Source organism: Lampris incognitus, chromosome 18 (genome assembly GCF_029633865.1).
Source record: "Lampris incognitus isolate fLamInc1 chromosome 18, fLamInc1.hap2, whole genome shotgun sequence".
NCBI classification, from domain to species: Eukaryota; Metazoa; Chordata; class Actinopteri; order Lampriformes; family Lampridae; genus Lampris; species Lampris incognitus.
In genome coordinates this window covers 21,824,761-21,896,849 of record NC_079228.1, presented here as the reverse complement: position 1 = coordinate 21,896,849, position 72,089 = coordinate 21,824,761, and the positions used below count along the sequence as shown (strand labels likewise).

Sequence of the window (72,089 nt, the reverse complement as noted above, 5' to 3'; positions counted from 1 at the left end):
ATGGGGGGGGTAACGAATTCACACACACACACACACACACACACACACACACACACACACACACACACACACACACACACACCTCTGTTATTCATCATTATGACTATATTCTCTCTTTCCCTCTCGCTCTACCTTTCTCACTCTCACCTCCTCTGTTTAAGAACTCACTTTAGTTGTGAGCCCCCCCGCTCAACCATCCAGAGCTGCGACCAGTCGTCTGTATTTCACACACTTATAAACACAGGGGACAGGCGCGAGGGGATGGAAGTGAGCATGGACCCCGCCTTCACACTCGCACCAACAGAGCAGATGATGAGGACAGGGGTGCTGTTTACGTGAAGACATGCCACTCATGACAGACAAGGAGGGTGGGGGGTTGGACGTAAAAGAAAAAAGAAAGAGTAGAAACGGAGACAACCAGGAGCCCATTCAGCTGGTTTTCACTGTAACAGCCACAGAAATGACTGCGTGTATCTCACAAAGACATACACACACACATAGGCATCACTTACACTGGAGACAGGTCCCCACCAATTTTTGTTGTGGCCCATTTCATCCCCACTTTTTGAAAGCCTTTAGTTGGTTGGACTCAACAATGAATAAAATTACATTGGTACATATCATGTCATTAAGAGAGATACCCAGTCATGTAGCTTTAGTTTAGTATCAATAAAGAATGGCAACAGCTCTGGGATCCGGAGATATGAGGGACGCATTTACAGTCGATTGAAAATAGAGTAGGCAGTGTAAGAAACAGGGGAAAACAGAAAAGAGGTCATGATAACATGATTAAGAATAGGACACAGCAATCTATGCAGCACATTTCATGTTATAGGTAAGCACCCAACCAGCCTTTGTGAATATTGTCAAGTAACTAGAAACTGCAGAACATGTTATCATTAACTGCAATAAATAAATCAAAGAAGGTTGAATCAGTTCACCCGGATACAACGTTTATTGAGAGAAACGTTTCATCCCTCATCTAAGGGACCTCTTCAGTCTAAACTGACTGCAGGTATCACCGCCCTTATAAACAATACAGTGGCATGACGACCGAAACCAACGATCGGTTTCATATGCAAATTGTGCAAATATGGGCGTGACCATTAACTAGAGTTTCAGTGGCCATGTGTACTAATCACAGAGGATTTGGGAACGTTTGCAATGAATATTCATCAGAAAGGAAGGCCATGGTGGAGGAAATGGACAGATTAGGGATAACAGGAATTAAAGCACGTACTGGAGTGTGGTGCTAGCGGACAGGGCAGAAGACGCTCGATCAGCTACCTTCGGAGAACAGGGCCAATAGTTAAGTATATCCGAATACTGTAGGAATTAATTGAATCCGGAAGATGGTAGTAATGCTACAAAATAGATATCAACTGCCGTAAAACAGCAAAGAAGACGACGAAGAAGAAGCTTTGCGCCCCCCCCCCCAGGAAGGTAACGGTTAGAGCGATTTCCTGCAGTCAAAATGAAAAGGAAGTGTTTATGAGTGGCGGTATACAGTGCGCGAGACCTGTTAATAGGATAAAATTCAAATCGACGTTTAACGGAACCTTAACGGGGAAAAAACGCCTCTGTCTTCATTAGCGGTGAGTTTTTGTTTTTTGTTTGTTGCCTACGTGGATCAGGGGAAAGCAGACACAGGTACATTGCTTTTGGAAAGTAACTTGCTGTGAAAATAAGTATGGACACAGAAGAACACTGTGCTACATTTATAATTTTTAGTGGACCATATGAAGGTAAGACTGGTTTATTAATAAGCTTTACTGTTATGTGTATTTGTGTGTATTTGCCAACAACTGGTTGGGCTATTTTAATGCTAGCTAGCTATCCTATCTAAACGTGGGTATTTCAGGCGGCAGGAAGTAGCTGGTGCTAGATAGCTGACGTTAGCTACACCGGCTGTGTATTACAGGCAACAGTTAGTTAAATATTGGGCTACTTTGTGTACAGTCACAGACTGATGATGCGCATAGTAAGCATTTTCATGTAGGCATAGAACAGGGATAGGATGAGTAGCTACACGGGTAATTTTGGTAGCCCGAACCTTTACTCTGCCTTTTGCTTGCATTCGCCTCTGGGATATCCTTCATCTATTCTAGGGACTGTATTGTACTTGGCTATCAGTGTCTAATGTCAGCGAGTTGGGGGCTGATAATGGATGTCAGTGCTACCAGTGACAACCTTGTTGTTACTAACGTTATAGCATCATAACAGACATTAAAAGTGCAAGCAGCTTTTAAAGGCGATCCTTAAAGGGGTGCCGTTTACATCTATCGGCAGTATACGGCCCACCGACAAAAGGTCTGAACACGTCGAACCCGTTGTTGTCCCCAGCACTTTCCAAAACAAACCGACGCTCATGCACACACACACTCCCACACAAGTGCACCAGCACACACAGGTATATGAGCAAATGTTTGTTGATATAAACATGCACACACACATAGACAGACACATACTATACCCTTAAACACACATACATTAACACACTTCCACACAGGTATGTGTGCACAGAGACATGCATGTGAATGAATGCAGGAACACACTTGCACATGTCAGGTGCTTGCACATAAAACCAGATTAAAGAGGAAGACAGAACAGAACAAATGGAATTTATGTGGGTGGATCTGTCAGACACATTTCTGGTAAAACATTCCTGTTCTGCTTGGAGAAAATACATAGACGGGCCCAGATAAGGCGGGGTGCGCGCACACACACACACACACACACACACACACACACACACACACACACACACACACACACACACACAGATGATGGGGGAATTCCACTGAAGTAGCGGGGATTAAGCAAACATCACATCATTGAAACACGAGAACACTGGATATCATATTCAGCAAACAGTGTGTATTCCCATGCATGTGTCCTTCAGAACGAGTAGGCGATGTCATGCCATGTTCACCTGCATGAAATGGGATTTAATAATTAATAATAATCCTCTGCACATCCATCACTGTCTGGTTTGGATCAGCTACCAAACAGGACAGGGACAGACCACAATGGACAGTAAGGTCTGCAGAGAAAATCATTGGTGCCAACCTGCCCTCTATTCAGGACTTCTACACCTCCAGAGTCAGGAATCGGGCAAGCAACATCACTGCAGACTCATCACACCCTGGTCACAACCTGTTCCAACTCCTCCCCTCTGGTAGGCACTACAGAGCACTTTACCCCAAAACAACCAGATATAACTGTTTCTTTCCTGTTGGCTGTCATTCAAATGAACGCTTAACACTGTCAAATAAATCCAGCCTTTTTGTACTGTACATTGTACGTATACTGGTACGCTCTGTCATGTCTACCTCAGGCATGTATGAAAGTAATCTGCTGACATCTATTTCAGCATCTCTGATATATTCTCTGCACCACTGCACCGTATCACCTCATATTTCGCCTGTATAAGTCAATCCTTGTGTATATATCTGAAGATTGTTGTGTTGTAGTGTTGTTATTCTGTTAGGTACACTTAGAGAGCCACGAAACCGGAGTCAAATTCCATATATGTGCAAACCTACATGGCCAATGAACATGATACATGATTCTGATTCTGATTTAAAATGTGCCTCAATGCCTTACGAGCTCCAGCCCCCCCCCCACCTCCACTCGTCCCTCGTTGCTTCAATTTTCTTTCAGCTTCGCACCAACATCTTCAACCACCACCCCTTACCCTTCTGTCACCCCTCATCTTCCTCCTCGCCTACTTTCTGTACTCCTCCCATCCCTCCTCTTTCACTGCTGATGAACATATCTAACAGTGTTGGACAAGCCCAGGATAATGTGATGACTCGGCACCGTTGTTGTGGCTAATCGGGGTCTGTTCCCCGCGGATGATGTCATGACCGTTCCTGTTAATCAACGACACTGCTCCCAGAGCCGGTAAATCAATGGCCCTCGTTCAGAACCAGGTCACATCGGAGGAATGAGTCTAAGAGATGGATGGGCGACACAGGATATGTGCGAGGATGAAAAATGAAAAACAAAAACAAACACCAGAACACTGCTCAAATGAAAATTTAGGGGAAACCCACTACAGGGAACCACAGCAGAAACCGGCACGGGGAAAAGGAGGAGGAAGGAGAGATGAGTATGCAAAGCACGAGCTGACGGCATAAAGGAAAAAGCAAAACATGTCAAGGGCCAGAGATGAAAAGATTGCACCGTCACCATGTCACATCCTGCATCACGGTCACCCTGACCACATGCCTCCTCCTCACCAGTCCACCGTACTGCGCACTTTGATGTGCAGAGTGTAAACGGGGCAGGCTGGAAAGATAAAAGAGGGCCTCCAATAAAAGACAGATTTACTGAGCAGGGGAGTGCTCGAGGAAGAGGAGGGGGTTGGGAGTTCGGAAAGATAATTTACAGTCCATCTTTTTTTTTGTTCTCGAGGATAAAGAATTGATTCGGTCTTTAAAGAGCGAGTAGCGTCGTGGAATCTGAAGACCTGAGTCAGACAGCGTGCGTGCATGTGTGTGTGTGTGTACACATGTAGCTGTGCATACACATGAGTGAGAAAGGGAAAGGTTATGATGCACTCGTGCCACATGAAGCTTTCTGATGCAGCTGTAAAAGGATCTCCGGTAAAAACTTCACAGATGTGTGTCCAGTGATGCAGCGCAGTCTGAACCACACCCAGTGAATTTGCAATGGTACTCAGATTATTCTCGTCTATTACAGAGCTCTCTCTCTCTCTCTCTCTCTCTCTCTCTCTCTCTCTCTCTCTCTCTCTCTCTCTCTCTCTCTCTCTCTCTCTCTCTATGTGTGTGTGATTATGTCATTGTTCAGGGAATGAACATTAAATGATTTGACAGCTTCCAGGGAATGAAAAGGAGCAGGTAGTGAGTGATCTGTGTGAACGTGTGCAGTGAATATATATATAATATATGTATATATATAATATATATATGTGTGTGTGTGTGTGTGTGTGTATGTGTGTTCAGGGGCACGCATGAAAGAAACGCACGGAGAGGAATTCCATCTTTAGGATATAGTGGACATGGGAAGATGGTTGTCAGGATGACCATCAGCACAATCTCAAGACAGAATTAGTAGCTTTACTGGGTGTGTGCGTGTATGTGTGTGTGTGTGCGTGTGCGCACATGCACGCACGCCAAAAGCCTTTACAGCTAAAGCTCCATTCAATTCACATTACAATACATATAGATTCCTGCCAACATCTACTCAGCACTTCCCTCATGTGGCCAATTATTGCTATCACTCAAAATAAATACAGATTGACAGGTTAAAAAAATTTATTTTTTTAAAAACGACACTAACACAGTCTCCGAAATGTTCAGCCCAGTTAAAGTAACTTTCCACTTCCACTGAACTAATTTGATCCTTTGGTTCATCTGGAATTTCTTTTGTCTTTTCTTTTTTTGGAAAAATAAAATAAAGAGGCCAAGCAAAAGAACAAGCGAGAGAACAAGCAGCTGCATTGGATAAACACTGTCAACAGGTGTATCCATTACTACTCATTACATAACAGGAGTCTGTCTCTCTGTCTCTGTCTCTCTGTCTCTCTCTCTCTCTCTCTCTGGGATAATCAGTTGTATATCCATATATATACAGACAGCCATTCCCTCCCTCCCACTGTGATATCTACCAGCTTTGTCCCCTCCACATCAAATAGACTCCCATCCTATAAAACAGCCCATTAGCTCTCACTCCATAAACAATACTGCTGGAAACCAAACAAGAATGGTTTAAACGTCGATGGCAAGTCATTTTAATTGCCCCCTCTGATTTACTGTGGCTACAGAGTACATGTGTATATTTCAATATGTATGTGTCTGCAAACCTGTTTGACTCTGTGTTTTTGGGTAGCCTGTGTACCGGCACAGCGTTGCATGAATGCAACATGTGTGTAATTTACTGTGTGTGTGTGTGTGTGTGTGTGTGTGTGTGTGTGTGTGTGTGTGTGTGTGTGTGTGTGTGTGTGTGTGTGAGTGAGTGAATGAGTGTGTGAGTGAGTGAGTGAGTGAGTGTGTGTGTGTGTGAGTGTGTATGTCTGTGAGTGTGTATGTGTGTGTGTTTGTGTCTATGCCCTTATAAGCGTGCAACTGTGTGTATTCATTTGTATGCATGCACGTCACCTGCATTATTCAAGTGGACTTAAAAATGAACCAGCTTTTAGAAATCAAGATTGGTGACGAGAAAATTAGTAGTTGGGGTCACGAACCTATACAAATCACCTTTGTGTGTTCTTTAATTTCTGATAGGTCCCATCATACCCTTCTTTCCTCCCTGCACTGACTGTCACGTCATGTAATATTATCGCATTAAACGTGACCTCAACAAAACGCCGTCGTCGTCACACCATTGTTACGTCTCGGTAACGTTGCCGGAGTGACCAGAAGCTGACAATGGCGCCGCCTGGGAAGCATTTACCTCACGGTGCTTCGGCTCCACGGAGAAAGATGAGGCCACTAGGTGTCTGTTTACCCAGGTGAAATTACCTCGTTCATCAAAGTGTGTGTCTGTGGTGAATGATGGTCAGGGGAGTCATTGTGTTGTGTGCCAGGCATTAAACATTCATCCCTCCTCCTCCGCTGCACGCTTTTCTCGTGCCCTCTGCTTGCTCCCTTCATTATCGCAGTTTATCAGGCCACAGCCATCGGTTGCAGCCTGTCATACAGCAATAATGTTACAGTGTATATAGTTGTTTTTCAAAGTGGGGTACTTGGGGCCCCTGAGAGTACTTTCAGGGGCTCCCAAATGAAACGAGAATTTCTTTTTTTCTTCTTTTTTTTGCCCTTTTCCTCCCCAATTGTATCTAGCCAATTACCCCACTCTTCCGAGTCGTCCCAGTCACTGCTCCACCCCCTCTGCCGATCCAGGAAGGGCTGCAGACTACCACATGTCTCCTCAGATACATGTGGAGTCGCCAGCCGCTTCTTTTCACCTGACAGTGAGGAGTTTCACCAAGGGGATGTAGTGTGTGGGAGGATCCCGCTATCACCCCCCCCCCCCGACCAACTAGAGGAGGTGCTATTGCAGTGACCAGGACACATACCCACATCCGGCTTCCCACCCACAGACACAGCCAACTGTGTCTGTTGGGACACTTGACCAAGCCGGTGGTAACACGGGGTATTCGAATCGGCATCCCCATGTTGGTAGGCAACAGAATAGACTACTACATTACCCAGATGCCCCGAAATGAGAATTTCTTAATCTAGCTGCAAATCACCCCAATACGATAATGTCAGACAGTGTCTCTGTTAATCACAGTTTTCATTCTTATCACTGTAATTCTTCCTTGTGCAGTTGGAATAATTCAATACGAACTCGGCAACAGCAAAAGTCACTCCTCATGGAAATCCCTGGAATGTTTCAGAAACCCTGACTGACTGACTGACTGACTGACTGGCTGACTGACTGAGTGAAGCAATGCTGACTGAATGAGCTGTACACATACTCTTTATTCTACCAGGTCTTTCATCTGCAAGACAAGTGAACCCACAAGGCCTTATTGTGTTTTGCTTAGTGTCCCTGACAAACACACACACACACACACACACACATACAAACACAAACAATTATACAAAGAATGATTGATGACAGTTTTCCATCCAAGACTGAAATGTGCATACACAATGCAGTGCACGTGCACACGCTCGCAGACAGACACACACAATCACAGATGGAATCCCAGGGATTGCGTAAAATGACCTCACTGCTGAAAAAGCCAGCAGCCTAAGATGGGCTAGGCAGGACAAAGCAGGTAGTTCGGGGGCTCCACAGTGCTGTGTGATGGGGCCAATCCAACAGTGATTTTCCTGTTTCTGTGTGTGTGTGTGTGTGTGTGTGTGTGTGTGTGTGTGTGTGTGTGTGTGTGTATGGAGGTGATGTAATGATTGCGGGCGCTGGGTCGGCGCCGTCCTAAGCCTTGCAGTGTTGTGCTAACACACATACACATATACTGCCTAGCACAGGGGTACACTGAATCACACACACACATACACACACATGCATACATCAACTTGTGACTTCAAACATACACGTGATGATATACTGAAGACTGCAGCACCCACAGTGGTGCTGAATGCAAAGCTGTGAACCAAATCAGTAACAGCACTACTATGCAGTAATGAATGGGCACAGCAAAGGCATGATAACTGGAGAGGTTTGTGTACATGAGCATGTTTATATTGCGTGTGTGTGTGTGTGTGTGTGTGTGCACGCGCGTGTGCTGAGGGGTTGCTCTAATTAAAAAAGCATTGAGAGAGTGTTCTTTAGAGTCCTCTCAAGGCTGAATGAAGCTTTGTGATTCGCTGTAATCTCCCATCTCTATCGCATAACTCTAGCTCCAATCCAGCCACCAGGCAGACACACACACACACGGCTCTATTTTGCTCCCAGGAATTCAGCACATCAAAGAGTGTGTGTGTGTGTGTGTGTGTGTGTGTGTGTGTGTGTGTGTGTGTGTGTGTGTGTGTGTGTGTGTGTGTTATAGGAGAGGAATCTCTATAAATTATGGAGGGCAGTCAGTGCTGGCCAGCAGAGCGCTAGATCTCTGAGCCACAGAGATTAGCCGGTCCAAGTCCAGTATAAGAATGACAGAGCCAGTCTAAACCCACCCGGCGAAATTATTACAATGGGTGAAGGCTGCATGTACATAAAACGGGGGGAGTACTGAAAAGACCCGTCTGTCCGCTGCATCATTTGTGGAAAACTAAAATGAAACCGATCTCATGTCCTATTGACCGTTAAAGTTTGTTCAGTAATACCAAAATGCCTAGAAAGGTTTCTAGAAAGCACTGACACACACTGGCAGCTTTCTTCGTACGGGCCAAAGTCTTCATTTGGCTTGAGTTGTGTGTTGTGTGGCAAAGTCACCCAGCAAGTTCAAGGAGAATGAACCACAGCAAAAAGGAAGAAAATTAAGGAGCAAACCTTTACTCCCATTTACTGCTGGGAGGACAGGCTTCTTTTGAACCCCCCCCCCCCCAGACAAAGAAGAGGAAAACAGAAGAAAGACCAAACAAGGAGATATGTTCACACACAGTTAAGGAAGAAAAAAACCCCCAATAAAACACCATTTCCAATTAACATAGCTGACTTAAAGGGCATATCTCTCTGTTAAACCAACTCACTGCTCCATTTGTCTGGATAAAGTGGGACTCCCATGGAGTAATGTGCACCTGTCCTGTCCAAGTAAAACGGAGGTTAAAGGTCACTTTAGAAACTTAAACCTCTACCCAGTCTGAGTATCTAGGACAGATGTATATATATGTGTGCTTGAAAGACTTGACAATGGTGTTCACTTTTAAATATCAGAAAATCAGCGGAAACGAAGGACAAAAAATCAAATGGTTCCCACACATTCTCTGCATTGGCCTCAACCACATCCACTCTTTGGGAATTATTAGTCCTATTCAGGAGTGTACTGGGAAAGAAATTCAGCCCTCATCCGCTAAGGGGGTGGAGCATCGATTACATATGTACTGTATATACGACAGTCAGATGGGGGGGGTGTAATTACAGGACATAGCCCACTATATTTAGTACCCTAGTCATTGCTTGTAATGATTTAGTCTTATTGTTTGACAGGTGAGTCTGAACGTATTCAAAGGCTTTTGCAATGGAAAGTAGCATATGTCTATTCCAGGACATATTTCAGTAGGCACAGACTTATACAGTAACACGCCATCAGCATGGCTTACACAGTAACAAGTAGCCTATCAGCTGGGTCGTTTTGCAAGCGCAAGTTACAGCAGTTTTAACTGAACATGTAGCCTAGCCTATAATTTAACGTCCATCCTACCACTTTAGTCTGCTTCTCTTATTAAATAGCGTTGCTGACTACTAGAGGGTGCTAAACAATACCTAGACAATGTCGGTTGCGTTGCAAAGACCTGAGCGAGACATTGCTCGCAACTGATGTATGGACACACGGAGGACAGCAAATAATGGTACAGAGGTGAGGACATTCAAAAGCTAGCTAGCTATATAGTTAGCCTAGTTTTACTCATGACAATTTTAGGATAGGATTAATCCCTGGAACAGCTACTTGCTGGTCCCCCGTCTTTCTCATTGAACACTGCCTTGCTCCACCTACACCCACAGCACAGGTGCGCCGTTTGTCTGGACGGTTTCATGCTTGTTTACATTTGGATGTCTGTGCCTCTGATGCCTGCTTCCCTTTTTCTCTAATTTTTCGGCCTCTCCTTTACTCTTTGAAATTTTCTTGTCCATGGCTTTCGTTGGCCATCTCACTGCTGCGTGCTACTTTTGCATTAGTCTAGAACGTTAACGCGAATTAACTAACTTGGTTGTGATTGGCCAGTGACTCCAGTCCCGGAACCCACACGCAACTCTGGTGCACACCCCGAATGAGGCACACATGGCCTGTCATGGATTCTTTTGAAGGTTTATCGGGAATCCTGGAATGCCCGATGGCCAGTACACCATTGGTCCTATTACAAGTTAATCTTTAGCTTCAAATGGAGTCACTGCCCGTTATCCATTATATCTAACCCTTCATGGACCTCAGAAAACCACAATCGAGGACATAATACCAGATCCAGAAAGTCCCTTTTAGGAAGCACAACTATAAAAACCACAACTACTATGTGCATATTTCTAAATGAGAAACAACGCACTGAAGAGGCATGCAAAGATTGTGAACTTGGGCTTCTAAGAACTGTTGGACAGTAACAATAGTGGTATAGACTTGCACAAGTGCTCACAAATGTGTGTGTGCATGCACATGCAAATGCATGCATTGATAGAAGAGAAAGGGGTGGCTTTAGAGGTGGAACAAAACAGGAAATGGGGATTGTGGGTAATCTCTGTGCAGCAAACCAAGCAAAGGCATCAGTAATCAGAAGGGGGGATTAGACCCCTGTGTGTGTGTGTGTGTGTGTGTGTGTGTGTGTGTGTGTGTGTGTGTGTGTGTGTGTGTGTGTGTGTGTGTGTGTGTGTGTGTGTGTTTGTGTGTGTGTGTTTGTGTGTGTTTGCAGGTGAGACTATAGTCATGGTATAAATGTTCAGACAGAGAGATGTCCTGATAACAAAATCTGTCTCATACCTTTTCATCTAAATCTGGCCATGACCACGATATAAACTCATGATGGAAAACAAAACAGAATTATAGAGTTGCCAAACAAGCAAAACAAGGCTACACATACCAACCAGGTGAGTCATTTGTGGTCCTAAAATGACCTTTAAGAGAACAATATACCAACATACAACTTACCACAAAACTAAAGTTTGCATGTAACCGGTATGACCTTCACATGAAAGACATTAAAACGATTTCCAGAACAATTTTGCTTGAGTTGAAAGGCTGCAAAGAAAGACCTTTCGTGCAATTTATCAGCATATAATCCCCTTCCTTGGTTCATAAATTAATAGATAATGCAGTTTATGTGCCTTTCAAATATGAAACAAAAATGATATGGCTACATAAGGATCCCAAACTCAAGACTTAAACACATCTTCCCTGGTTATCTCTTATCGATATCACAAATTCCAGTTCTGCTTCATCTTGTATAAATGCTGAGATACTGCAAACACATGACATGTGCTCTACTTTGAAGTGCCTGGGAGACTATGAAGGAATGCTCCACTCACCTTTGACAGGGTCGTCGTTTTGAAATCCTAGTTTCACATCCGTCCCTCCAGTCCCTGTCCGATTGGGTCCGTTGCTTATACTCTTCTTCCTCCGGCTTCCTTTAAACCAGCTGAAAGCTTGCCCCAGGGAGCCTCCGGGCTTCCTCTGGCCACGCTGAGCCCTCCCCTCCCGGGCTAAGATCTCCGAGATGTCCCTAGGCACTAGGTCACCCATGGAGCTCCTCTAGGATGTCCTGGAGGTCCTGGGAGCTGAGGGTTGGGGGGGGGGGGGGCCTCGAGGCCGCTCAACGTGTCTTCTCTCTTCTTCTGTCTTCGTCTGTCCCTCTTTCACCTCACTCAGTGTCTCACTTTCTCTGTCTGTCTGTCACCACCTGGGAAAACATTGAGATCAACAGGGTCAGAGAGAGGGAGAGGATATGAGAGAAAGACAGATGGAGGTGCAGGCTGGGAACGAAACCACAAGCGAGATGCAGGAAGACAAGAAGCTAAAAAGCACAGGAAAGAAAGAGGGCAAAGAAGAAAGAGAGCAAGGGAAGGATTAATAGCAATAAAGAAAATGGGGTAGGATGAATTTGGGATGAGATGATTGAAAAGATAAATCTAAGAAAAAGAGAGGGAGATTGAGCAGAGAGAACAATGAAGTGGAATGCGCGAGGCGGCCACATTGTCAGACGATGCTGGAGCCTCGCTGTTACAACAGTATGTCATGAACAGTCAAACATTCCCACAGTACGCCGTCCAACGCTTTCTCTTCATCCATCCACTCTCCCCCGACTTCCCTCTCTCCATTCTTCCACTTCTGCTCGTATTTAGAGAAGCGCCAAGGAAGAGAGCTGAGCTAATGCAGTATCTGTTTGTTTGTACGTATGTGTGTGGGTCTGCATATGTGTTTATCTGTGTATGCCTGTGTTCGTGCATGCATTTTTATGCATTTGCATGAGTGCCGTCACGTGTTTTAGATCAGGAAACGTGTGTGTGTGTGTGTGTGTGTGTGTGTGTGTATGCGCACATGCACACGTGTGTGTGTGTGTGTGTGTGTGTGTGTGTGTGTGTGTGTGTGAGCAAGTGAGTAAGAGTGAGGGTGAGCAAATCTGGCAGCAGAGAAGAAGTTCAAATAGACGGGGATGGCCGTGGAAACACACTGGCTATGCACACTGTTCACCTCACAAGACATGTAGAAGACACACACTCAAGACACAGATAGACATGCAAGCATACAAACACGTACACGCACCAACACAAAAAACATTACCTCTACATTCTTTCAGTTTTAAAATGAAGAAGAATCATTGTCACAGTTTCAAAACGAAGAAGAGTCATTGTCACAAAACCCCCGAGTCTTTCTTGTGAAAGTCGAGCCACAGATAGTACAACTTACTCAGCAAGCTTGCTTTGTCTTCCCCGCTCAGCTCCTCTCTTTTCTCCCTCTCTCCCTCTCTGTCTGTCTGAACAGCAGTCTGCTCTGTGTGTGTGTGTGTGTGTGTGTGTGTGTTTTTTTGTGTGCGTGTGTGTGCGTGTGTGTGTGTGCGCGTGTGTGTGTTTGTGTGTGTGTTCAGTACCGTGAATGAAGCTCCGCGCTCTCCTCTCGGGTCCCTCCCTCTGTCGGACAGCCAGCCTCTCCTCCCACTTCTCACAATGCTGTGAGCCTCATTCCTCTCTCTTCACATGGCCGACGCCTCGGCCTCAGCGCGGCTCACGGCTCAGTTTCTTGCAACTACGGTCAACAGACAGGCGTCCTCTTACAGTCATATTTACCTCCATCCCGATTCCCTTTTGGGTTTTTTATTTTTTATTTTTTTTGCTTCCTCTCAGCCTCCTTTCTGGGGATCAGGTGCTGTCCCTTCCTTCTCCTCAAGGAGGGGGACGTAGACACACCTTAGATAAGAATATCCAAGGCGAACAGAATAAAGACAACACCATTAGCCAGAAAAGAAACGACCACATCTGACTTCTGGTGCAGCAGTCATCTACAGACATCTACAGATGGGTATAACAGGAGAGTAAGTAGTTATGCAGGACATTTTTGCTGCTTGTTTGAATTCAAACATGCTACTGATAAACAGGGGCACCATGAAAAGATGCCACATTGACAGATAAAAAGGTGTTAACCTGCTAAGGTGACAAAAACTGGTACAGTCCACTAAATGATCAGGCAAAGGTAAGGAGTTTTTAGCTCCGTCTCCGCTGCGCTGAAAAAGGGAGTGTCCCCTTTGCTATCACTATATAGCATGACAGAAACCTGATACCCCCTCTTGTTAAACATGACAGACAGAAATACACACATGCATAAAAACGCACATAGACACAAACAGACAAGTTAGGTGAGTCATAAGGGGCCAATTACCTTTAGGGCTTGTCCAGTAACACTCCCCCCTCCACAGACACACTGCTGTGTTTTACATTTCACTCTGAGGAGGGGAGCACACATGTTTGTGTGTGTGTGTCTCCTGGGACTGGCTCATCTGGCTTGAATGCAGAGTGGACTCCCTGGAGTAAGCGGCGGAGAGGAAAAAAGATGGAGGGAGGTGGTGCGAAGCTAAAGGAGGAGGGGTTGAGGCCTCGGGGACCAGACAGACACACCTGCGACTATGGCCCCACGATGCATTTGAAGGCTAACAAGACCAACGGCCGACTTTTATCCTTCACTCGAGACTATGATGGTATGTTTCCAAGGAAGGCTAACTGTGAACATGTGCTCTTTCTAGTAATACCCCGTTTTATATTCACAGTCACATAGCGACACACGTTTAATCCTGTTGGCCACTGAGCAGCCCGTCGAGAGCCGTCAGCAGCACGCTTTCAAAGAGGGAAGAATGTCTCTCATTTGCTTAACCCCTCCATTCTCAACAGCCCGGTGAAGTATTTTTAGCTTTCGATGTCCAACAATCAAATCATTAACCACTTCCATGCGATGCATTTTCATTACTAAGCAGTTAAAGTGTCATGCAAAAAAAAAAGAAAAGATTTGCATCATCTTCTGCCAGGGGCCAGCGGGTCACCCCGCTCCAATTAGCTCCTTTGCGAGGCCACCTAAATTACCTGTCTGCTGGGATTCCTGGGCTAACTCGAGCTCGGGACTTTGGGCTACTGTCGTCAGTCAAGCATCGGCTTTCCTCGTGTTTGATGGTTATAAAAGTATGCAAGTGAAAAACAGGACAGAAAAAAAAATTTTTTTGTTGCTTGTACTGTATTTGAAAGAGCCCCAGTGAATATGGATGGGCTGCGATACAACCAAAATTACCTTTAAATCAAATTCCTGTTTGATATATGCTGTAAATATTGTGTCAGATTTGCGCTGGAAAAGCTTCCCTAGTTGATTTGGTTCTCCCCCCCTCATTTGACTTGGTGTGTGGTTGGAGTTGTGTATAGCTTCGTATGTGATGGATTCCTGAGTGGGTGAGTGTGAGTGTGTGTCTGCATCCTGGCGTATAGGGAGGGGTTCAAATGAGTCATGGTTTAGTTCACTCATGCCAAACAGATTGAATTGTTTTTTTAATGTTTCCATGACAATCCAGTAGAAAACAGCCACTTTAAACTAATAATGCCTGTGAGGGAGCTGCTGTGTGTGTGTGTGTGTGTGTGTGTGTGTCTGAGTGATATAAGGTACAAAATCATTAACCAACAGAACGCTATGAGCCTGCTGGGGAATGCATCCACCCTTCCTCCCATCCTATCTCACTGTTGTGTTTATAAAAGTGTTTATGTGGGGCTTTCGCCAGCTCCAGCTCCTTTAAGTAGAGGTGTGTGTGGGCCCTGTGATGGACTGGCGGCTTGTCCAGGGTGTCTCCCCCGCCTGCCACCCAATGACTGCTGGGATAGGCTCTGGCATCCCCATGACCCTGAGAGCAGGAGAAGCGGTTTGGGAATGGATATTTTTGATTTTTTTTTTCACTGACAGCTCATAACATCGGACCCGTTGAAAAAACAGCAAGCAGTATTTCTTTGTACTATAAATGCATGAAGCAATGTCAGTAAAGCCTACAGATACAGCCAAAGGAGCCCAGGTATTCACGCACCCGCCGAGCTCTTGGGTTTCGTGTCGAGGTTTTCATGGATACCAGGACCTTGATATTTGCCTCAGACTGTCTCTAAACTAAAGAGCTGGAGCTCTAGTATCGTGGGTCCAACACTTATCCAACTGTTGTTTAAATATAGATGTAAACATGTCATGTCAACATGTCAATACACTCCCTTTCTTCTTCTACTCATCTTCAATGTGAGCCGGGAAAATATTCACCTGAGCTTAATTGTCTGTTATCGTCATTGGCATCGTACTGGAAGATGTCTTTGAATGTTCTCATTCATCCAGGTCATGGTTATCCAAAGGAGTTGAATCAAGTGCAACTGGACTTGGTATATATCCGTGAAGATGTTTCACCTCTCATCCAAGAGGCTTCCAGCTCTCAGAATTTATCCTCTATCCGCTATTGATATGTGTAGCCACGCATATCAATAGCTCTGACAACGAGTCCTTGAGGATAAATTCTGAGTCTCATCACCAGCCAGTCAGACTAGATGGTCTAGTCAGAAAGGCACGAACTGAGGAAGCCTCTTGGATGAGAGGCGAAACGTCTTCACGGATATATACCAAGTCCAGTTGCACTTGATTCAACTCCTTTGGATATCGTACTGGAAGAAATAAAAACGTGTTCTTTAAAAAAACAGATAATGTAAATAAGAAGCCTGCCTTTGGGCAAGAACTTGATCGATGTTCTTCCTACAGTTTTCAGAAAACAAGGCGTAGAAGAAGAACGAGAGCATCCATATTAAACGTATAGACTTATGCTGCGTTCCAGACAACTTGGAAGTGGAGATTTTCCAACCTCCAACTAGAAAAAGTACAATGGAATGCCGCTCAAAGTCAGAGTCACTTGTAAACTCGGGGCAAATCTACCCCGTCTACCCCAACTTCATGGAGAAGCATTTTTCTGACATCACACAACAATGGCAGCACCCATGGAGGCGCACAGTGTAAATGGTAATCCATCAACTAAAAGACAATGTAAAGTATATTAACCTGTATTTAATTAAAATAATACATACTATCATATAGTAAAACCGGTTTTGCATGTAAATTGATGTCAAATTATGTCACCAATAGGTAGCTGGCTAATAAAATACAAAACATTATCGCATTCATTACTTCAGTGTGACTCATCGCTTGTCAACTAGGCCGTGTTATCTGGAAAACAAAAGGTCATTGCCCCGAAAGCCCGATGTTCCAAAAATACACTCTCCCTGCAGTTTTTACCCTTAATCTCTTAGCGTATTTTGAAATGCAAATGTGAAGATACCATTTGCTACTAATTTGCGTGAATAGGTGGTGTAACATTAAAAGCGCTAGTGAAAATGTCAACTTTACTTCACCAGAAATATCAACTCTCTTGTATTTATCTCTGGCCAGTGCAGCTCAATGATTTGCATCAGATGCAACTTGCCGGTGTTGTATCAAACTCTGTTTCCCCGTCGAGATCTGGTCCCCCCTATGGAAACAGGTTCGCTATCGGTTACAATTAGGTTAAGGTAAGCATTAGGTTAAGGTTAGGTTGAGGTTAGGTTAAGGTTAAGATACGGTAAGTGTTAGGTTAGGGTTAGGGTTAGGTTGAGGTTAGATTAAGGTAAGCGTTAGGTTGTTAAGGTTAAGTCAGGGTAAGTATTAGGTTAACGTTAGGGTTAGGTTGAGGTTAGATTAAGGTTAAGATACGGTAAGTGTTAGGTTAAGGTTAAGGTTAGGTTAACATTAGGGTTAGGTTGAGGGTAGGTTAAGGTAAGCGTTAGGTTAAGTCAGGGTAAGTGTTAGGTTAATGTTAAGGTTAGGTTGAGGTTAGGTTAGTGTTAGGTTAAGGTAAGTGTTAGGTTGTTAAGGTTAAGTCAGGGTAAGTGTTAGGTTAATGTTGGGGTTAGGTTGAGGTTAGGGTTAGGGCAGTAGTGGATCTAGAGATTTTTTCCTGGGGTGGCAAAGGGGTGGCAAGACTGTGTCCCAGAGGTGGCAGCTGCCACCCCTTGCCACCCTGTAGATCCACGCCTGTGAGGGGGAGGGGGAGGGGGATTCTAAATCGGCGACTTCTGTTTGAGATGAGTTTGGTGTGGGTCTCATTGACCTTCACCATGAATGTATATAAAATATACTTTAAAAACATATTATCTGATGTATAAATGGGGTGGCAACAGGGGTGGCAAGACTGTGTCCCAGAGGTGGCAGCTGCCATCCCTTGCCACCCTGTAGATCCGCCCCTGGGTTAGGGTAAGGGATGCGTTGGGTTAGGTTAAAAGTTAACATTAGGGTTAGGTTGAGGTTAGGTTAAGGTAGGCGTTAGGTTAAGGTTAGTGAACCCTGGCTAGGGGGAAACAGATCTTGACAGGGAAACAGAGTTTGATAAACACCGCTGTCACTGAACTAATACAGTGCAATATACACAGTTGTATGTATGTATATATATATATATATATATATATATATATATATATATATATATATCAGGATAAAATATGTGAGTGACGCCACACGTTGAACATTGAAGCACATGTACGATGAGTGCCTGGACACTGGACAGACTTTGTAGAGAAGCATTGTTTTGAATGCTTCTCTACAAGGTCAAAATGTTTGCTTCACATATGACCCAGTCACATCAACAGCATGATGATCTACGGAAGAGATGGTGTGTGTATGTGTGTGTGTGTGTGTGTGTGTGTGTGCGTTACATGTGACTGAAATGTGCGAGGCAACAGTCAGGAAATCCAGACTGCCGGTTGGGATAAGCCCCTCTCTCCCAAAGCAGCATTATCATTCCCAACCTGCTTTTGTCCTGCTACAGACACATTCTTTCTACACCAATGGCTGCTTCTCTCATTCTGTCTGTCCCTCTCCCCCCCCCCCCTTCTCTCTCTTAGATACAAGTATAGAGCGACTGAAACGAATTAAAACGAGACTAGAACAGAACCTCGCAGGTCTCGGCTGCACTTTCCGTGCGTTGCCTATCGCGTGTCAGTTGTTTCACCGCTGTGCGTGTATGCACCCGGCGTCGGTTTATCCTCCAGAAATGCATCTTTAAACTGGACGAGCAGTTCCAAGAACTGAACACGAACAAAGGAACTCGTTCTAACAGAAGCCAAAATAACATTCCACGGTCCACTTATTTATAACGTCTACCCACTGAGAGACAGCATGGGAGGGACAGCAGAGAGGTGTGTGAGAGAGAGAGAGAGATTAAATGTTTGTAATAATAGTTTTAGAGGATTGGGGGGAGGTTCAGGGGAGATGGGGGGAGATATTCAATCGTGAAGCACACAGAGGGGATCCCTCCATATGACAGAGACAGCTTTGTCTGACCGGCCGGTGTCTAGAGCAGACGGTGGAATCTCTGTGGCAGCAAGTTAGCAAGGTGGAAAACAGTGAAAGGGGGAGAAACGCCCCCCCCCCCCAATGTGGCAACACACACACACACGCGCGCACACACACACAAACTCCACCCTCCACTCACTAACATCTGCCCTGCCCAGACATGTTTGTTGCCTTTCCCTCCGGACGGATGCATTCAGCCACTCTCTGTCCCCACATTCCTCTGACCTGCCCCTGACCTGCCCCACAAAACACCACAGGGGACAGAAGCTGGCAAAGACAGGGTTATAAGAGGAGGAGAGAGGCAGAGGAGGACAAAATGGGAGTATCTGACCCCGTCTTAGCCTTTGGACCATTGCAGCACTGCTGAGCCAGTAGTGGAGAGGACAGTGCGGGTGTGAGCCCCTGAAGATGGAGCTGTAAGAGTTGGCAGTTGTGTATTTTATAGTCCTCTGAGGGAACAACATGCCTCAGAGCAAAGGAAAAGGGAGGATGGAGGCAAAAGTTGTAGTTCTTTCATTGGTCATTAGTCCTTCCCTAAAATAGGGCAGTAACTCATGATCGCTATCTTTCAGCTCAGGTTTATTCGGCTGTCAGGCCTCCGTCAGTCTCCTGGACAGGTGTGTAATTACCTCCCCCTTGCTGGGAATGGACCACCACTTACTGCAGGCAAGACACCCCGCCTGTCCCCACACACACACACACACACACACACTACATACAGATGTGTGCACACACACCAGTGTGACTCCGGTGTTTCCAGACTCTTAACCCGTCTTTCCATTTGTCACCAGGGATCTCTAAATGACTTCCCCGGGGAAGACAGACGACAACTGGTGTTTAGAAGTTGCCCTCAAGCCCACAACCCAGATTTGGGGCTCTGATTAGAGATTTCTTGGTGGCGGAGAGAAATCAGGATGTATGTAAAAGTGACTGTAGGTCAGTTTGGGAGATGTTTCTCTGTGTGTCGCACTGGGTCACAGGCCAGATGTCTGACCCCACAAGATGTCCATCAGCCTTAGCAGCCGACTAGGATCTGTCTTTCAGTGGACAAGGTGAAGCCAGGGAAAGAAGTGGTCCTTGTTTGGGAGTAGCTGACCCTTTCTGGAGAGATGTCAACACACACATGCAAACACAGTGATTGAGACATACAGACAGACACATATATAGACACACAGACAGACAGACAGGGCAGCCAGACAGACACACAGACAGACAGACAGACAGACAGACAGACAGACAGACAGACACATATATAGACATATAGACAGACAGACAAGACACACAGATGGACACACAGACGGGACAGAGAGACAGACAGCTATGGACAACGTGCCAAAGCCCATTATTCTGAGTGAAGCATGACCGGCTTACATTACTCCTCTAGTGTGTCAAATAAAAAGCAGGAAGAGTGATCACACAGTCAGAACCGATATGGAGGGGCATCTGTATGTGCTGCTCAGAGTGAAACTCTTCACTGTGGGCAGCGGTGAACTTCTCAGAACCCAAGAAGGGTCAGGGCCAAAACACACCGTCTATGTAAAGAACTATCTGGCCAGCAACACACACGCGCGCACGCGCGCGCACGCACACACACACACATGCACACACAGCGTTCCGTCTTGAGGCATGGGAGCAGCCATACAGAGCAGCCCGGGCACAGGACAGTTTCTGCAGAAGTTCAGTTTAAAAGTTCAGTTCAGCTGCCTGTACACAGTTGTATACACCGATCAATGTGCTGTACTACAGATCGAAGCTGTACACAGTTTTGTTATTGCAGTGTAAAAAAACACATGCTTAAAAGTCAAGACACTTCCCACAGCCTTTATATAAAGTGTACTCGGCGAGGTAAAGTGTAGGTTGCCAGTAAGATCCAGATTGTTTGCACGGCACCGCTGCATGTTTATCTCAGTCTCTCTCTGAACTGAATTTAACCGAGCTATCCATACAGCCTGCGACATGCCATTTGCTGTGCATCCTATTATGAAACGGGGCAGCTTGGGGTAAAAGAAAACAGACTGTGCTTCGATAAGCACGAACTGCTGTTTTGAAGAAAAAAAAAACACGGCATAAAATATTTTTGCAGCAGGAATTCCTGCGAGGGTGTGGCTGCAGCTGGATTGTTTGAGACTGGACAAAAACAGGCCTGGTTTTTCCATTCATCCATCCATCTGTCCATCCATCCACCACAGCATTGCCCCCTCCGTCTTCGCTCTTCCACTCTCTCTCTCCGCGCCTCACTCCATTTGCCGAGCCGGCCCGTTCCCACTCTCTCCGGGGCGTCGTTTTGAGTCACGCACTTGCGTCACAGCGAGGAAGCCTGATGTGACCTCTGTCAACGCAACTTTAGTAAAACAACAGGATTGGCACAACCTATAATTAAGGGGAAGCCGGGAGAAAAAAAAGCAGATCCATGCCACCGGCGCTGCTCTCTGTTGTCGACACTGACCATAAGCGCGACTCAAACGGCAGGGAAGACGGGGTTTGCATAACTGAAGCAGTGTGTGAAGAGAACTCGTCTCCAACACAACAGCCAAAAACTCAAAAACATGTTTCAATTCAATTTTAGAGCCCTCCCCCACATATATTTTTTACTTCTTTAGGGAGGGCTTGAAGGTCATTCAAGGGTGCTTACCATGGCTAAGACATCCATAATTTGCACCACCCTGAATCTACTTGCACAGTTGATGAAGAGGTCAGTGTGTGCAAGAGAAAACTGATTACCTGTTGCATTTGTTACCCAAGTCATTTTATCTAGGATTTTATTTCTCTTAGTCTTCAAAACAAAAAAACAAAAAAAGGCAGCACAGTGGCCCAGTGGTTAGCACTGTTGCCTCACAGCAAGAAGGTCCTGGGTTCGAACCCCAGGCCACCCCAGGTCCTTTCTGTGTGGCGTTTGCATGTTCTCCCCGTGTCTGTGTGGGTTTCCTCCCACCACTAAAAAGACATGCATGTTAGGGTTAATACTCCTGTCTGTGCCCCTGAGCAAGGCAATGGAAAGAAGTGGAGTTGGTCCCAGGGCGCTGTAGCTGCCCACTGCTCCCTATACAATAGGATGGGTTAAATGCAGAGAACATGTTTCATTGTAAGAACACAATTCGTTGTAAGACACAATGACAAAACAAGTGGCCTTTCTTTCTTTAGTTTGAGCAGCCATTATAACATTTACTACAGCATCTCACACAAACATTTGGACTGCACCATTAAAACCTCCTACCATCATTTAACAACTCAGCCAAACACAGAATCTTAATTGGCTGCAAACAGTCTCACACACACACACACACACACACACACATTATATATTATATTTTGTTGCATTAGATCCCATCCAGGCTGTGTTAGACTTTGTTTCCATCAAGTTTCTTGGGATGCCTGATAATACATGATAATATGATAATAATGATAATATAATAATAATGATAATACATGATAATATGGTAAAAATAATAATGATAATACATAATATAATAATGATAATGATAATACATGATAATAATTATGATAAAACATGATAATATGGTAAAAATAATAATAATGATAATACATGATAATACACGGCAGTGCTAGAAGTAACACCAAGAGGGAGAATGAGAGACTGTCAGTGCTGTTGATTTATTACCGTGTCGGTTCCGATCAACCAACCAAAGTCAGATCCAGGTGCACATCCTGCCGCACCGGCCTTCGACAAATGTATAGCTTATGCAAACGCACATCCACACACACAAATATTCACTCACAAACTTCAGCGGATGAAAAGTCATTACAACATTAGTCCCAAATCACCACTTTACAGAAGAACCCTTTCCTTTCTTATTGCTCTATGGAGATTTGCGTTCAAATTCATGTGTGCAGGCATGGGACACGGTTTTTATATGTCTGCCACTGTTTCGTTGTTGATATTGACTAGCTAGAGGCACTTTTTGCAAAATGTTAAGATATTGATGTGTAGTATGGTAAAATGTATTTATTTTCATATTTCTCCACCTTAAACTTTATAGGAACTGTCTGGGATTTGTTACATTATCCAAAAAAAAAAAAATACTATTTCACCCCTTCTGCTAGCGCTTTGACCCCTTACTTGAATATGTGAAATGAGGATCAAGTAGCTCTGAAATGATAAAATTCAACCATGTTTTCTATAAAAAAAAAAACTATAAAATTTTCTTTTTACTCAAAGTAATCTGACTACAAGCGTAATGTAATACAAAAAACATAATCTATTCCAAAATGATGAAGTACGCTACAGCTGCCATCTACTTTCTGACAGGTTGCCATGAGAAAGCCTGATTTAAATCAAGACAGCGGGAAAGCAGCAAAGAAAAACACACCTCGCCACTTCATTATGTTACTAAAGTGATCCCTCGAGCCCGTAAAAAGTCGACGTGCTCAAATAACGGGAGGCCAATGACAGTCAAAAGATGGTGCCTGTCAATCTTCAGCTGAGTAGTGTTGACCTCACCAGAATGGGACAACACACACACAAACGTGCACACGCACACGTATGCTTGCTTGCACATCTGCATCTATATATATATATATATATATACAGTGCATCCGGAAAGTATTCACACCCCTTCACTTTCCCCACATTTTGTTATGTTACAGCCTTATTCCAAAATGGATTAAATTCCTTTTTTTCCTCATCAATCTACACACAATACCCCATAATGACAAAGCGAAAAAGGTTTTGTAGAAATTTTTGCAAATTTATTAAAAATACAAAACTGAAATATTGCATGTACATAAGTATTCACACCCTTTACTCGGTACTTGGTTGAGGCACCCTTGTCAGCGATTACAGCCTCAAGTCTTCTTGGGTATGAAGCAACAAGCTTGGCACACCTACACTCACCGGCCACTTTATTAGGCACACCTGTCCACTTGCTCGTTAACGCAAATTTCTAATCAGCCAATCACATGGCAGCAACTCAATGCATTTAGGCATGTAGACATGGTCAAGACGATCTGCTGCAGTTCAAACCGAGCATCAGAATGGGGAAGAAAGGTGATTTAAGTGACTTTGAACGTGGCATGGTTGTTGGTGCCAGACGGGCTGGTCAGAGTATTTCAGAAACTGCTGATCTACTGGGAATTTCACGCGCAACCATCTCTAGGGTTTACAGAGAATGGTCCGAAAAAGAGAAAATATCCAGTGATTGGCAGTTCTGTGGGCGAAAATGCCTTGTTGATGCCAGAGGTCAGAGGAGAATGGCCAGACTGGTACGAACTGATAGAAAGGCAACAGTAACTCAAATAACCACTCATTACAACCGAGGTATGCAGAAGAGCATATCTGAACGCACAATACGTCGAACCTTGAGGCAGATGGGCTACAGCAGCAGAAAACCACACCGGGTGCCACTCCTGTCAGCTAAGAACAGGAAACTGAGGCTACAATTCGCACAGGCTCACCAAAATTGGACAATAGAAGATTGGAAAAACGTTGCCTGGTCTGACGAGTCTCGATTTCCGATTTCTGCTGCGACATTTGGATGGTAGGGTCAGAATTTGGCGTCAACAACATGAAAGCATGGATCCATCCTGCCTTGTATCAACGGTTCAGGCTGGTGGTGGTGGTGTAATGGTGTGGGGGATATTTTCTGGGCACACTTTGGGCCCCTTAGTACCAATTGAGCATCGTGTCAATGCCACAGCCTACCTGAGTATTGTTGCTGACCATGTCCATCCCTTTATGACCACAGTGTTCCCATCTTCTGATGGCTACTTCCAGCAGGATAACGCGCCATGTCATAAAGCTCGAATCATCTCAGACTGGTTTCTTGAACATGACAATGAGTTCACTGTACTCAAATGGCCTCCACAGTCACCAGATCTCAATCCAATAGAGCACCTTTGGGATGTGGTGGACCGGGAGATTCGCATAATGGATGTGCAGCCGACAAATCTGCAGCAACTGCGTGATGCTATCATGTCAATATGGACCAAACTCTCTGAGGAATGTTTCCAGTACCTTGTTGAATCTATGCCACGAAGGATTAAGGCAGTTCTGAAGGCAAAAGGGGGTCCAACCCGGTACTAGCAAGGTGTACCTAATAAAGTGGCCAGTGAGTGTATATTTGGGGTATTTCTCCCATTCTTCTCTGCAGATCCTCTCGAGCTCTGTAAGGTTAGATGGGGAGCGTCGCTGCACAGCTATTTTCAGGTCTTTCCAGAGATGTTCAATGGGGTTCAAGTCTGGGCTCTGGCTGGGCCACTCAAGGACATTCACAGACTTGTCCCGAAGCCACTCCTTCATTGTCTTGGCTGTGTGCTTAGGGTCGTTGTCGTGTTGAAAGGTAACCCTTCGCCCCAGTCTGAGGTCCTGAGCACTCTGGAGTAGGTTTTCATCAAGGATCTCTCTGTACTTTGCTCCATTCATCTTTCCCTCGATCCTGACTAGTCTCCCAGTTCCTGCCGCTGAAGAACATCCCCACAGCATGATGCTGCCACCACCATGCTTCACTGTAGGGATGGTATTAGCAAGGTGATGAGAGGTGCCTGGTTTCCTCCAGACGTGGTTTGGCATTCAGGCCAAAGAGTTCAATCTTGGTTTCATCAGACCAGAGAATCTTGTTTCTCATGGTCTGAGAGTCCTTTAGGTGCTTTCTGGCAAACTCCAAGTGGGCTGTCATGTGCCTTTTACTGAGCAGAGGCTTCCGTCTGGCCACTCTACCATAAAGGCCTGATTGGTGGAGTGCTGCAGAGATGGTTGTCCTTCTGGAAGGTTCTCCCATCTCCACAGAGGAACGCTGGAGCTCTGTCAGAGTGACCATCGGGTTCTTGGTCACCTCCCTGACCAAGGCCCTTCTCCCCCGATTGCTCAGTTTGGCTGGGTGGCCAGCTCTAGGAAGAGTCCTGGTAGAGCCAAACTTCTTCCATTTACGAATGATGGAGACCACTGTGCTCTTCGGGACCTTCAAAGCTGTAGACATTTTTTTGTACCCTTCCCCAGATCTGTGCCTCGATACAATCCTGTCTCGGAGGTCCACAGACAATTCCTTTGACTTCATGGCTTGGTTTCTGCTCTGACATGGACTGTCAGCAGTGGGACCTTATATAGACAGGTGTGTGCCTTTCCAAATCATGTCCAATCCATTGAATTTACTACAGGTGGACTCCAATCAAGATGTAGAAACATCTCAAGGATGATCAGTGGAAACAGGATGAACCTGAGCTCAATTTTGAGTGTCATAGCGAAGGGTGTGAATACTTATGTACATGCAATATTTCAGTTTTTTATTTCTAATAAATTTGCAAAAATTTCTACAAAACCTTTTTCACTTTGTCATTATGGGGTATTGTGTGTAGATTGATGAGAAAAAAAGGAATTTAATCCATTTTGGAATAAGGCTGTAACTTAACAAAATGAGGGGAAAGTGAAGGGGTGTGAATACTTTCCGGATGCACTGTATATATAGATGTTAATGCATTCCCACCCACTCACTCATACACCAACGTATGCACACGTTCACATGCAAACACACAGCATGGCGGCCTAAAGGTTAAAAGGGGTTCATGATGAGAAGGTTGCCGGTTCGGGTACCTGGACTGTCTGTTCCCCTGTCACGTAACAGGCTTTTCTGTCAATGTGCTCTTGAGCAAAAAACACTTAACCCACAACGTGGTGGTGCTCGGCAGTAAGGGACTGTGGCCGTACTCTGCAGCTTCAAATTGTAAATCTGTAGGGATATGAAGCGGCGGGTTACCTGAAAAGTGCACATTTGCTCACATGACTTTTACCGCGATAAACAAAGGCCAAACAGATAGCTGTGACCCACCGAAATCAAATGGTGCGCCCACGTCTTTCCGACACTCCAGGAACATACATTTTTTATCAGAAGCACAAAGTTCAAAATGTAAAGCACGAGAGCCAAGCACATTATTTTATAACTTATGGATGTTATAACCGAGGAGACAGAAAGCACGGCGCCATTGTGCGGGGCTGATATTGTGAGGGTAAATGAATAATGAAAAGCAGGAGATGGAAGAGGGAGGGGGAGGAGGAGGAAGACAGACAGGGAGGATGCTCCAATAGGCTTGGAGAGTACAGTAAGTTGGAGCGTACTGACGGAGTCGAGTCCAAATGGGCGTCCAGCATATGGTTCTTCTCAGTGGGACATTCAGTCCTCAGCCACAACGCCTCCATGAATATTTGGTTTCCTCTTGTACTACATGCTCCCACGCTCACAGACAGACGGACTCTCCTTCCTCTGCAAAGGAAATAAAACGGAGCTAGAGAGATCACAATGTTCATGACAAATAGGACTCATAAAGTCTCTCGGTGGATCCGGACGTTGGTGTGGTTGGGACGGAGAGAGTTAGGACAAACGTGTGGTGGGGCGGTCAGCGTCGAAACAGATAATCCCCGGGACGCAGTGTCACATAAATTATCACCTCTCTCACAGGGGCCCGGCTTGCCAAACTAGAGTCAGAGGAGTCAACATGGGTGGATTCAATTAGCATTACATCTTTTCTTGGACGCGTCCAATCCCTGAAATCTTGTCATGGAAACACTGAATCAGAATCCCCAAAGACGTTACCTCAATATATTACAGGGAGTGCGAACTGTAAATAGAAGGATATAAATTAAAGTGGGGTTGTGTAAATATTATGAGGCGGGGTCTGCAGTGATGGAGTCCAGTCTGGTACACTGTTATTCATGTTTGAGAGTAAGCTGACTCCACAGTGGGGTATTATTCTTTCTCTCCTTTTATCACTCCATCCCTCATCACTAGCTTATTCTACACAGACAGCGGGCCTTTGCCCTCCGAATTTGTGACGGAGGAAGGAAGAGAAGGAGACTTGCAGAGGGGAAGAAAAGGTTGTCCCTCTGCAGTGTTGAACTCCAGTCGAGGTTAACCTGTGACATTTCTTCAAGCCCCCTCTTGTTTTGAGATAGTGGATGATGTCTGCTCTCTCCAGGATAATATGTATTTATACATGCAGAGTGAGAAGCTCTTCATAATCTGAATCACTGTTTAGACATGGAGGCCGACAGACAGTCTGGGTAGCGGTTGAAACTGTTAGGGCAGACTGAATGGGTTGTCATAATAGTGGTTTCATACAGCTCACTCCAAAATTATGGACGCTTTATGTCGCGCTTCAGCTGGAAGGACTAGGTGGACTGCGCTGCCATCTAGTGGGAGCCACATTTCTACACATTGTAGACAAACAGGTGGCCTCAGAGTGAATCTGATCCCCCCCCCCCACCACCCCTTAGAAATCTGCTCTCCCATCACCATTTTTCAATATCTGTCCTTTCTCAACATCTTCTCAACAGTCACCGTCGCCCCTATTTTCAACAACTTCCTTTCCCCGGGTGCATCTGACTTGTTCTTCCAGATCCGGCCCCACTTTGCACAGCAGAAGGCCAACTGCGCTTCATCGTGTCCGGGTCAGAAGTTTAGGGGAAAACCAATCCTCTTGTGTGATGGCGGCGGTGGTGGAGAGGGTAGGGGGTAGGGGGTGGTGGTAGGGGTGGGGGGTGGGTTGCAGCAATCTATTTAAAGGTAACTTGATACCATGTTGTGTCTCAACATAAACACATGTACCCCCCCATGGATGACCCCCAGCTTTAACCTCCTTGGTCCACCAGTGTATAGAGGGGAAAGAGGAAGAGGGTGGTGGTGTGTACGTGCATGTGTTTTGAAGATGTTATGAGACCCTTGGGGCTGATTTGTTTTCTTCCCCAGGAAATAATAATAAAGCGGTCTCTGCTCATTTGCCCCCTTAAAGATCATCTGCGACAACAGCAACGACATCTCGGTCCACATGCAGGCAGACAACAGCCAGGCCGCCGTGGCCCTGCCTAGTGTTTATTAATAAACCTAAACAGATCTATCGTAGCCATGGCCACACATAGCTGCACACTGACTGTTAAAAAAGGAGGCAGGGCCAGCACACTCTATTTTCCCACTCAATACCCTCCCCATCCTCCCCTCCCCTATCCCCCCCGCTACCCTCCCGCTCATTCTTCTCAAGTGTCTTTTTCGTTCTGTCCACAGCTCCCATCTCATGCACATCTCCATCTCCATCCTATGAACGTGATGGGAGGACAGAGGCGGAAGGAGTAAACGCTGAGAGGTAAGTTACTTTGGGTGATGATTGTACAAGAAGATTCTCAATTGGTCGGGTAAAAGTTTAACACAGGTCAAACTGGAGGAAAGATCCGGTTTCACTCGGCTCTCAACCGTCGCAGTTTGAGACCACCAGTCTGTTTCAGCACAACACAGCCGATCCAATGTTAACCAAAAGTACCGAAAACGTGTAAGATGAAGAGGACTTGTGACAAAGAGTAGATGCTCGGGTTGTGTTCGGTGCCGAAGAAAAGGGTGGTTGAGTTTATATTCAGGGAACTCATCGAATGTAGGCCACCATTCTCTGTGGTTGGCGGAGGGTCTGGAGGAATGCTCCCTGTACCCCGCGCCTGCCCCTCCGCCAAGACAGCTGCTGTCTCTCATGTCCTTACCATGCCTGGCACGAAAAGCCTGCTCGTTGGTAATACCTGCAAGAAAGAAGAGAGGAACATCACAAAAAAAAAATAGAATAAAGTTATGGAAATATTTCCGAATAATCAAATCTTTTTTCGTGTGGTCTAAACAAGACAGACAAAGTTCAGGGTGCGTGTTAAATTTCGCTGAAGCATGCTTTGGTCTGGAAGCAGCGGCATCAAACTGTAATGCCAGTTGCCCCCCCCTCCCTCCCACTTTCTACATTACTAATTGGTGAGTGATGACACAATTGGGTCAATTTGATCAATTTACTGTCAGATGCTATGGTCAGGCTTGGCAAGCACCTCGCGGGGTGAAATTACAGCTACGTTATTCACCAAGGAGGGATTATGTGTGTCCATCTGCTGGTACAATGACATGTTATGGTAACGGGCCCTGTAAAGTCATCTAGGTAATGCCTCTTGACGGACTTTTAGAGGCAAGGCGTTCATACATGTTTATGTTAGCGTTGTCAAAGTGTTTGTGTGAATGCCACAGAGTACGTCGATGATCTGTGTGCTTATGTGAAGTGTGTGTGTGTGTTACCATGGCCCAGCTGTCAGTTGGTACCTTTGAGGACTCTAAGCTAAGGCAGCTGTCAAAGAGCAACATTCCTGTTGAACCCCCCCCCCCACCACCACCCCCTTCTTCCAATGACAGTGATGTAGCTTACAGAGATTGTGCAAAAATAAATCCAACTGCCCCATTGACATGTCATCAAAGGCAAGAACTAGTATTTGTCAAGTGCAAAAGGTATGTCACCAACCACAAATATAATGTGTATGTATCTGTTTCATATCTATCAGGTGGGCTGTGTAACATGTTTATCTGCTTTCATCGAGGGACGGGTCTGAGTCATAAAGGAGCGTTCTATCTGGATGTGGCTGCGTGAGTGAAGGATAGACCAATGGAGGACCAGTGGAACAGTACAACATCAACAGGGTTTGAGCCTCTCTTCATTCAGGAAGAGAATGAAGAGCCAGAGAGGATCCAGATGGAGGACAGAGGAGAGCGTGGTGCGGCGCAACCTGGAGTCAATGGAGTCAACACCAGAACACATCTGAATCCATCAGCACAAATTCAACCTTACTTAAGGGAGATGGATGACTTACTCAAGAGCTGCGAGGAGCTAACCGGTGTTTCTTTTGGCATGGACTTCTCACCTGGTTACACCGACACTTGCCTGGATGGATCGACTCGAGGTCAATTTGAAGAGGAAGTCACGAACGACAGAGGTAGAGAATCACAAACATCTCCCCAACCGTACTTATCTACAACCTACATTGACACAAGCGTGGACAAGACTGTAACAGCAGACCACCCGGACCAGGCTGGCAGTCTCATGGACACGTGTGGCGGTACCACAGAAACTTCCCCCTGGACAGAGATGCCCCTCACCTCAGCAGGCACCAAACTGAGCAGCTCCATGGCCGAGTACCAGAACCAGCTTTTGGGCATGCTCGCCATGCTAGAGAGCTCTATGGAAGATGGTGGCATGGACTGTGACTTCCAAGAGTGGGATACGGATGCAAACCAAGAATATGTACAAGTCTGTCAAAATCATACCCTGCAGAGGAAAACAACACTAAGATCCATGGAGAGAAGTGGAACAATGGGATTGGATGTCCCGCCACTTCTCAGGTCCTGGGTTGGCCCAACTGTGGATGGGGCAACCGGTCAGGAATGGATGGAAAGCAGAGATGGGGAGATTGCTTTGACGACACAGGCAGGACCACTGAAGCCCTGTGTTGGCTATGAGGGTATGAGAAATGTCTCAGCAGAAAGGCTTGACACTGCAGAGACCAAAACAAGGGCCTGTGAGGAATTTCAAGTAGACGAAGGAGTGCTTGAACCACAGTTAAGACTTTCAGGGCTGCATAAAAGACGCATGTCTGGTGATGATGAGATACACACCAAAGGGGAAATGTATGGGATAGATATTGGAAATGCCAAATTGCCTGCTGAAGATGGACTGACAGTCTGCACAGATCAACTGGAAACACTGGGGTGTCAGTTTGAAGACCGTATAAAGGAGGTACAAAGCTTGGAGTTGAAGAGAGAGGAGCTGCTGGAAGAGCTGCTTACACTGAGGGGGGAGAAGGAGGAGAGAAGAGAGACAAAGAGGAGCAAGGAGGAGGAGGAAAAGGAGGAGGAGAAAGGGCGAACAGAAGAGAGAAGCGAGAGAAAAGTGGCCGAGCTGATGGAGGCGCTGAAGGAGGAAGAAAAGGCGAGGAGGGAGGAGAGACAGCAGGAGGTGCAGAGCCTCAGGGAGCAGAGGGCGGAGGAGGAGAAGAAGCTGTGGAAGGTGAACCTGGAGAGACAGGGGCTGCATGAGGAGACCAGGAGGCTGAAGAGGAGGCTGTTTGCCATAGCTAGGGACTGCGCTCACAGCCAGGCCGCCCTGAACTGCCAGCAACGGGAGCTGGAGCAGTTCAAGAGGGAAGAGGTAGGAGAGCAACAACGGCTTTCTTTACTGCAACTTTTTATAACCTTAGTTAGGGCTCCGTTGACTTAAATCCATTAAATGATTTACATTGAATGCAATACGTACACATCATCACCTAACAATATCAATATACTTATTTTCACAATATCTGCATACATGTGTAAAAATGTCATGTTTAAGAATCCAACCGTGGTTCGTCACATTGAACTCTGGTAGAAAAACCAAACCCAAACTAGTCTCCCTTCCCTCAAATATTTGAGACCTCATTTTCATTATCATCGATTTCAACACCAAAATAATGACAACATCCCAATTTCCACTCGATACAATACCACTGAAATAAACACTAATATTGAATTATAGCCCAGCCCTCCCTAACAATGCCATTACCAAGGAAAGCCAAACATCCAATTCACTTGTTTTTCCCCTTTGTCTCCTTCCACCCGTGCCCCAGGATAAGCTGAAGTCTCTGGTGCTCCAGCTGACAGAGGAGGACTCTCAGCTCCGATCAGCCCAGCGAGAGCAGCTCTCCAGCCTGCAGGGCCGGCTTCATGTCCAGGCCTCCAGCCAGACTTCCAGCACCCAGGAGGAGCTGACCCAGTGCAGGAGGCACTCTTGTGGGGACATTGAACAGTATCTGCATGGTGGACTGAAGGCACTGGAGGAGAGGTGTTGTGTTCTCAAAGGGAAATCATACCACCTTACTAACATAAGGTGGCATGATTTGCTCACTAGTAGTGTTATCGATGCATGGACATTACCGTGGTCGGTGACTCTCATGATCAGAGATCTGACTGCTCGTCTCGGCGAGCAGGTGCAAAAATAAACAGCAGCCAACAGGGACAGCTAATAAAAAAAAAAAAAAATTCAACCACAGTAAAATATGCAAAAAAAGGTTAATACACAAAGCAATACAACAGCTCTTGTATATTTCCGATGCTAAATTCTCCTCTCAGACCACTTTATATTTTGGAACCATTTCTTGTTGGTGAAGAACATCAGGGTATTAGTACACACTGGAGCCTGTTGAGAACATGCATCATGCTGCCTATCAGTTGCTCTAAAGGGAACTCACTACAACCTGAGAAATGTGAGCAGGCTCCAGCGCATCATAGTATAACATCAGTGTTCTTCTACATCAAAACAAAAAAACCCAGGACACAGAGTTGTCTGAGAGGAGAACTGAGCATCAGAAACATGCAAAAGATGTTGTATTATCTTGTGGTTGGTTAACATTTTGTGCACGTTTTATTGCGGCTTGAAATGTTCTGATTAGCTGTGCAAGTTTGCTGATGTTCATTTTTGCGCCCGCTCACTGGGACCAGCAGTCAGATGTCTGACCACGGCAGTCAGCGACCAAGGTCATGTCAACGCACTCATAATACTGCTGAGTAACTTGTCCCGCCTAATGTCAATAAATCCGAACTAACCCTTTAACATGACAGAAAATCTTATCTCAATTTATTTAACAATAAACATTTAACAAAAAATAAAAGTAAATAATACAAATAAAATAAATAAAATTTTTTAAAATATTTAAAAAAAAATATTTCATATAAAAAAAATTCTATAAATAATAAAACATTTTATCTCAATTGTTTTAAAAAAGGTGACACCAGGTTATTCTGCAACACTTCATTGACTAGAACCTAACAGCAAACAAACTCACCAATTACAGCATCCTACTTGGCAAGAAACACCTATGAACTGTTGGTCTCCGTGTCCCAGGTATGAGCCCATGCTGTTGGCCCTGCTGAAGAGGAGAGAAGCGACTTCAGGTGCCCTGGTGAAAGCCAGAGAGCAGGCCCAGGAGCTCAGGGCTCAGCTGGGACCCCTGAGGCAGGAGAGCCAGCAGCTGGCACTCCAGAGGGCCTGTTTGGACGAGAAGCTCAAGCTACTGCAAATACAGAGGAAAGAGAATGTAGCGCAGTATAAGGTAGGGAAAGGTGTGTGTGTGTGTGTGTGTGTGTGTGTGTGTGTGTGTGTGTGTGTGTGTGTGTGTGTGTGTGTGTGTGCGCACACGCACGATTTTAAGATTTAGTAAGGGGATGAAAAGTGAATCTGTAAAAGAAACAGATTTACTGGGTTACAGGTAGAGGGGCTGTGAAGCAGGTGATGTGAGATGATGTGAGATACATCAGCTGTAGATGTAAGATGTATGGGAACTAAAGGAGGCAAAATGTGAGAAGTCTTTGAAAGAAAGGTGATAGAAGCATGTTGATCTTGGATGTCTTGTCAGTTGATCAAGCCTCTGAAACAAACCCAAACAGGAGACAGTTTACAGTCTTGAAGAGAACAGCAGAGAGCTGAAGACAGAGCTCAAGATTCAGAAGAAGAAAACCAAAGAGATGGAGGTGCTGAAAGACAACCTCACCAAACAACTCACATTTTACAGGTAATGACTGCATCGTTCAGAGTGAACCTTAATATGATTTTAACATTAAAACACAAACATTAAGCCCCCCCGGCATACAGGGTGTCTAACGTAAATGTTCTTCTTACAGGGCTGCCATTAAGGACCATAACAGCAATGACCATGAGGAGAAAACATGACCGCTTTCCCTGATCTGAATGAAACAGATTTCTGTAGTTTAGTGACATTTTCTTTTACCAAAGGGATTTTTCAGCAGTTTTAACAGAATAATTTTGCACTAAGAGACTGAAAGTCCCATATTCTTGAACATAGGCTTTCAAGAACAGTCTTTAAAGATGGACTAGATTTGCTTTTCATAAGAATGGTTTAGTCATGAATAAAGGGTTTATGTTTTCATTATAACCTGAGTGCTGCTGATGAGTTAACGGCACCGACTAAGAGAGCTGAGAGAGACTGGTCCACTTATAAATAAGGCCACGTGACTGGCAATCTAAACAGTGGGACAGAGTAATAGAGGGTGATAAAGCTCAAAGGACAGAAAAAAAAAGACATTACACTAGATTCAAGATGACAAGCAGAGAACGTCCACACTGCCACAGAGAAAATCACGATGAGCCCTAGTTCCCTTAAAAATAGCTACTTGTTTAAAACAACGGTACAGATTTTAGTGTAAAAGGTAGATGCATGAATGATGCATGCTACTGACATTAAGTGAAACTGCATCTGAAAATTAATAGAACTTTTTTTTATTAAGAATGCATAACGCATTCACTGTACAATTGCAAAATACAAAACATGAAAAAAGTTCAACTGCAAATGAGCAACATCACAGTGACTACATTTAGCTGAAACATATTAGACTATCTAAAGGACAGTAAGTGGGAACAGAAATTGACATAAAAAAAAATCTGTGTATATCTACATTATACATATACAGTCCAAATTTTGGATTTCACATGGCAACCTTTGCTTGAAAATATCAATATTATTAAGCTGCTGGTGTCAAAATTGGCAAAATATCTTTCAGACTGAGAAACAGATCTGGTCCAAAAGCTAGCAACCATAAAACCCACCATTTATTTTGGTACAACAGAAATTCCAGTTAAAGCACAACTGTTTACATTGGATCGCATTCACCATCGAACACAGGGATTATTCCCGGCAATGATCATAGACAACACTTGTGTGGGGAGTTGTTCACACTTGGAAAACAGCAAAAAACAGCAAACACACACACACACCAAAAAAAAAAAAAAAATCGTCAGAACTTCTGTTTTTGATCATCCAAGTGTTTGAACTCCATGATCTAGAGCTGTAATTTAAATTGATTGAATGTAAATTCGAGGCAGCTGGACACGTCAGGATTGCCAATTCGATTTGAAAAACACACATGCAATGTAGCCCATAAACAGTCATAAGGCAAGGCAAGGTTCCTCAGAAAATAAATTACTTAAACCCACAACACTTTGATAAGTATCTCAAATGGAACTCAGGCAAAATACAAATACCCCTCTCCTTCCCTGCATTCTTTCGTTTACGTTGATTTGAGTCATGAACTGGCCCAACGGTAAAGAAGAGAGGTTGGGAAGCAGTAGCTGAGTGAAACCAGTAAGATGGTCCCTTGACAGCATACAATGCTGTCAAAGAGCAAGAGGTATAGATGGCAGAGGGTAAGGACAGGGAGGGGTTGAGTTGTCAGGCCGTTGCTTCTGGGTCTGTTGAAAATTCAGGATCCTAATCGTTATAGATGTTCTCTGCCTGAAAAAATAATTTGCATTCAGACATGCACTGACAGGATGCACAAAGAAGATAGTATAATAGGAGTTGCTGACCGCTAACATTTCAAATTGTATTAAGTAGTTGTCACTCTACTGTAGCACATTGTTAGAGAATGTATTTTACTGTGAATAAACTTCACACACACAATTGGGTTTGTGAATGTACTATTCTCTCTCCCTCCCTTTTACTTCACTTCACTGAGCTCCGAGTCAGGGCTTTACACAGCCAGCTGGCCTTACCTCAGTTGAATTGGATTTTTTTCCCTTTCCAGTCAATAACTGAAAAAGAGGGAAGCCTCTATCTCACTATACGTCACTTGTTGATGCCCTGATTCATATACTCCTGTATTTACCGCTATGCTACACAGGGAGATGCATGTTATTATTAAGACTGCACACCTGTTGTTAATCTCTCCAAATCTTATTTTATTCAATCTGGACAACTCATTCCTTTTTAAAATTACTATACGTATCAGAGAGGCAAAGACTCCTATGCCTGACTACGGCTTGGTGTCATATTATTTCTCTTACCATCTGCCAGACTTGCATGATATTATCCTCGGATACAGAGCAAATGACCCAGGGTTCATTTGGGTTCCAGGAGAAGTCAGAGATCTTGGCTGTGTGACCTCCATGGATGAACTAGTTGAAGGAAGGAAAGCCATCAATGCCAGACAATACAGTGTTTAAGTTATGCAAAAAATGCAAACAGATTACCCTGGATTTTGCTTCCTTAACACTTTTGGGTGTACTTATGGATTTTGGGCTGCTGATGACAAAAATAACCTTAAAATTTTCCTATCACAAATCATTTTGTAGATATAACCTATATTTTTGTGATTTCCTGTCATATTTTAAGTCTAGTAGTATATTGCCCACAAAGCAAGCTGTTTTGGTCAGTCCAAGCACGCCTGGGCATGCACTCAATGTAGGTGCTGTGCAAATGTTGTCTTAGGCATGCCTGGGCATGCTTAGTCAGGTTAGATGCTGGTAGACAGGCTATAAAAGCTGCTCACATTTACAGATGCTGTTACGCATGTTGATGCACATATTCTTTAGGCAATAGCATAGTGAGTATACTTAATAGGATTTATTGTCTTCAGGAAGATTTAACACAGCAGAAATGTCTCGTCCATGTTGCAACAGCTGCGATACATTCTGTTACATCTGTGGCGAGTATACGCTCAAGGTTCAAAGACGCACCATGACTGCAGTTATTAAGAAAGTCTATCGGCTCTACTTCAGATGTAAAGTTGGTGACCAAGAGAAACCCTGAGCTCCTCACATTTGTTGTGCAACATGTGCCATCAACATGAGAGCTTGGCTCAGAGGTACTTGGAAGTCAGTGCCATTTGCAGTCCCAATGATATGGCAAGAACAGAAGGATCACATGATGGACTGTTACTTCTGTCTGACCAATGTATCTGGCTTCTCTACTAAAAATAAGAAGTCTATTGAATACACCAATCTTTCTTCAACCATGAGACCAATACCACATGAAGACAGTTTGCCAGTATCGAAGCCACCAGAGACATGGAGCCTAAATGAGGCAGATGAAGATGCCACAACACATGAACCAGATGTGGAAAATTACACTGATCTAGATGTTGAAGCCTTTATACCTGGTTATCCTCATCTGATAAAAGCCATAATTAAATGACCTGATCAGGGACTTAGATTTATCAAAAGCTAAAGCAGAACTACTTGGTTCGAGATTGCAAGGATGGAGTTTGCTGTCACCAGGCACAAAAAGTTCTATCTTTCGGATCCGTCAAGAACAATTGACAAACTTCTTTACACAGGTTGACAACCTCTGTTTCTGCAGACATTGATGGGTTGTTCATGGTTTTGGGTTGTGTGCATGACTCACAACAATGGCATCTTTTTATAGATCCATCAAAGTTAAGCCTGAAAGCTGTCCTGTTCCACAATGACAATGTCCACCCTTCAGTACCCATTGGCTACGCAGTACACATGAAAGAAACCTACAATAACATGGAACTGTTGTTGGAACACACAGTACATCAATTACGACTGGAACATCTGTGGTGATCTAAAAGTATTGGCACTGCTACTAGGAATGCAGCTCGGCTATACAAAGTAGTGTTGTTTCCTTTGTGAATGGGATAGCTGTACTAAAGTGTCACATTACGTTTAAAAGAACTGGCTGCTCCATAAACATTTCGTTCCAGGGCAGAAAAGTGTGGTGCATAAACCACTTGTCGATCCAAAAAAGATATTTCTGCCTCCTCTTCATATAAAACTCAGATTGATGAAAAATTTTGTAAAAGCAACGAACAAAGAAGGTGATGAATTTCACTATTTGAGACAGATGTTTCCAAGAATAACTGATGCCAAGATTAAGGAAGGCATTTTTGTCGGTCCACAAATGAGATAGGCCATCAGTGACATGGAGTTAGAAGATCTGCTAGTGGGGCCAGAGAAAATAGGATGGAAGGCATTTAAATTCTCGGCTAATCAATAATATTTGTTTGGTATATCGACGACTGCATTGTCCCCTTGAGGCAAATTTGTAATATTGGGCTATACAAATGAAACTGACTTGACTGTCAAGTGACTGCACTGCCTCTGTCATGGTCTTCAGATCTTATTCCAGTGCCAGATAGACCTCAGTTTGTAAAGTGCTTTGAGTGGCTGTTGCAGCTAGAAAGGAGCTATATAAAATGCAACTCGATTGCATGATTGATTGAAAGATGTTGTTGAGAATTTTCTTGGCAACTACAGAGCACCAAACTACATTGAACTTCTTGACAACATGCTTAAAGCATACAAAACCATGAAGTGCAACATGGCATTGAAAATTCATTTTCTGCATTAACACTTGGACTTCGTCCCTGCTGATCTTGGTGCAGTCAGTGATGAACATGGTGAAAGGTTTCACCAGGACACCGTGACCATGGAAAAGAGGTATCAGGGCAACTGGAATCCATCAATGCTGGCAGACTATTGTTGGGCACTGACACGAGAAGCAGCATGGTGGCCCAGTCGTTAGCGCTGTTGCCTCACAGCAAGAAGGTCCTGGTTCGAACCCCGGGGTTGTCCCCCCCCTTGGGGGGGTCATATCCCAGGTCATCCTCTGTGTGGAGTTTGCATGTTCTCCCCCATGTCTGCAGTGGGTTTTCTCCGGTTGCTCCGGTTTCCCCCACCATCAAAAATATATGCATGTTAGGGTTAATAGTCCCGTCTGTGCCTCTGACTGAGGCATGGCGAGATGAACTGGAGCTGGTCCCCAGGCGCTGCAATAGCGGCTGCCCACTGCTCCTAGCTACACAGCTAAGATGAGTTAAATGCAGGAAAAAGAATTGCCCCACAGGGGATTAATAAAAGTAGTAAGAATAAAAAAGAGAGGCACCAGATGCTGAGCACAAACAAAAATCACAGCAAAACATTTTAAGCGCAGTTGAACTAACAATGTGTCAGCATCATTATGTGATTAAACATGTTTAAAGTGAGTAAGTTATTTTAATGTTTCTCCAAATTCCTACGTGATACAACAAATCTGAAATTATTTTTGTGTTCAGCTTGACATTGTCCATCATAATCTCAAAAACATTTTCAGGAAGCAAAACGTTTGAAAAAATTTGTTGTCCAGCCGGATATTATTTATGCACTCAATATTCAAAGTTCAGCGGGCATTATTAGGACTCACAATTAGCTCAGGGGGCCCATCCACTGCATCCTCTGGTGACTGATCTTCTCCAATTTTACTAGAGACAAAGACAGAGGAGTCAAACCCCATCTAACACACAAACGTTCCAAATGCTACCTGGAGGACTAGCTTTTTAACCTGAGATCCCAGACATTAAGGTGCCGGTCTGTTCCACTGGATGCCAGGATGGTCTCATTATGGGGTGACCACTGGACCTGGAAGAGCCAATCAGAGGGCTCAAATCAGCATTGTACACCAATAGGGCAGCCTAGCATCAGTAAACTCTTATCATAGTAGGTGTTTTTTTTCCCCTCCCTCATGCAAAATTAGTGATGGGTGTGTTAATGTGTGTATTGGGGCATATACTTTGTATTTCTAATAAAACTTTTTCAAGAGTTTTTTTTCTCAAGAGATCATTGTTTCTGTAAAACAAAAATTGGTAAAAATAATATCTTCTTCATCTAAGAGAAAAAACAATTATATTTTAATTTCGCAGACTTAAAACATGACAGATCTTTCAGGTTACCTGGAAGATTTCATCTTTGTGAGACTCAAACGAGTGCAGTTTCAGTTTCAGGTTCCTCAGGTCCCAAAGAGCCACAGTCTAGGAGTAAAATAAAAAAAGAAATTAAGGTGTTTCTGGATCAGTGTTAGTGCTTCATAACTGGAGCATCCAGCCACAATTATGAGTATTTATTGATAAAGGTTTTCTGGATAGAAAACAAAACCAACATGTCTTATCAGAAACTAGCTTCATACGTGAAACCACACTTGAACTGATTTGTGCCAAATGGTAGAGTATTGTATTACCTTGTCAGCTGAGCCGGTTGCCAGAATGAACTCACTGTATGGGTTGAAGGACAGACAGTTGATCTCTGCTTTGTGTGCATCCACTGCATGGCTGGGCTTGGATGTGTTGTTGGAACGAGTGTCCCAGCTGACAGGGAAAGGAGGAGTGGAAGTTGGAATTGAGGTCATTCAGCAACACAATCCAGAAATATTTCACAAATAGATGTATGTCAACTGAGGAGAATTATAACGGCCAAATATTTTTTTGCAACTATTTAGAAGCACTGTCTTGCTTTTCTGCACTCTGTTGTGATCATACAGGTAATTTATTTTCAAGGTTCTTACATCATGAGTTTTTGGTCATCGGCTACAGAGCCAAAAAGGGACTCATGGAGCAGATGCCAGGAGACATCTTCCACTACGGCAGTGTGACCGGTGAAGATGGTCTTCGCATCCACCACCTTGCCCTCCTTAGGCACTGCACTGATGTCCCACAGACAAAGAGTCTACACATGAAGGAAAGATGGAAAAAAATTACTATCAATGCTTTTAATGCCAAGCCTCACATGTGATGTTTTTCCAGTGAAGTCTAACACACCCTCACTGCTAATAAGAAATGTCACTGAACTAAAGAGTGAGAGAGAATAAAGTTGTGTGTGTTACATGGTCATCAGAGGCGCTGAGCAGGTAGCCAGAGAGGTTGGGATTCCACGAGAGCCCATAGCCCTCTTTCTGATGGCCTCTGAGACGCAAGTCAGGGCGACACTCTCCAGACACATCTATGGATGCAAGGAAAATAACCCCCATCGTCAGCTTACATGACAGACATGAGGAAAAGACCATTACAGGGGAAGGGTTATTTTACATTTCTAATAAATGACAAAAAATAAATAATGTTGGCCAATTGTATGATCTGTATAAACTTGGGGTATCATTCACTGATTCAAACAGCTTCAACGGGCTTGATGTTTATGATATGGCTACATCAATTCAGATAGTTCGTATTAGGCAAAAGTCAGGAGGGACTTGAAGGAAAGGAAAAAAAACAACAATGCAGGATTCAGGGCATCAGGAAAACCTGATATGGTGCGATTCTTATTTTTAGCATCTAAAAATTGCTCTTGTTGCTCCTTTTGCATTGTGCGTTTTCTCCAGAGTTACTATCCTCACAACTTGGACCCAGTGACAGCAAGTCGATGACAAAGGCTGATGTGAGTAAAACTTTTAAAAAGGGTTAAGGCTCGTAAAACTGCTGGCCCAGACGGCATCCCTTCCCATGCCCTCAAGACATGTCACACTCAGCTGTCTCAGGTTTTTACTGGCTTTTTTTCCCTCCCCTTTTCTCCCCAATTATATCTGGCAGATTACCCCACTCTTCCAAGCCATCCTGGTTGCTGCTTCACCCCCTCTGCTGATCCGGGGAGGGCTGCAGACTACCACATGCTTCCTCTGATACATTTGGCGTTGCCAGCCACTTCTTTTCACCTGACAGTGAGGAGTTTCACCAGGGGGGATGTAGCACGTGGGAGGATCACGCTATTCCCCCCAGTCCCCACGAACAGGCACCCCGACCAACCAGAGAAGGTGCTAGTGCCGAACAGGCACCCCGACCAACCAGAGGAGGCACTAGTGCAGAGACCAAGACACATACCCACATCTGGCTTCCCATCCAGGCAATTGCGTCTGTAGAGACACCCGACCAAGCCAGAGGTAACATGGGAATTCGATCCGGTGATCTCCGTGTTGATAGGAAATGGAAAAGACCACCATGCTACCCGGACGCCCCTTTTACTGGCATTTTTAACCTTTCATTGTCAGCGTTTGGTTCCATTGTGTTTTAAGAAAACGACCATTGTGCCTGTACTGAAGAAAACACCCGTCTCTTGCCTTAAAGATTACACTGGACAACAATTTTTTCAAATATTTTGCTTCCTGAATAAAATGAGAGATTACCCTGGACAACAAAGATTTTGCTATTGAACACTTTTGGGTGTATTTTATGTATTTTGGGCTGCTGATGACAAAAATCAACTTAAAATCACCTTAAAATGTTCCTGTCACACACCATTTTGTAGATATAACCCATTTGTGATTTTCCCGTCATATTTTAAGTCTAGTAGTATATTGCCCACAAAGCTGATTTGGTCAGTCCAAGCATGCCTGGGCATGCACTCAGTGTAGGTGCTATGCAAATGTTGTCTTAGGCATGCCTGTGCATGCTTAGTCAGGTTAGATGCTGGCAGACAGGCTATAAAAGCTGCTCATATTTATAGATGGTGTTTGGATGCATGTTGACGCACATGTTCTTCAAGCAATAGCATAGTGAGTAGACTTAACAATAGGATTTAATAAAGCAAGATTTAATAAAGCAGAAATGTTTCGTCCAAGTTGCAACAGCTGCGATACATTCTGTTACATCTGTGGTGAGTATACATTCAAGGCTCAAAGACGCACCATGACTGCAGTTATTAGGAAAGCCTATGGGCTCTACTTCAGATGTAAAGTTGGTGACCAAGAGAAACCCTGAGCTCCTCACATTTGTTGTGCAACATGTGCAGTCAACCCGAGAGCTTGGATCAGAGGTACTCAGAAGTCAATGCCATTTGCAGTCCCAATGATATGGTGAGAACAGCAGGATCACATGATGGACTGTTACTTCTGTCTGACCAATGTATCTGGCTTCTCTACTAAAAATAAGAAGTCTATTGAATACCCCAATCTGCCTTCAGCCATGACACCAATACCACATGAAAGACAGTTTGCCAGTACCGAAGCCACCAGAGACATGGAGCCTAGATGAGGCAGATGATGATGCCACAATGCATGAACCAGATCTGGAAAACAACACTGATCCAGATGTTGAATCCTTTATGCCTGGTTATCCTCATCTGATAACTACTACTACTACTTTTGGCTGCTCCGGTTAGGGGTCACCACAGCGGAAAACACAGCCAGAATTAAATGACCTGGTCAGGGACTTAAGATTTGCCAGAAGCTAAAGCAGAACCACTTGGTTCAAGATTGCAAGGATGGAGTTTGCTGTCACCAGGTACAAAAATGTCTCTTTTGGATCCGTCAAGAACATTGGACAGACGGGATGTCTAACACTATGCAGTACACATGAAAGAAACCTACAATAACATGGAACTGTTGTTGAAACACATACAGTACAACAATTACGACTGGAACATCTGTGGTGATCTAAAAGTATTGGCACTGCTACTAGGAATGCAGCTCGGATATACAAAGTAGTGTTGTTTCCTTTGTGAATGGGATAGCTGTGCTAAAGAGTCACATTACATTAACAAGAACTGGCTGCGCCATAAACATTTCGTTCTGGGGCAGAAAAGTGTGGCGCAGAAACCACTTGTTGACCCAACAAAGATATTTCTGCCTCCTCTTCATACAGTGCCTTGCAAAAGTATTCAACCCCCTTGACAGTCATCACTAATATCTGGATTATAAAAGATACTCACACATCTGGTCCTGAACAATATTATTTTTGTGAACCCATAAGCTCTAACAGCATGTTTCCAAAGCCAAAATTAGCTATGTTTTACTGACTTTTTATTAATAAATTAAAAGGTAAAACATAGTGCTTGCATAAATATTCAACCCCTTGTGCTCTGAAAGCTCCAAGTTTACACAAATGACAAAATTATTCCTAAAACAAATTCAGGTAAGCACAATTGGACATAATTACTGTGCACCTGTAAGATATTAAAGTAATGGTCTCCTTTATGGGTATAAAAAGCACTCTGTGTAAAGACAAAGGAGCCGATTATAGACTACAGGAGGAACAAAACGGACAGTCATCCCCTTTTCATCGGGGGGGACTGTGTGGAGAGTGTTTCGGACTTCTGGTTTCTGGGCATAAACATAGAGGAGGGCCTGACCTGGAGCACTAACACCACAGCGCTGGTTAAGAAGGCACTGCAGAGACTCTACTGTTTGAGGATCCTCAGGAAGAACGACCTTACCACCTCACTGCTTGTATTCTTCTACCACTGCTCCATAGAGAGCATACTGAGCTACTGCATCTGTGTCTGGTTTGCCAGCTGCACAGTAGCAGAGAGCAAAGTGCTCCAGAGGGTCATCACCACCGCCTAGAAGATTATCGGATGCCCACTCCCCTCCCTGGAAGACCTATACAGTTCCTGTTGCCTCAAAAAAGCTCATGGCATCCTCAAGGACCCATCCCACCATCTGTTTGAACTGCTGCCCACGGGCAGATGTTACAGGACAATAAGAGCTCGGACAAACAGACTAAACAATAGCTTCTATCCCCGAGCCATAACTGCACTAAATGCTGCTAAGTCTTGATTCCTGACTTTTTGTGCAATATGTTGGTATCCAGTAGAATGTTGAAATGAATGTCTGTGTTTTATGTTTTTTATTCTTTTTATATTGATCTTTGCACTGATAAGAACTGCACTTTCAAATTGCATTGTACTTGTACAATGACAAATAAAGATCTATTCTATTCTATTCTATTCATTAGCCGGGCATGAACTCCATCAGGAAATGAAGACAAAGGAGCGTAATACTGAAGTAAGAGACAAAGTGATTAAAATGCAGAAGGCGGGAAAGGGATACAAAACAATATCCAAGTGTTTGAATGTCCCACAGAACACTGGTGGATCCACTGTCAGAAAGTGGAAGCTGTATCACACCACCCAGACACTTAGTAGGACAGGTCGTCTCTCAAAGCTAAGTGTCCGAGCAAAACATGGGTTGGTGAGGAAAGCCACAGATGATCCTGCAATCACTCTGAAGGAGCTCCAGAGGTCAGTGGCTGAAACTGGGGTAAATGTGTGTGAGTTAACCATATCACAGGCTCTCAATTGCTCAAAAGTATGCATATAAAAGCACGCCTGGAGTTTGCTACCAAGCATGACAGAGGCCCAGTTAAAATGTGGGTAAAGGTTTTGTGGTTAGATGAGATGAAAGTTGAGCTTTCTGGCCAAAACTCATCATAGCATTATATGTGGCGCAAACCTAACACTGCTCATGCCCTAAAAAACACCCTCCCTACAGTGAAGCATGATGGCAGCAGCATAATGCGATGAGGTTGCTTTTCATCTGCAGACACTGGGAACTTTGTTCAAATGGAGGGAAGAATGGATGGAGCTAAATACAGGGAAATACTGGAAGAAAACTTGTTGCAGTCTGCCATAAAACTGAAGCTTGGGAGAAGGTTCACCTTCCAGCACGAAAATGATCCTGCTGGAAGGTGAACCTTGCACAAGGCTAAAGCAACAATGGCATGGCTCAGTAACAAAATGGTGAACGTTGTGGAGTGGCCAAGTCAAAGTCCGGACCTCAATCCCATTGAAAATCTGTGGCACAGACTGAAAATTGTAGTCCAGAGGTGCCATCCCACCAACCTGCAAGATCTGTACAAATTCTGCTAAGAAGAATGGGCAAAATGTACTCCAAAAGAATGTGGTAAAGCTTGTACATACTTACCCCAAGAGAATCATGGCTGTTATTGCAGGCAAAAGGGTACTCTACAAAGTACTGATATGCAAGCACTATATTTTAGTTTTTAATTTATTTTAAAAAAGTCAGGGAAAAAAACAACTTATTTTGGCTTTGGGAACATTCTATTAGAGCTTATGGGTTCACAAAAATAATATTGTTCTTGCCGGTTCGAATCCCCATGTTACCTCTGGCTTGGTCAGGCGTCCCTACAGACACAATCGGACATGTCTGCAAGATGGGAAGCCAGATGTGGGTATGTATCCTGGTCGCTACACTAACGCCTCCGCTAGTTGGTCAGGGCACCTGTTCGGGGAGGGGGGGGGGCGACAGTGTGTTCCTGTCAGGTGAAAAGAAACAGCTGGTGACTCCACATATATCGGAGTAAGCATGTGGTAGTCAGCCTGCAGCCCTCCCCGGTTCAGCAGAGGGGGTGGAGCAGCGACCACGATGGCCCGGAAGAGTGGGGTAATTGGCCAGATACAATTGGGGGGAAAAAGGGGGGGGGATTAAAGAATATATATATTTTTATCAGAAACAGATGTGTGAGTTTCTTTTATAACCCAGAAATTAGTGATGACTGTCAAGGGGGTTGAATACTTTTGCAAGGCACTGTATAAAACTGGGATTTTTGAAATATTTTGTGAAAGCAATGAACAAAGAAGAGGATGGTCTTTGCTATTTGAGACAGATTTTTCCAACTGATGCTAAGATTAAGGAAGGCATTTTTGTTGGTCCACAAATCAGACAGGTCATCAATGATGGGAGTTAGAAGATCTGCTAGTGGGGCCAGAGAAAATAGCATGGAAGGCATTTAAAGATGTTGAGAATTTTCTTGGCAACTACAGAGCACCAAACTACATTGAGCTGCTCGACAACATGTTTAAAGCATACAAAACTATGAAGTGCAACATGTCATTGAAAATTAATTTTCTGCATTGACACTTGGACTTCCCTGCTGATCTTGGTGCAGTCTGTGATGAACATGGTGAAAGGTTTCACCAGGATACTGTGACCATGGAAAAGAGGTATCAGGGCCACTGGAATCCATCAGTGCTGGCCGACTATTGTTGGACACTGACACGAGAGGCACCAGATGCCGAGTACAAACAAAAATCAGCTGCAAAACATTTTAAGTTCAGTTGAACTAACACAATGTGTCAGCATCATTATTCGACACCGACACGAGAGGCACCAGATGCTGAGTACAAACGAAAATCAGCTGAAAAACATTTTAAGCTCAGTTGAACTAACACCATGTGTCAGCATCATTATGCGATTAAACATATTAAATGCAAACGTTATTTTAATGTTTCTCCAAATTCCTATGTGATACAGCAAATCTGAAATTAGTTTTGGGTTCAGCTCGACATTGTTTTTCATAATCTCTCATTTTTTTTCAGGAAGCAAAACGTTTGAAAAAAAATGTTATCCAGTGTTACATTATCTGTTCTTCTAAAGAATATATTTTTATTTCTTCAAGTATGATGCCAGTGATGATAACAGACAAGTAAGCTCAGGGGGATATTTTCCCAGCTTAAATGAAAGATGAGTAAAAGAAAGGGAGTGTGTTGACAAGTTGTTTACATCTGTATTTAAACAACAGTTGGTTAAGTGTTGGACCCACTATACTAGAGCTACGGTTAGTTTAGAGATGGTCTGAGGTAAATATAAAGGTCCTGGTATCCATGAAAACCTCGACAGTACAGAAAGTCAGGAGCTCAGCAGGTGCACGAGTACCTGAGCTCCTTCAGCTGTATCTGTAGGCTTTACTGACATTGCTTCATGCATTTATAGTACAAAGAAATACTGCTTGCTGCATTTTCAACGGGTCTGATGTTTTGAGCTTTCAGTGAGGAAAAAAAAAATCAAAAATACATCTCTACTTGCTGGAGGAGGAGAAAGCCACACAAACAGTATTATAAACACAACAGTGAGATAGGATGGGAGGGAGGGTGGATGCATTGCCCAGCAGGCTCATAGTGTTCTGGTGGTTAATGATTTTGTACCTTATATCACGCTGACACACACACACACACACACAGCAGCAGCAGCTTCCTCACAGACATTCATAGTTTAGAGTGGCTGTTTTCTATTGGACCGTCATGGAAACATTAAAAAAACAATTCAATCTGTTTGGCATGAGTGAACTAAATCATGACTCGTTTTAACCCCTCCCTATACACCAGGACGCAGACACACACACACTCTCTCCCACACTCAGGAATCCATCACATACAAAGCTATACAACACTCAAACCACACACCAAGTCAAATGAGGGGGGAGAACCAAATCAACTAGGAATGCTTATATATATATATATATATATATATATATATATATATATATATATATATATATATATATATATATATATACACTACCGTTCAAAAGTTTGGGATCACCCAAACAATTTTGTGTTTTCCATGAAAAGTCACACTTATTCACCACCATATGTTGTGAAATGAATAGAAAATAGAGTCAAGACATTGACAAGGTTAGAAATAATGATTTGTATTTGAAATAAGATTTTTTTTACATCAAACTTTGCTTTCGTCAAAGAATCCTCCATTTGCAGCAATTACAGCATTGCAGACCTTTGGCATTCTAGCTGTTAATTTGTTGAGGTAATCTGGAGAAATTGCACCCCACGCTTCCAGAAGCAGCTCCCACAAGTTGGATTGGTTGGATGGGCACTTCTTTGAGCAGATTGAGTTTCTGGAGCATCACATTTGTGGGGTCAATTAAACGCTCAAAATGGCCAGAAAAAGAGAACTTTCATCTGAAACTCGACAGTCAATTCTTGTTCTTAGAAATGAAGGCTATTCCATGCGAGAAATTGCTAAGAAATTGAAGATTTCCTACACCGGTGTGTACTACTCCCTTCAGAGGACAGCACAAACAGGCTCTAACCAGAGTAGAAAAAGAAGTGGGAGGCCGCGTTGCACAACTGAGCAAGAAGATAAGTACATTAGAGTCTCTAGTTTGAGAAACAGACGCCTCACAGGTCCCCAACTGGCATCTTCATTAAATAGTACCTGTTAGAGCCTGTTTGTGCTGTCCTCTGAAGGGAGTAGTACACACCGGTGTAGGAAATCTTCAATTTCTTAGCAATTTCTCGCATGGAATAGCCTTCATTTCTAAGAACAAGAATAGACTGTCGAGTTTCAGATGAAAGTTCTCTTTTTCTGGCCATTTTGAGCGTTTAATTGACCCCACAAATGTGATGCTCCAGAAACTCAATCGGCTCAAAGAAGTGCCCATCCAACCAATCCAACTTGTGGGAGCTGCTTCTGGAAGCGTGGGGTGCAATTTCTCCAGATTACCTCAACAAATTAACTGCTAGAATGCCAAAGGTCTGCAATGCTGTAATTGCTGCAAATGGAGGATTCTTTGACGAAAGCAAAGTTTGATGTAAAAAAATCTTATTTCAAATACAAATCATTATTTCTAACCTTGTCAATGTCTTGACTCTATTTTCTATTCATTTCACAACATATGGTGGTGAATAAGTGTGACTTTTCATGGAAAACACGAAATTGTTTGGGTGATCCCAAACTTTTGAACGGTAGTGTATATATATATATATATATATATATATATATATATATATATATATATATATATATATATATATATATCACACACACACACACACACACACACACACACTTCTTCCCTGCCGATCTTGGTGCAGTCAGTGATGAACATGGTGAAAGGTTTCACCAGGATACTGTGACCATGGAAAAGAGGTATCAGGGCAGCTGGAATCCATCAGTGCTGGCCAACTATTGTTGGACACTGACACGAGAAGCACCAGATGCTGAATACAAACAAAAATCAGCTGCAAAACATTTTAAGCTTAGTTGAACTAACACAATGTTTAAGCATCATTATGCGATTAAACATGTTAAATTCAATAAAAGTTTTTAATTTTTCTTCAAATTCCTACGTGATACAGCAAACCTGAAATTATTTTTGTGTTCAGCTTGACATTGTCTATCATAATCTCTATTTTTTTTACAGGAAGCAAAATGTTTGAAAACAATGTTGTCCAGTGTTATGAGAGAAATGATGCTGACACATTGTGTTAGTTCAACTGAGCTTAAAATGTTTTGCAGCTGATTTTCGTTTGTACTCAGCATCTGGTGCCTCTCGTGTCAGTGTCCAACAATAGTCGGCCAGCACTGATGGATTCCAGTTGCCCCGATACCTCTTTTCCATGGTTGCAATGTCCTGGTGAAACCTTTCACCATGTTCATCACTGACTGCACCAAGATCAGCAGGGAAGAAGTCCACGTGTGAGTGCAGAAAATTAATTTTCAATGACACGTTGCACTTCCTGGTTTTGTATGCTTTAAGCACGTTGTTAAGCAGCTCAATGTAGTTTGGTGCGCTTTAGTTGCCAAGAAAATTCTCAACAACGCCCTTAAATGCCTTCCATGCTATTTTCTCTGGCCCCACTAGCAGATCTTCTAACTCCATGTCATTGATGAACTGTCTGATTTGTGGACCAACAAAAACGCCCTCCTTGGAAACATCTGTCTCAAATAGTGAAATCCATCACCTTCTTTGTTCATTGTTTTCACAAAATGTTTCATCAATCTGAGTTTTACATAAAGAAGAGGCAGTAATATCTAACAAAATGTTTATGGAGCAGCAAGGTCTTGTTAATGTAATGTGACTCTTTAACACGGCTATTCCATTCACAAAGGAAACAACACTACTTTGTATAGCCGAGCTGCATTCGTAGTAGCAGTGCCAATACCTTTAGATCACCACAGATGTTCCAGTTGTAATTGTTGTACTGTATGTGTTTCAACAACAGTTCCACGTTATTGTAGGTTTCTTTCATGTGTACTGCGTAGCCAATGGGTACTGAAGGGTGGACATTGTCATTGTGTAACAGGACAGCTTTCAGGCTTAACTTGGAACAATCTATAAAAAGATGCCATTGTTGTGGGTCATGCACACCACCCAAAGCCATGAACAATCCATCAATGTCAGTGCAGATACAGAGGTTGTCAACCTGGGTAAAGAAGTCTATCAAATATTCTTGATGGTTCCCGAAAGATAGACATTTTTGTACCTGGTGACAGCAAACTCCATCCTTGCAATCTTGAACCAAGTGGTTCTGCTTTAGCTTTTGAAAAATCTTAAGTCCCTGACCAGGTCATTTAATTCTGGCTGTTATCAGATGAAGATAACCAGGTATAAAGAGTTCAGCATCTGGATCAGTGTCGTTTTCCACATCTGGTTCATGCATAGTGGCATCTTCATCTGCCTCATCTGGGCTCCATGTCTCTGGTGGCTTCAGTACTGGCAAACTGTCTTCATGTAGCACTGGCCTCATGGCTGAAGGCAGATTGGGGTATTCAATAGACTTATTTTTAGTAGAGAAGCCAGATACATTGGTCAGACAGAAGTAACAGTCCATCATGTGATCCTTCTGTTCTCGCCATATCATTGGGACTGCAAATGGCATTGACTTCTGAGTACCTCTGAGCCAGGCTCTCGGGTTGACTGCACAACAAATGTGAGGAGCCCAGAGTTTCTCTTGGTCACCAGTTTTACATCCCAAGTAGAGCTCATAGGCTTTCTTAATAAGTGCAGTCATGGTGCGTCTTTGAGCCTTGAGCGTATACTCGCCACAGATGTAACAGAATGTATTGCAGCTGTTGCAACATGGACGAGACATTTCTGCTGTATTAAATCTTCCTGAAGACAATAAATCCTATTGTTACGTCTATTCACTATGCTATTGCCTGAAGAACATGTGCATCAACATGCTTAACAGCATCTGTAAATGTGAGCAGCTTTTATAGCCTGTCTGCCAGCATCTAACCTGACTAAGCATGCCCAAGACAACATTTGCACAGCAGCTACACTGAGTGCATGGCCAGGCATACTTGGACTGACCAAAACAGCTTGCTTTATGGACAATATACTAATAGACTTAAAACATGATGGGAAATCACAAAAATAGGTTATAGCTACAAAACTATACGTGATAGGAAAAATTTAGGGGGATTTTCATGATCAGCAGCCCAAAATCCATACAACACACCCAAAGTGTTCAAGAAGCAAAATCTTCATTGTCCAGTGTTACCGGACCTGTTGCTTTGACCTCTGCTCTTATGAAGGGTCTGGAAAGCTTGGTTATATCATATATAAAATGTAACATTCCTGCTACCCTTGATCCATTAGTTTGCCTACTATTCCAATAGATCTGTAGGTGACGCTATCGCACTTGCCCTGCATATTGCCTTAGTACACCTTGAAAAGAAAAATACCCATGTCAGAATCTTGTTTATTGATTACAGCTCTGATTTTAATACAATTGTACCATCCAAACTGAAGTTGAAACTTAGAGGTCTTGGTCTGGGCAACTCTATCTGTAATTGGCTATTTGATTTCCTGACAGGCAGGCCCCAGACTGACTACCAAAATGCTTATAAACTTTTATGGCAGTGCCATGGAGAGTGTCTTAACAAGCTGCATCACAGTGTGGTTTGGCAACCTGACTGCAGACTGCTTAAAAAAGACTGAAGATGGCAGCAAAAAAATCATTGGCATGGAACTACCACAACTTCATAAGTTACACCACTTGCTGCAAAAGGAAAGCCCAAAACATCATTTAGGACACCAGCCACGTTGCTTATGCTTAGTTCTTGCTCTTTCCATCTAAAAAAAAATGCTACCGGCGCATCAAATTACACACACCAACCATCTCAGTAATAGTTTCTTTCCACAGGCAGTCGGGTTGCTGAACAGCTGACGCACCAAAATGCAGCTTACATTGTTGCATTATTATGTGCTGTATATAATGTATGAATTCACTGTGTATATAGTCCATGTCTTTTTTTTTTTGAGGGGGGGGGTGCCATGTCTCTGTCCTCCTGCTGTCATATGCCTCCCACTGCCCCTTGTACAATAAAACCAGCTTTGTGTGTTCCTCACACCTCAATAGCAAAGCCATGATTCACAGAGCACCAATCATAACACAGGATCCCCTCAACCCCTTCACCCATTCTTCACCTGCTTCCATCTGGTCTCGGGTTCAGGTCCCTCAGCTGGAGATGGGCTGCTTTAAAAAGGAGTTTCGTTCTTTCTGCCATTGAAGTTCTAAACTCACTGAACCTCTAAACTTGAGTTAATGTATTGTTTTCTCCCTGTTCTCTGTAGTATGTATATAATGTGTTCTTGTATTTACTGTATATGTGAGGCTGTGTACAAAAGGTGAACACAAATACCCTATTATAGGACAATAAAGCATCTATTGTGTGTGTGTGTGTGTGTGTGTATATATATATATATATATATATATATATATATATATAATCTCACACCCAGCACCCCCCACCCCCACACATACGTTTAACTGTTACAGACCCACAATCTTCAAAAATGAAGGTGTACTTAATGTTATTCTGCAAGTGCTGTTCCAGTTAGTTTTCCATGGATTTTTCCATTTGTGAACTGAATTTCAACAGGTTTGAAGGGAGGTTCTGCCTCCATCTGATTAGCCTTTTATTACATTGTTTATTCAGCTCTGGTTATCCAATTTCTTTTTTTTAATATTCTTATTTAATCCATTTATCTTGTTTTGTATCTCTCATTTAAGGTCTTTTTGAACCTTTACGTAAAGCGCCTTGAATTGTCTTTGTGTATGAAATGCGCAACTTCATAAAAAGGGATTCGATATCAAGTTTCCTCTTTTTTGAGAGCATTTCACCGTAACATTAGCAACAATAAAATGTTAGTTGATAATGTTAAAGTGATGACATTTCAGCAATGAATATGAGTTCACAAACAATCTAGACTTGAGCTCTGAACTCCAAATTAGCTAACATTAGATCTAGATAATAGATTCTGACAGACAGAATCTTCTAAACTATGACAAATACCAACCTCTTCTAATTCCCCCCCATACACTGTACAGAAGCTACTGCCATCGCTAGCTATTCAACAGGAATCCTGCAAACCTTCAACTCTGCATAGCTCTAACACTGACAGATGGGAGCGGTTGTGAAGTTAAAACGACAAACGTAATTTGAGATTGCTAAATGTAAAGACAACCCAGTAGTCCCTTGACATAGGTAGGGACATGTCCCAACCATTCATACCCAAATCTACACCTATGCTTGATAGAAGTGTGGCAATATGCAAAACCTGCCAAAAAGCATTGAAATATACAGGCAGCATGACGTCATGTCATGGAGTCGTTTTGTAGTCAGAGAGAGCAAATCCTTCCCCTAGATACAGGCAGTCAATTTAAAAAAAAAAAGTCAATATTTTTTCCAGTGTTGTTAGCAAGAGTATCTAATTGAATAAATGTATTGATAAACAGTGGCCAGCTGAAAAGAATTAAGGATTGCACTGATTTTCATGTTTTACTAACAAAAAATGAGATGTTCATACCATCCTTCTCTTCCATTATGTACCGGGTAGCTGTATACCTAGTAGAATTTCTTCATGTAACCAGGCACAAAATTATAGCATTAATAGAATATAAATGGAATAGACAGAACTAGAATGCTGACAGTGTAATGAGATATGACTCGATCTCAGAGGGTGAGCCCCACACACCTAGTATACATAAATAAGCATGCTCGCCTTTCAAAACATGTAAAACCTTGCATTTCTTTTAGTATCTACTTACCAGGTTTAGATGAATGTTTGGTGTAGTCAAAGACCAGGACATCTGAGGTAGGGGTCTTGGTGGCAATGATGCATGGGTTCTGGGGCATGTAGCGTGCACGGTTCACCTCTCCCTCATGGTTGATCTTTATTTCAATCTCAATCTTTCCACTCACAGACCCAAAGCCTCCAAATTCTGCAGGAGAAATAAAGACGCACTTGTTTGCACTCATGCAATATTGGGACAATACCTTGTTTTCCCATGTCCCTTCAGACCCTTGATTTAATAATTGAAAGGCAAGTAAGTGTGCCAATTGGCATTGGGTAAACCTTACACCAGTTGCCACATTTTAATACTGCTTGTATTTTCACTACTGTTTGTTTGTTTTTGGCAATGTACATGATAAAAATATGCATATATTTCTGTTGTTAAATAAATTTGAGAAACAAAGATACTGACTCCATAATGGCTATAAAATGGGTTTTATGTTTCAAACTTTCTAGATTTAAGATTAAATCAGACCAAACATGGAATAACAAGGTTTGTCAATGCCAGGATTTGAAAGACAGAAAAATACCAGGATTTTGATGTGAAAGATTTTTGTGAGCTTGGCGATGAAGTCTTCTAGCATGACCATGCTCATTGGCATTTCTATGGCTTTAGAGTGTATGTTTGTCTTACCTCCTTTTTCACCATCGTAATGAGAGGCATCAAACTGTGCATCACCATTAGGCAGCTGGACAGTGGCAATAACAAGGTGATTCTGCTCGTCAGATGTGTGTGTGCCCAACACCAGGCGGTGCACATGGTAATCCTTCCCCTCTGGTCTGGCAAGAAGGAAAATAAAAGTATCTTAAATAGTGTAGGTGTAGTTCTGACAGATGCAATGAAATGAAAGGTAGCATCATGCCCTATGTGTTAAGTATGTGTACCTATATACATCAGGGAGCCACTGAGCGGTGAGACTTGGCCATTCTAAGGCGTGGGTCATAACCAGGTCGTAGAGGAAGGGTGTGTTTTTCTTCCAGACTTTGTACTCTTCATTTATTATCCTCTCTTCCACTGCATCATCAAACGAACCTCCTGAGAGGGGAAGAGGGACAGAACAGCAATGAAAACTACATGCAGCAGTTGAAGGGTTCTTTGGTGGTTCCAAACTAGTTTGTTTTCTCAACCTCTCGGTGTCTGGGTTTCAAGGACTTAATCGATGATGACTTAATTTTATCAATGTCATTTCAGGTAACCTGACAGAGCTTGGTAACACTGATGGTGGTTCAAGGATACACGTGAATGCACATTAACATCACAGCTGACCGATTCTTGAGATGTTTAACTCATCGCACGAGTTTTGGTACCGTTGTATTACTGAAACCCTGCGATACTGCGAACTCTGCTCAATGCGGCTTGGCACACTTGAATCTTGGCAGCAAATTAATGGTACGTGAACGCTTCATAGTTGATCTATTAGAATGTTTGCTCTGAATAGATGGACGTAGTTACCCTGGTGTTAGTTAGCTCGTCACTGGTGCCTCGACTGCGTTCCGAATGTCCACGGCTCAATTATACATGAAAACGCAAACCAAGAATAGCTCCGGGCATACACTGGAAATGAGGTTTTCATGGTGAATTCTCGCATTTGTGTACGCACTATTAGAACCCCCCCCCCCCACACACACACACACACATACTTAGATAGCCTTGAGATTCGGAGAATCATCAGCAAGCAGCCAGCTAAGCTAACCGGTTAGCTGAAGCATAGCGCCGTCCACTTATCGTTGGAAAATATACATTTACATCACCACAGATGTTCTAGTCGTAATTGTTGTACGTGTTTCGACAGCAATTCCATGTTATTGTAGGTTTCTTTCATGTGTACTGCGTAGCCAATGGGTACTGAAGGGTGGAAATGTCCATCGTGTAACGGGACAGCTTTCAGGATCAACTTAGACGAATCTATAAAAAGACGCCATTGTTGTGAGTCATGCACACAACCCAAAGCCATGAACAACCCATCAATGTCAGTGCAGAAACAGAGGTTGTCAACCTGCGTAAAGAAGTTTGTCAATTGTTCTTGACGGATCCGAAAGATAGAAATTTTTGTACCTGGTGACAGCAAACTCCATCCTTGCAATCTCGAACCAAGTAGTTCTGCTTTAGCTTTTGACAAATCTAAGTCCCTGACCAGGTCATTTAATTCTGGCTGTGTTATCAGATGAGGATAAACAGGCATAATGGGTTCAACATCTGGATTAGTGTCGTTTTCCACATCTGGTTCATGCGTTGTGGCATCATCATCTGCCTCATCTAGGCTCCATGTCTCTGGTGGCTTCGGTACTGGCAAACTGTCTTCATGTGGTATTGGTCTCATGGCTGAAGGCAGATTGGGGTATTCAATAGACTTCTTATTTTTAGTAGAGAAGCCAGATACATTGGTCAGACAGAAGTAACAGTCCATCATGTGATCCTTCTGTTCTCGCCATATCATTGGGACTGCAAATGGCATCGACTTCCGAGTGCCTCTGATCCAAGCTCTCAGGTTAACTGCACATGTTGCACAACAAATGTGTGGAGCCCAGGGTTTGTCTTGGTCACTAATTTTATCTCCGAAGTAGAGCTCATAGGCTTTCCTAATAAGTGCAGTCATGTTGCGTCTTTGAGCCTTAAGCGTATACTCGCCACAGATGTAACAGAATGTATCACAGCTGTTGCAACATGGACGAGACATTTCTGCTGTATTAAATCTCGCTGAAGACAATAAATCCTATTAAGCATACTCACTATGCTATTGCCCGAAGAACATGTGCATCAGCATGCGTCCAAACGGCATCTGTAAATGTGAGCAGCTTTTATAGCCTCTGCCAGCATCTAACCTGAATAAGCATGCACAGGCATGCCTAAAACAACATTTGCATAGCGCCTACACTGAGTGCATGCCCAGGCATGCTTGCACTGACCAAAACAGCTTGCTTTCTGGGCAATATACTCGTAGACTTAAATCACAAAAAAAAAAATATATACCTATATATACACAAAATGGTATGCGATAGGAAATGTTTAAGGTGATTTTCGTGATCAGCAGCCCAAAATCCATAAAATAGACCCAGAAGTGTTCAGGAAGCAAATTCTTCGTTGTCCAGTGTAAAAAAACGCAATTCATTGCATTTTTACGGTACCGTCCTTGTCTGCCATCGTCGTCAATTAGATATTTAGGCAAACAAATCTCCAAAGAGCTGTATGGTGAGACGGGGATGTAACTTCGTCTGCCGGGTCTCCTGTCTGGTGCGGGCGCTGAATTCTTTGCTAACCATCGCTCGATAGACAGCTGAGCGACGTGGTTGCGTTGGCGCGGTTTAATACAAGCGGGGCGGAGGAGGGCCTGCTGCCACCAATCACCACTCTACTACGCTGAGGGCTGGACGGTACGTCACACACGGTGAGCGAAGCCTAAACGTCATCAAGACGAGGTTATTTGATTGGATGTCACAGAAAGCTTATGTCTGATTGGTTAGAGGTAAAGCGGGGCTGTGAAAGTTAGAATAAGGGTGGCGGCGGTGTCACAACCGGGCTGTGAATGGACAGTGGTTGCAGTAGGCGAAAGCGAAAAAAAAACAGTCAGCAAAATGAAAGTTCAAAGACTGCGAATTGTCTGTCTAGTATTAAACAATGGATGAGCGAAACTTTCTCAAATTGAACGAAGACAAGACAGAAATTCTCATTATAGGTAATGCACAGAGACATGGAATGGGAAGTCTGGCTATACAGAATAAGACTGCAGTAAAAAACCTGGGTGTCATCATTGACTCTGAGTTGGATTTTAAATCACATATCAACAGTGTTACAAAGGCTGCCTTTTTCACCTAAAAAATATTGCTAGAATTAGACCCTGCCTCTCCCTGGAAGACGCCGAAAAGGTGACGCATGCTTGTATCTCTTCGCGTCTAGACTTGCAATGCACTTCTTACTGGTTTACCCCCCCACCCCCCAAAAAAGTATCGATAGGCTGTACAAAACGCGACAGCAAGGGTCTTAACAAAAACCAGGATGAGCGATCACATTACCCCAGTTTTAGCGTCTTTACACTGGCTTCCTGTAGCATTGAGGATTGATTTTAAAAAAATGGCGAAGCAGCATTTTGTTTTTATGCACAGACTCCCCCAACAAATAAGGGAAGCAACGTCCATAGTTTTAAGAATCAGCTCAAGACCCATTTTTATGCCCTTGCTTAATTAATTCCACTTTATATTTTTTTATTCTTCTTTTATATTGTGTACTGTAGTTTTACTTCTTGCCTTATTTAATGTTTTTTGCCTAGATTTGTGTTTTATTATTTTTAACTTATTTTATCTGTATTGCTGCTGAGTTTTATTGTTTCCCCTGTTTCTAATATAAAGCACTTTGCGCTGCATTTTTTGTATGAGAGGTGCTATACAAATAAAGTTTTGTCGAGGAGCTCAAGCAGGAGTCGTGACAACTTTCTCTTTCGGCTACACAACGTGCACCATTTATTCCTTCCACCATTACAACAACAACAACAAAAACCCGCGCAGCGGAAGTGTGTCACTGTAAACCCGAACCGAGGAAACAGCAGCTGTAAACTAGCGTTCCTACTAGCTCAATAAGGGGAATTATGTAGCCCCATAACCACTACACACGTCCCCCCAGAATTCGCCTTAATACGAAAAGTCAGTGTGGCGAGGGGGGTGGATCTCTCTGCCCCAACGGCTCCGCTGAACAGGAGCTGGGGGCTGGTTAACCGCAGGCAAAGCAGCAGAGTCCTCACAGCTGGACTGGGGAAAGGGAGGGGCTGGGGAAGCAGGGGGCGGCTCGCCGGGGGAGGGGGGCAGAGCCGGGGGGCGCCCCCGCCGTGGGGGAAGGGCAAGACCAACAGGGCGGTCTAAGTCCAGGTGAGCAGGCTTGAGGCGGTCCACAGAAACCCGCTCCAGCCTGCTGCCAACCTCCACCACAAAGTGCTTATCTCCAGTGTCCTGTACCCGAAATGGGCCGTCGTAGGGTGGCTGCAGGGGACCGCGGGGCGCGTCGTGACGGATGAAAACATACTCCGCCGACCGCAGCTCCGTGGGGACATAGGACTGAGAGCCGCCATGCTGAGAAGTGGGGACCGGTGCAAAAGCCCTGGCTTCCTCCTGCAGCGCAGTCCGTTGGCATCTGGCGGACCAGGGAGCTGTGGCGGTGGGAAGGAAATCCCCCGGGACCTGAAGTGGCTGTCCGTAGACCAGTTCGGCAGATGAGGACTGGAGGTCCTCCTTGGGAGCCGTCCTGAGCCCAAGCATGACCCAAGGCAGTTTGTCGACCCAGCGGTCGTCCTTGAGGGTAAACCGCAATGCGGCCTTCATCGAGCGATGGAACCTCTCGACCAATCCATTCGCCTGAGGGTGATATGCTGTGGTGCGATGGAGCCTCACCCCTAAACCCGTGGCGATCTCCTCCCAGAGCGCTGACGTGAATTGCGGCCCTCTGTCCGAGGAGAGGTCAGATGGGGTGCCAAAGCGGGCGACCCAGGTTCCGATGAACGCTCGGGCAACCTCAAGCGCTGTCGTGGATGAAAGCGGGACGGCCTCTGGCCATTGCGTGGTCCTGTCGACCATGGTGAGCAGGTATGTGAAACCACAGGAGGGGGTTAGGGGGCCTACCAGGTCCACATTCACGTGGTCGAACCTCCTCTCAGGTACCGTGAAAGGTATCAGGGGCGCTTTGACGTGCCGAAGCACTTTGGAGCGTTGGCACTCCACACAGGTGTCAGCCCAGTCCCTCACATCCTTTTTGAGTCCATGCCAGACAAACTTTGCCGCCACCAACCTCTGTGAAGGCTTTCTGCCAGGGTGAGACAGCCCATGGACTGCGTCGAAGACCCGTCGCCTCCAAGCAGTTGGAACGACTGGTCGGGACTGACCCGTAGAGACGTCGCACAGGAGCGTGGCACCGGCGTCGTCGAAAGCCACATCCTCCAACTGCAGCCCTGTGTCGGCGGTCCTGCATGCCTGCACTCCTGGGTCGGCGGCCTGGTCAGCCGCCATCTGGCTGTAGTCGAGTCCCAAATGGGCGGCACCAGCGATGGCCCGGGAGAGACAGTCAGCAACCGGGTTGGACTTCCCAGCGACATGCCTCACGTTGGTGGTAAACTCTGAGATGTAGGCCAACTGTCGCTGCTGCGGGCTGACCACGGCTCTGCCACCATGGCCATCGCGAACTCCAGCGGTTTGTGATCGACGAAAGCCGTGAACTGACGGCCCTCCAGTAGGAAACGAAAGTGCCTAACAGCAAGGAAAAGGCGAAGCAGCTCACGATCAAAGGTGCTGTATTTGCGCTCTCTCAGGTTCAACTGCCGGCTGAAGAAGGCAAGCGGCTGCCACACACCGCTCACCCACTGCTCGTAAACCGCGCCGACAGCGTAGTCCGAAGCATCCGTCATGATGGCAATGGGCGCTCCAGACACAGGGTGTGCCAGCATCGCCGCGTCAGCCAGGGCGGCCTTCACATCCTTAAAAGCCGTGTCCCTCTCTGTAGACCAGTCCACAGCGTGTTTGGGGGCTGTACCCTTCAGAGCCTCATATAGGGGGCGGAGGAGATTGACAGCCCGGGGGATAAACCGGTGGTAGAAGGACACCATGCCAATGAACTCCCGGAGGGACTGGGCCGTGTGTGGGCGTGGAAAGTCTGCGACGGCCTCCACCTTAGATGGAAGGGGGGCCGCCCCGTCCTTGGTGACCCGGTGGCCCAGGAAGTCGATGGTGCTCAGACCAAACTGGCATTCTGAGGTGAGACAAGTGCTCGGACACGGAGGTGCTAGCGACCAGGATGTCATCCAGGTACACAAAGAGAAAAGGCAGGTCCCGCAACACTGAGTCCATGAGGCGTTGGAAGGACTGCGCGGCGTTCTTAAGCCCAAATGGCATGCGCAGGAACTCGAACAGTCCGAACGGAGTTGTCACGGCCGTTTTGGGGACATCAGCGGGATGGACGGGCACCTGGTGGTATCCACGGACGAGGTCCACCTTGGAAAAGATCACTTTCCCAGCCAGTTGGGCGGAGAAATCTTGGATGTGAGGGACTGGGTAGCGGTCCGGTGTTGTGGCATCATTGAGCCGACGGTAGTCACCACATGGACGCCATCCACCGCCAGGCTTAGGCACTATGTGGAGGGGTGAAGCCCATGGGCTGCTGGAGCGACGGATGATGCCAAGGCGCTCCATGTTCTCAAACTCCGCCTTGGCGACAGAGAGCTTGGTCGGGTCGAGGCGCCGAGCTCGGGCGTGCACCAGCGGGCCGGTGGTGACGATGTGGTGCTCAACCCCATGTTTGGTCGTAGATGACGAGAATGTGGGCTGAGTGAGGTCAGGGAACTCGGAGAGAAGATGGAGAAACACATCCTCATTGGAGAGCATGCTGGACAGCCTGACGGAGCCTGTATCGCTGACTGCACACGCGTGTGAAGCGAAGGTGACAGCGTCCATCAGGCGTCGATTCCTGACGTCCACCAGCAGCCCATGAGCACAAAGAAAATCTGCACCGAGGAGGGGAAATGCCACGTCGGCGGTGACAAAATCCCAGCTGAACCGCTGCCCATTAAAACACATGTCAATGTGCCTCGTGCCGTATGGATAGAGCTGCCGTTAGCAGCTTCCATGGGAGGGCCGTGAGCGCCCGACAGGGCGTTCACACTCGATGCAGGTACGACACTCCTCTGCGCCCCAGTGTCGCATAGGAAACGCCGCCCCGAGATGGAGTCTTGCAGGAAAAGTAGCCTGTTGTCCTCCACGCCGACGCCCATGGCCACTAGTGAGCGCCGGCCTTGGCGTTTCCCGACGAGCTGAAATTGCACGGGGAGGTGCACTTTTTCGCCTTGGCCCCGAACTTTGCATGGTAAAAGCACAGGCCGGGCTCCTGGGGGTTGCCGCGGCGATCACCATGGAGTCACCAGGTGGTGGCGTGTGGGGGTGGGCAGGGGTGAGCGCGGACGCGCAGTGCTGCTGTTGGCTGGCCAGGAAGAACTTGTCAGCTTCTTCAGCTAGCTTGCGGCAATCGGTAATGCTGGTGTTAGCCAAAGCGGCCCGCACCTGAGCAGGCAGTTGTCGCAGAAATCGTTGTACAAAGAGGAAAGCAGGTGTGTGCGCCGGTCCCAGCAGATTCAGCATTTTGTCCATGAGCACGGATGGCTTGCTGTCACCCAAGCCTTGCAGAGAAAAGAGACGGTGGGCCCTCTCGGCGTCGGAAAGTTCAAAAATCTTCAAGAGGTGGTCTTTGAGCCCCTTGTATTTGTCTGCCGCCGGAGGATTTGTAAGGAGACTCACCACTCTAGTTGCAGTCGAACATCCGAGCGCCGATACCACGTAGTAGTATTTCGTAGCATCATCCGTTATTTTGCGGATAGCAAACTGCGCTTCCGCCTGGGCGAACCAAGGATAAAATCCTTGAAATCAAAAATCGTTTTTTTACAAGAAACACACATGGTGGATGAGGACGTTCTCAAAATAGCAAGACGATGGCAGGGTCAAGTGTTGTCTGCTCCTTACACCACTCATGCTAGAGGGGTTATGATACTAATTCATAAATCGGTTCCATTACGGGTACAGCATGTAGTTAAGGACCCTGCAGGGAGGTATATTATAGTCCAGGGTAGGTTATTATCTGAAACCTTAACTTTAATAAATGTTTACGGCCCCAATGAAGATGACTCTAAATTCTATAATAGTCTGTTTTTGACTGCTTCAAATCATCCTGGGAAATACATAATAGCTGGCGACTTTAACTGTACGTTAGATCCTTCAAAAGACAGGTCAACTGGTTTAGATGATACCCACAGTAAGTCCAGAAAGACGATACACCATTTTATGAAGGAACTGAATTTGTTTGATGTTTGGAGGCATGGTAAACCGAACGTAGTAGAATATTCCTGCTATTCCGGTACTCATAGAACTCACTCACGCATAGACTACTTTTTGGTTTCAGCACTACTTGTCTCCAAAATAGATGAATGTCATTATAGTAGTATAGTTCTGTCTGACCACGCTGCAGTATCCTTGACCTATGAAGATAATAACTTAGTGTGCGACCCCCCGAGATGGCGTTTTCAACCCGGGTGGCTTGCGGATCCTACATTCATAGATTTCTTAGATAAGCAGATTGACCTGTATTTTGAATGTAACAAGTCCCAGACTTCTGCTAGCACAAGGTGGGAGGCTTTCAAAGCCTTTATCAGGGGCCAAATCATTTCCTTCACTAGTTCCAAGAAAAAGGCTACACGACTTGAAATGAAGACATTAGATGAGGAAATTAAAAAACTGGAAACAGAAATATATAATAATAGAAATATACCTACAGATGTTCATACAAGACTGCTACTGCTTAGAGCACAGTACAATGAACTGGCAGCTAATAAAGCGGCTGCTGATTTAATGAGACTCAAACAGTCCTACTATGATCAGGGGGAAAAGCCCGGAAAACTTCTAGCATGGCGCATTAAACAACAACAAACAGAAAGGTCTATTAATTGTATTGAAGTCCCAAGTGGTAGAACTATAGTGGACCCGACAGAGATTAATGAAGCCTTTAGAGACTTCTACAGGAAATTATACAGCTCTGAGTGCTCTCCTAATCTGGACACGCAAACACAATTCCTAGACAATCTTAATATTCCTAAAATTTCGGAAGAGGAAAGTAGAGTATTAGATCAAGATGTAACTGCATTGGAAATGGCAGAAGCAATTGGGTGTATGCAGGCTGGAAAATCAGCGGGTCCAGATGGCATCCCTATAGACATTTATAAAAAATTTCAAACCAAATTAATACCACCCCTCTTGGAGATGTTTCAGGAATCCTTTGAGAATGGTCTTCTCCCTACATCTATGAGGGGCGCCCTAATCACTTTACTCCCAAAACCGGGGAAACCAAATACAAAATGTGAAAATATGCGTCCAATTAGTCTCCTAAATTCTGATACAAAAATACTCTGTAAAATTCTTGCAAGAAGATTGGAGGATCTTCTACCTAGAGTAGTGGGAGAAGACCAGAACGGATTCATTCAAGGGAGACAGGGTTTTCATAACGTTAGACGAGTGCTCAATATTTTATACAGTCAGAGGGAGGCGCCTGACACGGCCTTACTTTCACTTGATGCAGAGAAGGCCTTCGACCGTGTTGAATGGCCTTATCTGTTTGAGGTGTTAACACGATTTGGCCTTGGGGATACATTTATCAAATGGGTAAGATTGCTTTGTACAGGGCTTACTGCAGAAGTTTTGACGAATAGTAAGGTTTCTAAACCTTTTAACATTTGTAGAAGTTGCCCTCAAGGGAGCCCTTTATCGCCTTTACTTTTTATCCTAGCGATAGAACCATTTGCTATAGCGGTGAGAACACACAGCGATATTTATGGAATTCGAGAGGGACATCTGGAGCACAGGGTAGCACTCTTCGCCGATGATGTGATATTAATGCTTAAAAATCTGCATAGATCTATCCCAGCGCTCCTAAGCCTTATTGAATCATTTGGGAAAATATCTGGTTATAAAGTTAATTACTCCAAATCATCTATAATGTTACTGAATGAAACAGAGAGGAAGAATGGTCTTGTTTATGCTTCTACCTTCAACCCAACAGACACATTTACATATTTGGGAATAAAAATTGTCCCTGAGGTGAATAAGATTGCTCAGTCAAATTATGAGCCCATCCTGGACGCTAGTATTGCTTCGATAGAGCGTTGGACATCCTTACCTATTTCAATGATCGGCAGGATTAATATCCTAAAGATGAATATACTTCCCAAATTTCTTTATTTGTTCCAGAATATCCCCCTACCCCCTCCTTCATCTTTGTTCACGAAAATCAAGAAACTGTTTACCAACTTTATTTGGCAAAATAAACGTCCTAGATTACATCTATCTTTACTTTATCTACCATATGATCGAGGAGGCCTGAAATGTCCAAATATCCAATGGTATTACTGGGCAGCACAATTAAGGTCGATTATGTTTTACTTCTCATCTGGAAGTCCCCCAGCTTGGATTGATCTGGAAGCCTGCTCTGTTAAACCAGGCTTACCATTGCACCTGTATTTGTATTCAGCAGACCGTAAATATCTGAAGAAAAATACAGACAACCCTATAATATTGAATATGATTGATGTTTGGTTCGATGCTTGTAAGTATTTGAATATAAATATGTCCCGGTCACGCTTCAGTCCTATTTGGGGTAATGCCAATTTCAAACCAGGGCAAAATGATAGGGGATTTAAATTATGGGCTGAAAAGGGGTTAAGGAAAGTGCAAGACATGTACAGGGAGGAGGATGAAGTATTCATGTCCTTTGAGGAAATATCTACCAAGTATGACATTCCAAGGAATCATTTTTTCAAATATCTTCAGCTAAGGAGTTTTATATCATCCTGTCAAAGCCATTCATTAGACATTCCTACCATTTCTATATTAGAAGTTGCAGTCACAAAACACTGTTATGATAAAGGTTTAATTTCATCTATGTATGACTTATTTGTATCTGGATCTGATGAATCATCAGAGACAAAACTGAGATTATGGGAGGGAGATATAGAGGAGGAAATATCTTTAGAAGAATGGAGTGAGGCATGTAAAGAGGCCCAGAGACAGATAGTTAGCAGCAACCTAAAGCTTCTACAGTATAAATGGCTGATGCGTACATATATAACTCCTGTTAAATTGCACAAGTTTAATGACAATATTCCTGATACCTGTATTAAGTGTAGTGAGGCAAGGGGGACGCTGTTTCACTGTATATGGGAATGTGTGGAAGTGAAAACCTTCTGGCAAGATGTTGTTGATATGATTGATCAAATTTTGTCAAAGAAATTACCATTGAGTCCAAAGCTTTTTATTCTTGGTTTATATCCTACCACTCCACATTTAAATAGCAATGAGTTCAGATTTATAGATATGTGTATATTACAAGCAAAACGTGTAATTGCTCTTAATTGGAAAAGTGTTGATGGACCAAGAATTGGTATGTGGGTTAAAGAAATGGCTTCAAACATGTCAATGGAAAAGATAATGTATATTGTTAGACGTAAACAAAGTGTTTTTGATAAAATCTGGGGATTGTTTCTGTACTTCCTAAGACGTAATACTAATGTTGGTAACTTGCTTAATCAAGAACAAGCTCTGGGGGAGTAGAACAACTCTATCTGACTGTTTATATGCGTAAAAGCAACTGGAAAAAAACCACACCCTCTAATCAGTCTGTGAAAGAAATTATTGTTATTATTATTTTATTTTATTATTTTTATTAATTGAATTTTTATCTTTATTATCTTCTTTAACCCTGCTTTGAATTGTTTTACTTGTTATAGGGACAGGGTTATGGGGGGGGGGTAGGGTGAAAATGTTTGCTGCACTGTGCTATTACTTGTTTTGATGTAATTTGCAAACAAAATTCAATAAATATATTGCTTAAAAAAAGCCATAGCTTTGTAGGATGTCAGGGTGTAGATGTGTGCACGAGGTGTTCATTCATTTGTTAGTTCAGTTTCAGTTGTTGGTCAGTTAACTTTTAATTTGTTCGTTTGCTTTGTTCATTCTTCCGTTTTACATGTAGCTACACCTTGTAAATAAACCATTTTTATTAGACGGAAACCGTTTTGAGTCTGCCTGCTACATTTTAGCCACCCATGTCAGGCTTCCCCACAGAGCAAAGTGAAAACAAACTCGTTATGGCGAGAAATGTGACCTTCTGTCAGTAATGCTGATTTTCGATTAGGAAAAATAGTATGTATTGGGTATATGAGCTACGAGTTTAGGCTTAGGCCCTATCCTCCCGTGTAGCTTCAGTGTGCGAAGGTGAACAAAGATGTGGAAAGATGTGCCAGTGAACACGAATATGGAAAGTGTGAGAGATGAGCTAAGCTTAAGTGCTTCAACTGTGGAGAGGAACACATCCCTTGATTTAGTTATCACCCTGAGCATGTCTCTTAATTCCCTGAATAAGACTGATTTTATCTCTGACCATAAATGACCGTCATAAATGACCTTTGACACTTCTATACCATCTACTACAATACCTCAGAAACGTTTGTCAATTTGATTGACAGCTCTAGAGATGGATGAGCTATTGGACAAGTTGCTGAGCTGCTAGACAAGTTAGACAAGACTTCAACCAGTTAATCTTTAGAGTTTAACTCATAGAAGAAAAATCCAGAAAATCTAAACCACCATTCTTAATAGAGTTGAAAATTACAGATTTCCTGATATAGTGGACTCGAATTTTCCATAGAAAATAATCAATATTTTATCAGTGGCGTTAGCAGTTTTGTCATCCAAAAATACAGATGAAGATATAAGACTAGATATTCCATCAGTCTTGGATATGACGTGCTTTTTAATGACAAGTCCCTTTGTAACCACATATTAAATGTATGTTTTAATTTATCAATCATTGGGTTGTAATTTAAGGTAACTCTTTCCTTGGGGTTTTTAGCTACAACAATCCCTAAATACGTTACTTTTTTCTTTTACAGGAATGTTGCAAATTGATACCTCATTACAGGTTTTTCAGTGCAATAACTCACACTTATCCAAAGTCAGGCTTAAACCTGAAGCTCTCGACTACTATTACTATTACTACTACTACTACTACTACTACTACTACTACTACTACTACTACTACTACTACTACTACAGCTACTACAGCTACTACTACTTGCTGCTCCCGTTAGGGGTCGCCACAGTGGATGTGGCAACCCCAAACCATCCAACCTAATATAATCCCTCTAATATAATCATTCCTAAATCTGAAGCTCTAGAGAATAAATTAATAGTCTTTATAGGGGATTCTACCTGAGAGGCATTTTAAAGAAATAATGTTGTATTGTAGAGGAGCTCAAGCAGGAGTCGTGACAACTTTCTCTTTCGGCTACACAACGTGCACCATTTATTCCATTACATCAACAACAAAAACCCACGCAGCGGAAGTGCACCACTGTAAACCCAAACCGAGAAAACAGCAGCTGTAAACTAACGTTCCTACTAGCTCAATAAGGGGAATTATGTATCCCTATAACCACTACAGTATCATCTGCCAACTGACTTATAAGAAGATTATGATCAGCAACAGAGATACCTTCTAACCTACTGGATTAGAAGGCAACATAATGGCAAAAACAACAGCTATAAAAATCAATCTGGCCTATTCAATGGCAAGAAATATAAATTACACACAGTCATGGCAGATCTTTCTTTGGTTTGGGGATTCAACATATTAGTCCTTGTGCCATTGTAGAATGAAAAGAGACTATCTCCCTACTACAATGACTTTCTGAATAGACCTTATAAAGAAATGGTGTGAGTAAATCAGAGAATAATTTGTAAAATTCAGCAGTGATTCAGCATTACCAGGCGATTTATTGTTTTTGAGTGAATGGATTCCCTCCTTAATTTGTGAGGCTCCAATATCAGAAGGTGTTCTGATATTGGAGCTTCACATGATAAACAGTCCTCCTTACTTATATAGGATCAAATTCATCAAGATGTTGACTAAACAAAGTAAAGTTACTTTAATTTAACTTTGATCTGTATAGATTAAAGTAATCATAACAAAAATTAGATATTTCATCTGCATTATCAGTAAAAGACCCATTAATTTCAGCTGGGACAAAATATTATATTTTACTCTTTGCTTTTCTAATTTAAAAAAAAAAAGCTGACATTTGCTCTCCATGTTCCAGCCATTTCAACCTGGATCTTACAAAGGCCCCCTCAGCCCTCTCTATACAAGTCATCTGCAACTCTGCAAGCCTAACAATGTGTTTATCATTCACTTCCTCTTGTGGCAAATTAGTGAGGGGAGCAATTTCAGAAACCACCTTCTCCTCCATGGCGTGTCGGCCTTTGGCATAATCACTTCCATATTGCCTTGAATATTTACCACTTTCATATTTTAGGAGCTCCCAATTACAACCAAACAATCCCTTAGCTTTACCTTCCAATAAAAGGTAATAATCCGTTCCAATTCCATTTTAACAATAGAATGTTTTGGCACAAACAGTTATTCATTTTCCAAAAAGAGCATCCCTTGGACACAAGTCTGACAATAATATAGATGGCTTTGTGGTCTGTAAGTGGAGTTGCCATCACCTTGACAAATCTTTAGGCAAGTTTTTAGAAACAAGCCAGTAGTCCAAGCGTGATAGAGCCGCCCTTGTCACTCCAAGTATAAACTCTGTCAGTTTTAAATTCCTCTCTCCATATACAATATCAGATATTGGAAACAGATATAGAATGGAATACTTACTGTTCTGCACTATTTGTGTATATTGGTTTTTTTGAACTACTACTACTACTTTCGGCTGCTCCCGTTAGGGGTCGCCACAGCGGATCATCCGTTTCCATTTCTTCCTGTCTTCTGCATCTTCCTCTGTCACACCAGCCACCTGCATGTCCTCCCTCACCTCATCCATAAACCTCCTCTTTGACCTTCCTCTTTTCCTCTTTCCTGGCAGCTCCATATTCAGTATCCTTCTCTCAATATACCCAGTATCTCTCCTCCACACATGTCCAAGCCATCTCAATCTTGCCTCTCTTGCTTTGTTTCCAAACCGTCCAACCTGAGCGGACCCTCTATCGTTCCTAATCCTGTCCTTCTTCGTTACTCCCAGTGAAAATCTTAGCATCTTCATCTCTGCCACCTCCAGCTCCGCCTCCTGTCTTTTCGTCAGTGCCACTGTCTCCAAACCATATAACATAGCTGGTCTCACAACCATCTTGTAAACCTTCCCTTTAACTCTTGCTGGTACTCTTCTGTCGCAAATCACTCCTTACACTCTTCTCCACCCACTCCACCCTGTCTACACTCTCTTCCTCACCTCCCTTCCACACTCCGCATTACTTTGAACAGTTGACCTCAAGTATATTTAACATAATGGCAAAAAACCTGAGCCACCAGGAGGAAAAGGAAAAAAGAAAAAAAATCAGAAACAGGGCAACCTTGTTTCACCCCTCTATGTAGAGAAAATCTTTGAGTTATCCCATGTTTTAGTCTAACCAAGCTATTACCATTAACACAGAGAATTTTAATTGCAAAGACTTTTTTGTCCAACTTTTTTTCATGGAATATTCTGATCAAACTGGGACCAGTAAGCTGCCACCTATGGAGAAGTGGTAAACTCCCTATGAAAAAGAGTATGGACAACCTTATTGTTTTTTATGGAGCCACTCTGGCTCCAACAAAATAAGCTACCTTTCCCTCTGCACGCGCTTTCACGTTCACCCTTCGAGAGACCTTCACCAAATTTTAGATCTTTAGTCTTTAAGTAGGATGAATTCTTAGCAGCTCTCCATATAGATGGATTTCCTGTTTACAAACATTGCTGGGTACATGCGCAGCTGGGGGTAAACCTCTTTGGTAGCTCTCAAAAGTTTATAATCAACAGTTGTAATCAGCGTAGATTTCGCATTGTTTGTAAGTTCTTGTTCACTCAATAATAAAATATCAGAGATGGATCTGTCTGTTTGTTTGTCTTTCATTTGTATATTAATATAATTTGCAAAATGTTAGCTAGCAATAGTTAGGCTATTTAGCGCTAGTTTTCGGTCTCTGAATGAAATTACCCCACTAAATGTTTTGCTAAAAAGAGCCAGCCGAATCACAGAAACCTTTATGGGTTGCTGACATCTATGAATTTTGCTCATCTTACCTGATTGATTATTGAGCCTGTTTATCCTCTTGCTATTTGATCATATCAGGAGGTTGGTGGTAACATCAAAAAGCTAACTAAATCAAAGGAAAAATGTTTATGACAGGCTACTTTATGACCTGCCACATTGGAATACAATTTGACAGCTACTGTAAACATATGATGGTGGGTTGAGGGCCCCCAAAATACACTCTCTGTCTTTTGGCTGGAGTGGAAGTCCTCATGTCTCAGGTCATCAAGGAGGCCTAGCAGTGGGGTTAATGGAGAAGGTAATTTATGTGTGCAGACTGGTGGCTCTGTCAGATGGCGTGACCTCTCCACAAGACCTGATACAACCGACTCGGCATACGGGTCACAGTATTCAGACTTCGGTTGGCTGAGCAGCTGCTTTGGAGTCATCCCCATCCTCCTGAGGCATGTAGGCAGCTCCGCTGCTAGATCTGTGGGAAGTGTGATAGTGGAGGGCTGAGGTTTCATGTCCTCCTCTGCCACTGGGGGCGGGGTGGTCAGTGTCCATCCTCCGCTTCTTCTTTGCTGACAGCATGTACAGGCACTGATGAAGAGTGGGCGATGGCCTGTGATGCTGGGCCTGGCAGAGTGAGAGCAGCGGTGTGCACTGCTGGGTGAGTGAGTGGGCTGTGCACCATGGAGGAGGGTGGAGGAAGAAGTGATAGATCTGGCCCTCGACTTGCATTAATCTGCCTTTGCATCTCAATCATGGTGAGTTGGAGTATTTGGTTGTCCCCCCTGATCTGTCGCAGTGCTTCTGGTATTACAGGTGAAGCCTCT

At 43.9% G+C, this 72,089-nt stretch overlaps 3 protein-coding genes across 3 annotated transcripts in view; 1 reads left to right on the top strand and 2 right to left on the bottom strand.

The window, feature by feature from the left end:
• Positions 1-11,824, bottom strand: part of kiaa1522 (KIAA1522 ortholog) — a 54,171-nt gene extending 42,347 nt beyond the window's left edge. The window contains exon 1 of the mRNA XM_056297991.1: positions 11,611-11,824. Coding sequence (XP_056153966.1) covers positions 11,611-11,824 — 214 coding nt within the window. The remainder of the gene's footprint in view (positions 1-11,610) is intronic.
• Positions 11,825-28,905: 17,081 nt separating this feature from the next.
• sync (syncoilin, intermediate filament protein) lies at positions 28,906-34,515 on the top strand. Its single transcript, XM_056297886.1, has 6 exons — positions 28,906-29,035; positions 30,249-31,888; positions 32,343-32,557; positions 33,617-33,824; positions 34,159-34,283; positions 34,393-34,515. The coding sequence occupies exons 2-6, from the start codon at positions 30,350-30,352 to the stop codon at positions 34,439-34,441; spliced, it is 2,136 nt and encodes a 711-aa protein (XP_056153861.1). The 5' UTR covers positions 28,906-29,035; positions 30,249-30,349; the 3' UTR covers positions 34,442-34,515.
• A 1,370-nt stretch (positions 34,516-35,885) lies between these two features.
• rbbp4 (retinoblastoma binding protein 4) lies at positions 35,886-57,811 on the bottom strand. Its single transcript, XM_056297887.1, has 12 exons — positions 57,796-57,811; positions 55,555-55,702; positions 55,304-55,449; positions 54,644-54,817; positions 41,163-41,278; positions 40,845-41,005; positions 40,521-40,647; positions 40,237-40,314; positions 39,849-39,925; positions 39,711-39,768; positions 36,572-36,682; positions 35,886-36,020 (listed from the first exon to the last, which is right to left on the bottom strand). The coding sequence occupies exons 1-12, from the start codon at positions 57,809-57,811 to the stop codon at positions 35,997-35,999; spliced, it is 1,236 nt and encodes a 411-aa protein (XP_056153862.1). The 3' UTR covers positions 35,886-35,996.
• Between the last annotated feature and the right edge of the window lie 14,278 nt (positions 57,812-72,089).

Coding starts and splice junctions, on each gene's coding strand:
- rbbp4 (XM_056297887.1), bottom strand. Junction 41,006..41,162: donor TCAGCGCCTCTGATGACCAT/GTAACACACACA, acceptor CTTCATGTGTAG/ACTCTTTGTCTGTGGGACAT. Junction 40,648..40,844: donor GATGACCAAAAACTCATGAT/GTAAGAACCTTG, acceptor TTTCCCTGTCAG/CTGGGACACTCGTTCCAACA.
- sync (XM_056297886.1), top strand. CDS start 30,350: ATGGAGGACCAGTGGAACAGTACAACATCAACAGGGTTTGAGCCTCTC. Junction 31,889..32,342: donor AGCAGTTCAAGAGGGAAGAG/GTAGGAGAGCAA, acceptor CCCGTGCCCCAG/GATAAGCTGAAGTCTCTGGT. Junction 32,558..33,616: donor CTGAAGGCACTGGAGGAGAG/GTGTTGTGTTCT, acceptor TCCGTGTCCCAG/GTATGAGCCCATGCTGTTGG.